We start from the raw sequence: 60,948 nt of genomic DNA on the forward strand, positions 1-60,948 counted from the left end.
TACATATCATATCTTAGTAACAGTAATATGTATCTCAGAAGTGGGCGTTGCCATGGATACACCAACTGTGGTTTTTAATCTTTGGTTTGACACTCTGCTGTCACTGGTCATTTTTTTTCCAGCCGCAAGTAACCAAATTTGGACAGGAGTTCAAATTAAGTGACTCATATGAGCTGACAACTATAGCACACAGCTAGCTCCCACACGCATCCACACCCATGACATTGTGCACAAGTTCAAGTCTTAATATAAACCAATCACCCACCTATGCAATGTAATACAATCAACTACACGATTCATACGTTTGACTCCTACGAAGCATCTATATTTTTACTGACATGGTCAGAAAGGTGATTAATCTACTTTATACATATCATTGAAGTCAAAGTGGGAGGTGGTGGTGATGTACTGGATTGCATTATATTGTAAGGCGTTCTATTTTCCCCAGTCTATGAATATACCTTAAGGGAGCTATTAGAAACATCTTTCAATAAAATGCACACCAATTCATCACCATCTCCAACTTAAACAAAACCTGTTTAGTAAATATCATTTTTTTATCATTTCAGTATCACTTTCTGACCATGTCAATGACAACTGAAAATGTAAAAGGTAGAATTAATGCCAGAAATGTTGTATTGGGTGCAGCTGTAGTTCAGTCTGTGGGGACTTGTGTTGGGAACCAGAGGGTCACTGGTTTGGGTCTTGGTAAGGACCAAGTATGGAATTAGAATTGGGACTGTTTTGCCCGTCCCTGTTTCTCTGTGTGATTTCATTTTAATTATCCTGCATTTAGTTGAGTGTTTCCTGTTTTATTTTGTAGTTTATATTCCCTGTAGATCATGTTTAGCATTTCTTCCTGTCTCTCTGTGGTTCCCTCCAGTTTTGATTGCCCTGATTGTCTTCACCTGTCTTTAGTCTCACCTGTGTCTGATTACCCATCTGTCTATTTAGTGTCAGTGTTCCTTCCCTTGTTCCCCCTGTTTGTCAGTTCAGGTCTTACTACCTATGTTACTGTGTCATCTGGTTTGCTTCTTGGGGCTGCCTGAGTTTTTTTTAAACTTCTGTTTTTGCCTTTTTTGTTTAAGTAAATGATTTTGGTTATCTGCACTTTGGTCCGCCTCCCTTCTTAAACAGAAGAGTTAAAAGAACATGTATGTAATGGAAAAACACATCTACTCTGAGGACTAGGGGTGGAGAATGAATCCAGTTCACTGCTGGGTGCAGTCATAAATGGGTCTTGGTAAATAAAAGGACAAGAATTCAACAGAACAAGAAATGTACAACAAGCTTAATCCCCTTTTTTCTTTTCTAAAATAAACCAAAATTGTTATAAATGAAAAGTGACAAATAAAACAAACTTGTGATTTATGTCTGAATGTGCTCTGCCATTACCCGCCACATTGTACACCGTAATTTGCATCATTCCTTACAATCTGCTGAACCTTTCCAAACTGTCAAGCAAAATTTCCCAGTCAGAGGTCATTTGTAATAAATAACTCACAAACTCCCATCGGATTCCAGCAGGAGACAAAAAGCTCTTTTCATTGAGAGAAACTAAAGCTTCCCATTTCGAGCCGTCATATCTGTGTGCCCTTTTCTTTCTCCTGTGTGACTGAATCATTATCAGTCCTTTTCCAATCGTATGGTGACATATTCCTCACATGTAACTCCCCCTAAGATACTGCAACACTTACGTTTAGAAACAAAAAGAGCCTCTTTTGTTCTTTTCTGATTTTGCTCGTGGATTGCATCATGATATCTTCAGACTGTGCGGTCATCACGGCACAGCGGAGCTCAGTCACAGACAGAGATTACCTCAGGGCAGGAAGGAAAGGAATGAGTGGAAGGTGGGAGGTGGGAGGCCAAGGAGGGAGGAAGTGGAGGAAGGAAGCTGTTGTAAGCAAACAAGATGCCTCATTTATGCCCAACTTCTGATTTTCCGATTGGTTTTGTGACACAATCGCAGGTGCGAGTTTTAGAAGAGACCAAAAAAAAATCCACATCACAAGGTGGTTTCTGTCTCATCATTCCAGCTTTGGTGTTGCCGTGTGCGGTTATGGAGGGAGGTGTTGATGTGTTGATAAATAAACTGGGTTAGATGTGGTCAAACCTCAAATGAAAAGTGCCAGCGCTGCAACAGACTGTATAGTCTGCCGTCCTACAAAACTGTGCCCAAGAGAAGTGACACTTAAGGTGTTCTACCCTCTAGTTTGTACATGTTAGGAGCTTATTCAAGAGATAACATTGAATCAGATACTAATCTGGATTCCATTATTGGGATTTACATTATTACAGTCATTAAATTAAGATAATTTTGACCTCAAGGGGCGTTTTCACAGGGTCAAAGAATCTATTAAATAAGGAGATAAGGCATTAAATTGCAGGGCTTAAAGCCTTCGGATCATTATATAAAAGTAAAAGGAGATAAGAGAGTTGCTGTGCATAATTTGAGTTTAAGAGTGTGTGTTTTTAAGTGCAAAATGTGTTTAAATGTGTGTTTGGCAGGCCTCCAAAACAAATAGTGCATACAGAATGAAGCCCGGTGAGGCTGGTGCTCACAGTCCTCAGAGGCTAATTAGCTGTTTTAAAAGCTGAACTTCCTCATCAGTTGTGTGTTGGTCTCTCTGTGGTAGAGTTAACACTCATTTAGGATCAAAATTAAAATTAAAATCCGGGGACAACATGTCCTACTAGGTGGAATTACATCTGCATTTTAAAAAAAAAATACAAAAATAAACGTCTGTTGTATTTTAAAAATGAAATTTTCTGTAGCTTTTTCCTTCATCAGAAGTTATTTAATTAAATCCAACAAGTTGTTTTTTTTAGGGTCTGGGACCATGTAGACTTGACCCGACTGTGCACTGTAAACATGCTCCACACAATCTGACTTCCTGCCATCTTTTACTTACAGTGCTTCCTGTGAAATGTTCTGTGCTATCAGGGATTAATGCCGATATGAAATTTTATTTGTTATAGATTCTTCTCTGAATGGGACAATAACTTACTAAATCATTTGATATACTGACTTATATTCATAGACTCTTTAAAACATGGATGTCGTCTCAGTGATGTCACCCAATTATCTCTGAACCTCCCCCCCCTTGAGTTAATTTTACATTACAATGGTAAATATCTAAATACACAACTTCTTAAAGGCACAGTATGTCTGCAAGGGGGCTCTAAATCAATACAATAACAAAAGATGACATTGAGGCTTGCGAGGAATCATGGGAGTTCTCTCCGCCAAGACGACCGGGTGAAACCGACCTGAGGAAGAGAATATGTTTACCGACGATGTATCCAAGTATAATTTGCATGACGTTTTTTATCACGGCAGCACATACAGCGAACAGTACGTCAGCTTTCATGAGCAGCTCCCGCTTCCTTATGTGGCTGTCTTTGACGTAACATTCAGTGTTTCCATGGCAACGAGAAACATGTCGTGTCAGTCATGGCGGCCCCCACGTCGTGGTTTTGATATCTGCTGGTAATATTTGAGGTAATGTAAGAACGCAACAAAGAAATATATACAACATGGTTTTTACTTAATTGAGATATTGTAATGTCAATATTCTTATAAAATTCTACATATTATAATATGTTAATATGTTTCTTACTTTATTAACAATTCATAATTAATAACCTTGTTCAAAATAGAAAACAAAACCTTCACACATCCATTTTACAAGACAGGAGAGCAATGTGTCCAACAAAAACTTTAAGGCCTACAAATAAAAAGACCTACAAGGTCGACATGAAGTCCTTTTGGAGCCAACAGCCGAGTTTGAATGACCATGATAAACTTCTCAAACAGCCTGAGGCGTACTGGATTCACACCCTGCATGTGTGTCCATTGTGTGCAGTGTATGGTGGTGACTATTGTATTTTGGACTTACATAACTAAGAATAAACAATAATATCAGTCAGTTTCTCCTGAACTTGAGATTATGAATTGATAAGTTATTTAGAATTGCCTCTCAGGTTCTCAGTAGTTATTTTTTAAATATGTGATTCTCATCCAGGAAACTGATGTTGATTTGTTTGTTAATTGGATGATTCAGAGCTGATGTCATAATGATGATTGGTTGTAATCTTGCAGCCATTTCCTATTAAAGACGTCCTGTCCATTTGAACAAACTGTTCCCCTTATGAAGGTCTAGAAACGAAACGGTGCCAAATGATGTCTGTTTGTAAGTTAGTCAGTGTGCGAGGAGTTTACCTGAGTAATGTTATTTTATTATATTGAAAGATTGATTTGATACGCAGTGATCAATGACATCCAAAAAGACAGATATCATAATGTTATAAAGAATAATAATGTTATAAGTTGATTTTTATACATATTTTGTTATCCTTTCTCCTCCATCCAAGTCTTTGTGACCCCTCTGGTGACCCCTGGTGACCCCAAAAAACAGATAAGAGCTGACAGTCCTCTCTGGGTTTGTCCCTGAAAGGAAAATATCATTGAGCAGAGCAGCTTTTAGAGCGATACAACAACAGGAGTGAAAACTAGTAACCAGAAATCATCACGATTGGACAATAAGGCTGTGTGGGACAGTTTCAGTTGGTGGTTGAACAGATTGCAGGATCTGTGACTAAACCAGTTTACTTTGTGACTAACACAGACAGTACTGATACAGTGGAGTTCAGTCTCTGTGACCTTTAAGGTGTCTCGCTCAGTGCACGCTCGCCCTCGGTTTCATATCTACATCGTCCTCCTTTTTGCGGAAGTTGTGGTATAGAGTGCCTTGCTAAAAGGCCCCCTGACAGTGAATTTATTGAGGGGAGAAGACAGAGTGGAGTCTTTTCTCGGGATTCTTATTTCTCACATCAGTCTTGGATCCACTTCTCTAATCCTCTGGGCATCAAGTCATTCAAGTCATCATTGCACAAATGTAGACCTCGTCAGGTGATTCCTCCTACACTTGTTCCCATATTGATGCTTGTTGTTTCACAGTGTTTGGTCTGCATCAAAGCTTCAATACAGCTTTTTGAATGTGTTTATGCAAATAATGAAGAACTCATTGTTGACCTATTTTGCATCCATATGACCCTTTTCACCATACAGGACTTTTTTTGTTTCTTTCAGCTCACAGACTGTTTACTTTGTCACATGATGAACAGATGGCTCAACATGAGAGTGATATGTTACTAAAACAACAAGAACAGAATATACAGAGCACACTGAAATACAGGAAGTACAGTCGGATAACATGACTTCAAGTCAGATGATGACATCTGAGAATATCATCCCACACATGAGGATGTTTCTCCCGTTTACAGTGCCGCATTGCAACACATAAAACTCATTAATAACAGCTCAAATCTTCTAATAACGCGTCGAGTGAAACAGGAAGTGTGAGTGACAGATACAGAAGTGGGATTATTTCGCGTTTTTGCTCACATTCACCCAAAGCCCTCACAGGAAAGACTGATTTGTCTTTACTGTTAATATTAGACATGAGAGGAAGAAGGAGGCTTAACGTGTCATTGAATTGAACTTGTATTTATTTTGTGTCAAAAAGAAAGAAAAAAATTGGAGGAAGTGATCGTGGAAACAACAGAGAGACGTTGAAAATAAACAACATTTACAAAAAAAATGAAATGGACAAAGCAGCAACACAAAAGTGTGAAGACATACAGACTTATATAATATCACCCCTTCTCCATAAATCATTGATAGTGAATAATACAGTTTTCTTATTGATCTAAGCCTTTTTTAAGATTTGTTTTGGGGCTTTTTATACCTTTATTCAGACATAGGACAGTAGATATAGTCAGAAGCTGGAGAGCGAGAGAGTGAGGAATGACATGAGTGAAAGGAGTCGAAGGTCAGATTCGAACCAGCCTGCTCTCAAGGACTTAAGCCTCTAGGCTACACTCCCATTGATTTAAACCTATACAATAATTAATTTTATTATACTTGATCAGATATGTATTATGACCAAGTATCCATGTCTTACAAAAAATATGAATCAATTAGAAAAGATTCATCTTAATCTAAATATGAATTCCTTACTGATACATTTTTCATTACCAAATTATAATGTATGAACAGTAGGCTACAAATGTATACAAAATAATTGTATAAAGTATATATACTACACCGTATATGATTCTACAAATAATATATATTACCCATAATATATGATCATTCATTATTCTGTTCTTCTTTATACATATTTACAAACAAATTGTTATTTACAGAATCAATATGTTTGAATGTACATTCATTTTAACTTTTATTTAAAAACTTTATTATATATTTTTGGTAAATTATTTAGTTGTATTTTCTCTTGTGTGATTCTGCTGCTTTAACATAATATCTATTTATAAACACAATATATATATATATTTTTTTTTTTTTTAAGTAAAAAGGCCTCTTTCTTTGAATTGTCAAATCTCGATATGTTGAGTATAATGGTTTAAAAACAATTAAATAAAGTCTGACCGTACGTCTTTTCGTCACCGCATGTCACACCTACACATTCACTCACTGATGGCAGAGGCTGCTGTGTAAAGTGACCTTCATAAGTAACTAACCATTCATACGCTGCGGATGAAGCAGCGGGACTTAAGGTTAAGTGTCTTGCCCAAGGACAAACCGGTCATATGGATGCAGGAGCTGGGGATTGAACCCCTGACATTCCGGTTGAGAGACGACTGACTCTACCCATTGAACCACAGCCGCCTCTTAAGTCAAAATGTTATCTCATCCTCTGTCTCTATGTGTTTGAAAAAAAGAACATTTTTATGACTGAGCCAGATTTAAACCTGCAGGCAAACGTAATGGTGCACTAAGAGGCCGGGAGAAATGACAGGACTCACTAACGCTCCTGACAAAACCCCCAAAGGCTGAAGGGAACAAAAGATCAAGTGTTGGAGAGAATGTGTGAGGCTAGTCAGCGGCCTGAGATACCTGTGGAGGTGATGTCATGCTTCCTTAAGTCCTGATAAGTGACCCACATGCGCACAGGTAGAGTGGATGCTGATAAGGTGGAGGATTAGTGTTTGTCTCACACAAAAAGAATGTATGCCGCGTCACATCAAGTCCACTCAATCCTATTGATAAAGTGTGAGTTAAAAGCAGGTTAATCCCTTCTTGACTAATTTATCCAAACAGTTATATATATATAGATATCATCTCTCTGCGCGTGTGTTGCATCTGAAAATGTGTTAATGTGTGTTTCTGTGCTTCATGACATAACTATATGAAAGGCAAAGACAATTAGGAAAATGTCTCAACAATTCTTTGAGCCTTTATTCTACCAGGAACATATTCTCACACTTTCACCAAATACAGAGCGAGTTCGGGGAATGATATACATGATGAGTCATTCAGCTCGAAGGCTACAGCCGCTGACAGTTTCAGTAATCAGATAAGAACATAAACAAAAAATTCACTTATGTATTTCAAACATCTTTTAACTTACTTTCTTGGATCCTAGAAAATGAATCTTTACTCTGGAGATCATCTGACTTTTCTTGTAACTCTATGATGAGTTGTGTCTTATAGTTTAAGCCATGTTTGACTGGATTGCAAGTCATTATGTTGATGATATTAATGTTTACCTCAGGGTGAATTGTAATGGTGATCTCTTAACCTGTCTGGGGTCAAAATTTAAATATTGCCAAAAGTTTAATTTACGACCAAACAACAAAACAATATTCTCTTTTGCCTGTCTTTTCTAGTAAAAGCACACATGAAGAGTTTTAACCTACAGCTATGAAAAACTTTGCTTAATGCCTCTGTGAGCTAAAAAAAAAAAAAAAAAAAGAATTGTAAAACCTGCAGCAACAACATCAATATTGTTTATATTGAAATTTGTATCACTATAGAAAACTGCTGGGTAAGAGAAAGTTAGTTACAGCACACTGCCGAAAGAGTCTTTGTTGGGATTTTCCACAGTGAGTGATGTCTGACTGTTCAAAGACAGCAGGATGAGATTTGTCATCAGAAAACAGTATTTAAACATGTACAGGACAAAACCAGCAGAGATTGTGTGTACTGCTATGCCCCCAAAATAGATGCAAACCTAAAGTTATTTTTTAGAAAATGCTAGCATGCTGATGCTAAAGGGAGGCCTTGATACACAGCTAGATTAGATTAGTTTTTCAAATCTGATCCTGAAGGAAAACTGTCTGCACTGTCATTTGCAAGTCAAGACAACACTAACCTAATAAACCTCTCATAACGCTGTTATGTCCTACCACTGACTTCCAGGTACACAGGAAACTGACAGTTGTTTTCCGTGCACTGCTTACCATTTGATCAGCAACAGAGAGAAGAATGGAGACATACAATTTGCAGACATCCAGCAACATTTAAAGGCAAAACAACATATTTGATCACCCATTAGCCAAAACAGCTAACGTTAGCATCCAACCGCTTCCTAGATATTCATCCGATCTGATACAGGTATGTTGTTCTATAACTTTATTATCAAGACATGCCTTCTGTATCCTATTGTGTAACACTGTCTTGCTTATATTCAGGTTATTGCTGTGGTGAAATTGATGCTGTGGCATTTCTACAGCCTCAGTATTGTTTAGTTGAAGTAGAGCAACCCAACCTGTCAAGTTACCTAAGTTCATGTTTTGCTTTTCTCCATTTATTTTAGTATTATTGTAATTTCCTGTTTTGAGACCCATGTCTCTGTCTTTCAGATCCTGCTCCTCCTGTTTTCCCGCCTCATGCCGCCGTGCCCTGATTGTGCACACCTGTGTCTCTTCATGGCCTGATTGTCTGTGTATATAATCTGTGTTTCCTTCATCATGTTGCCAGCTCTTAGTGTATTGTTTTGTGTCGCCCTTTTTCTTCTAGTGATCCTTCTAGTGTTTTTTTTGCCTCTGCCTGCCTTCTCGTTTTTGCCCATTGAGGATTTGTTTTCTCCGCCGATAATTTCCCTACTAACCTTTGACCTGCTTATTAAACTCTGCTTTTACTGAACTCTGCCTGGTGTGAGTCTGCATTTTGGGGGCCTATTTCTATCTCGTTCTGTTAGCTAAAGTCAGACACAGACAATATTATGATAATTTTACTGTCCATATTCACTCAAGATGGGTTTTAGATTATCGCATTAGCACTCCTTTATTAAAGGAGCCAACAGGAGAAGGTGTTTGTTTGGGCTCCGTGTACAGTGTGCCTGTGGTTGTGTTGGTGGCTGTATGACTGATATTGCACCAAATTTGTGGTTTCCTGTTTTGCACCTGCTGCTCCTGCTTGCATAACTTCTCATCAATCATACAGAGGTAAATACTTTCTGTTTTTACAGTGTTAGCCTCCAGCGAGGTCAGGAACAACAGGTTTTGTGCTCGTGGGACTCTCCCAAGGTTTCTCAGCCATCTGTGGAACGTCTTTGTTGTTTGTGATACTCTTTCTTTATATGATAAATTACAGACGATTAGAGCGTCATTAGGCTGTGTAATGTGAAAGTGACATTGGGAAACAGATTCTACACTCAGTCGGAGTCTTTTTTTAGACTCCAATTTAGAGAAAGTTGGCACCACCTTGTGGTCAGCTGGCAAGACAAGTTTATTTATAAAGCAACAAGGAGCAATTCAAAGTAACTTTACAGAGTTCAAAATAAAACATTGATACATTGAAGTAAGAGCATGAAAAGAAACATTAAATCAGGCAAAAATAAAACCTTAGAATGCAAAAAATATTAAAACATTGGCTCAAAATACAGGTTGGCAACAAATAATGGAAGTAAAAAAGTCAAGAAATGGGCTCTTTGGTATTTAGATGATACACTCTTTATCCCATTTGGATTCCATTAAAGGAACGCAAAGCAATATAATATTGATTTTATAAATTACACATGAATGCAACACTTATATTAAATACTTAAATATATTCTGGCACTGAAAACCCCCTTGAAAACGGTACGATTCATCTCGCGGGGCTATCCATCACTACATTTATTAGAGTTTTAGAGAGTTATATTAAACAAAGCACCAAATGGTACACATGATTTCTGACACAGAAGTATGGATGGTAGGGACTTATAAGTACGGAAGCCCTTAGTGGACATGCATCCATATATTTTATTAGCACTGTAGTCAAGGCAACCGAGACCAAGAAATCGACCAGAGGGCTCCGAGACTGAGACAAAAAATAGACATTTAGGGATCAAGATCGAGTCAAGCCCAAGACCAAGACAAAGGCAGGGCAAGACCGAGACAAGACAAAGACCATAAATATCACCGATGAATATCACCGGCGATGAAAATCTAATTATGAATCAATGTAAGTTAATTGTTCTTTTAGAAAGGGAGGATTTCCTTCGAATAAAAGTAATGATATGGAAAAATGGCCTTTCAGTGGTGGTCTTGATTTCGAATCTGGAGTCTGCCCAGTCTGAGACTGAGACAAGACAGAGACAAAATGCTTTTGATTCCGAGACGAGACAGAAACCTTCAAATAATGGTCTCAAGACCAATACCGATTTTGAGTTCTACAACTCTAAATTTTTTTTCCTCTATCTTCCCAAAATAAGTATTTTCCAAATGCTTTCTCAAGATCTCAACTTACTTGTCTTGTAATCTCGGGATAATGAAGCTGGTGTTCCCTGTATGATGAATGAATCAACCTCATTATCTTGAAATAAACTGTTTTCTGGTGATAAAGGAAAGTTAAGCAAATTTCCCTTTGGAACTCTTTAGATATGAAATAAAATAAAAGTACTGATGCATGTCCCTTTATGGCTTCCGTACATAAGGGAAGTATATGTTTGTACAGGTCAATGAGATCCAAACTTTTAAACCTTTGTTGAAAGATCTCTTTCAGGAAGATACCTTCCTCTCCCGGCCTGATGGAGCCCTGAATATTTTAGTGTTCCATATCGGCCTGAAGGATGATTAAAAAGCTTTACACCTGTGACAACTAAGATTGAATCATCATCTCATATCACAGAGTCATTGAGAATTTGAGTTGAATCCAGTAAAACATATTGGTGGAATAATGATGTACCAAATGAGTCTCTCCTATACGACCTCACACTCTGAATATCTGCATTGCTAGTGCAGCTGATAAGCCCCCCAGAAAGTGCTGTCTGTCAGAAAGTCATCTGTGATATCTAAACTGATGCTGTCCCCCTTTGTGAGACTGACGATCTTCCCCACCCACACTGAGCCCTCTGTCGTGTTCCGAAACGTCCCCTCCACCAGTATCTTCTTGCTTATATAGGAAGAGGCGTTTCTTTTCAGGATCACAGTTTTGGTTAGACTTGTCTTGGGGTGCCTGCTGAAGGTGACCTGGGCGTAGAGGAAGTACAGGCTGGTTTGTGAGCAGTGGATGGAGTTTTCACGGAGCTCGAGGGAGCAGGACTCACAGCTGTGTTCGGCCTGCCAGGATCCACCATCTGGAGTTGTGGGAGAATCGGAAAACATGTCTTTAGTAGCTCAGAAAACATTTTGAGTTTTGGGCTCTGGCATTAAAAACCTCGTTTGATCAAATTCTAAAATCCACCAACTCCCTTTGAAGCTTTCACTTTCTTTTTGATCCCAAGTCGAATAAGACAGCACTTAAATAAAGTTGATCTTACAATTAATGGCTAATTTCCTTCCATTTGTCAGACAAAGCCTGCCCTGCCAAACGTATGATGTCTGAGCCGTGGGCTGTAATTATACCTTTAGTCTGTGCAGCCCACATTACAGCTCTGCTCGGGTTTGTTGAGGTTTTAGGAACCCACTTCACAGAGGAAAGAGGCAGTGTGGTGGGAGGAACACAATGCCTGAGGCTGGAAACATGACAGTACTTCACAGTGTGTCTCTCACAATCAGTTGAGACCGACTGTGTGAACAGGAAGACGATTTGTACGTTAATGTAGTAGATGTTTATCAGTTAGATGTGATAGCTGCAGGAGACTTGCATAATCATAGACCATGTACTTAACTGTTTGTTTTTTTCTAAATAAACAATGATGAACTAACCACTTGAAATTAAGAAGACAACAATACACAACTGGTTTAATAATGGCAGAATATTTTTGGTGCTTGACCCTATAGTAAACAGACCACATGGGTTTTAATAAAATCATGATGAAGTGAAGACCCAAAAAGACAAAATGCAAACGTGCATCCAATAGTTGTAGTTATTTTGCTACCATTAACCCTGCACCTTCTTCCCCCCTGTGTTCATCTTCTTCTCTTAAAGACTTCCCACGTTTCTTAGAAAAAAACTTTCAAGCGTGTCTTAACTTGTTGCAGCCAGCATCTGTAGGCGTCAAAGGGTAGCATTGTCTGTCCATTACAAGCATAATTACAGCACGAGACATAAGTTAAAAGTTTGAGTTTAGCCTTGTATTTAAATCAGCTCTAGCATTGGTCAGTGGAGATATCTTTTGGCTAGAAAGTGACATCTCTGTATCCCTTATGATGTCAATTTTTTTCAATGTGACACTTTAAAGTGAAGGTACAATGACAGCTCCAAATAGAGGTTCTTTGAAATGTCAGGCACTGGCAGCTGAACCTGACATGGACAGCTGAAAAATGTTTCTGCTGTCACTGAAAATATCTCTGGACTTTTTCTGCTTTGAAATGTTTTTATAGAAGTTACAGAAAAACTGAGAATTGCAAAATGGAGAACCGAGAATTAGTGGTTGTACTCAATACCACACCAATCGACTGAGTGCTCTGAGACCAAGACAAGACCAAGACAATTGGGAATTGAGACTAAGTCAAGACCAAGAACAAGGCAGGGCGAGACCGAGACAAGACCAAGACCATAAATATCAATGAGAAATCATCATCTTGTGTGCAGGAGGGCCTGTGACTCCTCCAGATCATAACACAGGGAAGGTCGTGGCTGTTATTCGTTGCTTAAGAAAGGGGTGTTTCCCTTTTAATCACAGTGATGATGTGGAAAAATTGTAAATCAGCGGTGGTCTTGATCTGTCTTGATTTAAAATCCGGAGTCTGCCCAGCCTGAGACCGAGACAAGAGCGAGTAAAGATGTTCTCGATTCTGAGACAAGACCGAGACCTTCATAAAGTGGACTTGAGACCGATCTCAAGTAGCTTACAACAACACTACCTGGGATCCAAACAAGCAGCAAGCACCACCAAAGCTTCAATTATTTGACCCTCTAGATTTAACCCCAAGTTCATAAAAACACAATGAGCAGTAAAGACTGCAGACGCATGCTTGTATGTGACCACAAAAATGTGAATACTTTCACAACCATCAAAGCACATACAGTTTCCTTGTAAAAATAAGCAATGAGAGAGTGTACTCACATTTGATTAACTGGATGTATGAGTGAGAACATCCTGAAAAAAAAGTAGGTTTTCCTATTAGTATCTTTCACTTTCTTGTCATACCTTTGAAAAAAAAAGATTTTGAAACAGTTTTTTGAGGTTAGGAGTCAAGACTTTGAAATTTGATTTGTTTCAATGTACCTGTTGGTGTGACATATTCTGACTTCTGAGAAGAAACCCCGCCCTGTAAAAGAAAGGAAACGCCATCATTCTTGCGATAATCATCATCATCATAATAATCATCAACCTTTTCCTTGTCACTAAAAAGCCACAGAAAAATATTAGACCTGTTGACAACTGTTATAGTTACCATTATCAACTAATTGTTTGCTGTCCCTGCTATGAATACCCATACTTTCACCTTTAGGACACTGTAGCCATACATCTGTATTATCTGTGGTTGTTGTTGTTGCTCTGTTTATTTGTATCTTCTCATCTCTTTTTATTCTGCATCTCCCTCTATCCCATTAAGCCCAACACAGTCCCAACAGATGGCTGGTCTGGTCCTTCTCAAGGTCTCTGCCCTTAATGAGTTTCCTTTAGTGCTATGCTCATGGTGGATTAATGTTGTGTATTGTGTCTGTTATAATTTCACAGAGTAGTCTAGATGTTCTTTTTTGACAAGTGTCTTGAGATAACATTTGTTTTGAGATGCAGTACAAATAAATATGTATTGATTGTTTGCGATAACATTGTGTCAGTGGTCATTTAAAAAAATGTGTCCCTTTCCAAGAAAAATGACACAGATGTGTTTTACTGGAAAATTAAATTTTTAAAGATAACTTGGAGGGTTTTGGGAGGCAGAAGAATTGTTTTAACTAGTATGGAATGTGCTTTTCTAAAAAAAAGTCTGGAAAATAACATAAATGATAAAGGTTGAGTCTTGGGTCAGGTTTCAAATAGGGAACTATGAAAGGTACAGGACTGAACTGTATTTAAATCATGTAACAGGATCTGTGGATGCAGGGCAATAAAAAAATAATACCATCGATCCAAAGACTCAGAATCTGATGGGCCTCTTTCCTCTTTATTTTGTATAATTAGGGTGGGGGAGTTATTCAGTGGAAGTTGAATAATTTCCATGTTTTTCTACATTTCTTTTTTTTTTCTACATTTCTACATAACACTGGCACCTGCATCTGATATTAGACCACAATTGAAAGTGGCAAAAATGAAACAGAAAGAACTGAAATGATCAAATTCTGTGTGGTTTTTGCTGGGGGAAAAAAAGCAGATCTGAGTCATGTTTTTGCTAAAAAAAATCTGGTAAAGGCCACTCTAGCCTTCAGGATAAACTCAATGTACCCTTGTAGCTCTGATCCTGTCAGTCAGGACGTTGCCGCCATCTAGAGGCATCTAAAGGACATCTCACATGTACTGACCTCAGCTGATTTTGGTTTGACTGAAGTGAAGAGGGCAGCCATGACCACCATGGCCACAGTCAGGAGTCCACACCACACCTGCAGCAGCAGGTACTTATGAGAGGACCTGGACTGAGCCTCCATTCTGCTAAACACACACATTACACCAGTTTAGTTTGATTTTTTTTTAAATGACATACATAAACAAACATACATTCAATTCATACTTCGAAGAAAAAGAAAACGAGAGTGCACCAGAAAACTTGTGTTGCTCTTCCATAATGAAATCCAGATTTGCTGTTTTGCACACATGGCATTATGGCTAAAGACTATCAGCTCCTACCATGCTGCTGCCTCTCTGGGATTTTACCTCAGTGGGAGTTTTTTTTTTCTTGGGTCTTGCAGATAAGACCTGCATCTCAGTGTTTGGTTTGTGGTTGGATTGTTTACTTGTTAAGACAAAGAGTGAAACTTAAAAGTGTTTGTTAACACACCACAGAGTCTGGTCAGTGTGTCAGTTGGTTTTCAATCAAATGCCAAACCTTTAAACTTAAAGGGTCACTATAGTCTGCAGGTGGTTTCCAGCGACATACATACATACATTCCAGTGTATGTGATGTATGAGAGGCAGCAGCAGTGACAAGATGAGTCACAGGCTAATCCCATACAGTTTGATGTAAACTTGCAGAGATGATAAATGACTAAATTAGCAACAAAAACCTGACCACTACTGCATGTCTGTAGTAGAAAAAAGAAATTAAATACATTTTGAATGTGTACGGCAGCATTGTTCATGTGCTTTCAGGAATCACAAAGTAGCATATCTTAAGCTGCATTTCTTGTTCCATAAAAAGTTAGGACTGTTAGGTTGGTTACTCAAAATACAAAATATAAATGATCCAAAATGATGTCAAACAATATGCCTACGTGTTTTATTTAAAGTCTGAGGACTATGATGAAGACATGGAGAGAATTAAAGGCTCAAAGATTTTCCTTTTTGAGATCGTCATTTGTTTTGTCAAATCCAAGAAAAATCAATCCCTGAATTGTGCAAAACCACAAAATGATAGCATGTTATTTTCTGATCTCATCCTCTAACAGGTGTCTTGTCCTGTCCATTTTCCCCGCTGTATAGAGGTTTCTATACCTTTTCTCTGAGATCTTAAGCTGCTTCCTCCAGAGCTGACTCTGGGAGAGATGCAAAACAATTCAAATGTACCTGTACTGTGCTGTACCTGTGCAAATGGCAATAAACATCTAATCTAATCTAATCTTGATTCAATTATTTTTTTTTTAAGTCAGCTATTCTCAGAGATATTTCAGGAATGCAAATCACTATTCTGACACTATTCTTAGAGAGGAACTAAATTCACTCATTGAATCTGGACTCACCTCGCAGGTGTTGCACTCTCAGTGTCCAAATTCATCTGCTGCTTCTCTGTCAAAGACATGTCAGGTTCACAGGGTTTTCCCTCTGACATGGGGCTTGTAGTTTAGATGAGATGGAGTTTTTTTTCCCCCCTCTGTAGAGAGAGCTGTGGTTCGACAGAGAGGAGGAAGGAGGCCGTCTGTGGTGTAGGTGGCTCCACACACGGATGGTAGAGTGTATAGCCTGGGGGTGAAACTGAAAAGGGCTTCAAAAGAAGTGATGTGAAACCTTTATTAGATGAATGAAACCAAAATGCCGTTTCAGACTCTTATGACAAACAAAGTCCTGCCCTATTTTCCACCCAAGTGAGAGCAAGACTAAAATATTAATGTACACACTGTTAGGAGGTTTTGAATAAGGTCTTAATAAGTGTTGCATTTCAGGGACAAACCACTTTGTGTTGGTGCAGCCCCTCACTGACAGCTCAGAGTTTGTGGTGCTTGGTTTGTGATTTCCCACAGCTGTAGGTTGAATTCAACACCCAACAAACATGACAGGGACTTTTTTCTTCATATCATATACTCAATCTGAGTTTTATCTCTGATGAAAATTCATTGCCCCTCATTCAGCCTCCTCCTTGTGTTTCCTGAAATAAATCTGAAGTCATTGTTTGGATCTGTTTCTCTCTGAGTCAAAACGTTCATATGAAAGGTAAAATAAGATGAATAAGTGAAAAGGAAACCTTTAAGATTCTTTAAAACACATCATTAAATGTCAAAAAGATGCACATATATAAATGCACTGCTCACTGCAATACAGTTTTAAAGGGTGTTACACAAATATAGTTGTTTAAAGCAGTCGTGAAACCAAGATTTTACACTTTGATATGATGCTAGTGAAAGAACAGTTACCACGGCAACAAAAATAGAACTCCAATGCATCCAATACTGGGTAATTTCTTGTTTTTATCAATGACAAAATACATAAAAACTCCTACACACTGTCAAAATTGTGCAAAAACCTACCAATGTTTTGGGGACAACAAGGCTTCATCAATTGTAAAAATGAATTCCAAACAGAATATAAAGTTTCATCACTCTGGGTTTCATCTCAGGTGTATTTTACTAAATGAGTGTTTAATTCCGGCTGTAAATCTGCCTTGGAAAGTATTTTAAAGAAAGACAGATGTTCATACTCAGACTTTATGCCGTGACTAAGAGGAACTTCATCTTTATTTAAAATCACATGATGGTTTTTACAGTTTCCATATGGGAGAGCCAGTGTATACACACACAGTATCCATAGAACCACTTCTACAGTAAATCCACTCTGATTCACAATATTCAGTAGTAAGCTGCAATTTTTATTTCCCTAGGATGGTAAAGGGACTATGTATTTGTCTCATCATGTTGTCTGTTTGACAGTTAAACTAATAAAACCTGCTCTTCTTTTGTGGTTTATGTTCATTTCATAACAATCCCTACCCCCTTCAGTCAAGCAGCGGAAGTGAAGTGTTTACGTTTAAATGCAAAAGGCCCTTTTTTTAAGTGGATTAAATACTCAAGAGTAGTCTTATATTTTCACTGTTTAGATCAGAGACCGATTATCCTCTGCTGGGCCGGCCCCTTAAAAAGCGAGGAACCAGGCACCACTAAACCACTGGGGAGAACCATTACAGAGTGATCCAAATGTTCAGGTTTTTACAGCATAACATGGACTTGAACTGTGTAACACATTATCTGCCAGTCTGGGTCTGGGAGGCAGACACCCTCCCTACTGTTATAACTTTCCTTTATGAGCTTACATTTGACTCCTCTCTCTCCCACTCCCTCTCTCTCTGTATGCATTCATATCATATTACTGAATGTTGATGTGGACCTAAGAGCTGCTCTACTCAGCTGCTATAATTAAAATCCTCCCCATTTAGTTGTCATAATACTGTAGTTGTATCATAGTAGGTAATGTTAATAACCTATGAGGATTAATCAGCCTAGTGACTTTGTTGTTATTGTAAACATCACACGTACATTTTTATTATAAGTGGCATTGTAGCCACACACCTTGTTTCTTTATTTTTGTTGTTATTGTTGTTACTCTGTTCGTTGCTATCCTTCTCTTTCTTTCTTTCTTTCTTTCTGAGCTGAGCCTGACAGACAGACACAGTTATGAGAGAAGGCTGTTCAAAATGAGTCTGGTTCTTGTCTACATTTCTGCCCATGAAAGGCAGTATTTCCCTCTCTACTGTTACTTTTCCAAATGTTGAATGCTGACGAAGGCCTTGTGCTGATACGCGTCCGTTGTTGATCTTCACGCTGCTGCTCTACCCAGATAAAACACACTTTTGAAGGACATTTAGTTTGCTGACTGTTCTGTTTTTCTTTCGTCTTGTTGCAGTCGTGCACTTTGAAAATTGTATTACGGTTGAGTGTGGTTCTTTTTTTTGCAGTTTTGCACTTTTCTAAATGTTGTGCTCATGGTGGTTTATGTTGGGCGTCTTGAAATGATACACAGAGTACAGTCTAGACCTGCTGTTTTTGTAAAGTGTCTTGAGATAACATTTGTTATGAATTGGCGCTTAACAAAAAAAGATTGATTGATTGTTATTGATCAATAATGCCATAATAATGCCATGGAAAAAGCATTTTGAAGGAAATGTTATGTTCACCAGATGTTATATAACATTTAGGAGAAAGTGTTTTTGACTATGGACTCTCTGGTAAAGCACATAAATACTGTTACTGATTTCAGCTAGTTTCGCATTTTGTTTCGGCGCTCACTCTTGGTTATGATCAGGGAAAAATTGTGGTCTAGTTTACTACTGCAAAAAAAAGTTTGTGGTTGTTCGAGACTAAAAAATGTATGAACATTAAACCGAAAGCATGAACCTTTCCTAACCGCAACCAGAAATTTTACACAAGTTATTGTTTTAATTATCAACACAAAGAAGATTGAACAATTGCAAACCTATCCTTGCAAATGCATCAAGTAACCCTGACATGTAGCTCCCCAGCTTTTATATTTTACTTTTACTTTGACAGTGGAAAGACTTTATCGCTGACATGTTGTTAGAGTGAACATGTTTTGAGGATAAGTCAAAATAAAGGAATGAGGAGTTTAAAAACAGTAGTGAAAGTTAAGGTTTAGTTTTTAAAGGATGCAGAGTGAGTCAGAGAATGGGAGGCAGCACATTTCTATTTCACCTTTCTGTTTCGAGTTTCATGCTCCATGGGACATCCCCAAGCAACCAGTCAATGTTCTCCTGGATTTTTAAATGTCACTTACTTTCTCTGGCCTTATTTCTGCCGAGCACCCCAACACAGGCACAGACAAACACACACACCCACACACACAGGCTCGCCTACACGTGAAACATTACAGCCAGGTAGCTAAATGTGGGTTTTTTAGGTGCTGTCCCCATTCAAAACAAATTAGATCAAACAGTAGTGTATTTGTTTCCTGTGTATTTTACCTGAAATAGTCAATGATATTTGTGTATTTCCCTCTCATTACTTATTCCGTGATAGAGGTCAAACTAAGCTGTCATTTGAGATTTGACACAACAAGAACTCTAAAGGTCATTGTGGCCTAAAAGAGAAACCTTTTAAACTTATTTTGAGTTTTAGTTCTCCAGTCAAAGTTCAACTCTGCCCAGTATGTTACTGTGTCCAAAAGCACTGTTATAGAGCTGGTGAGGGATCTGGTTTCATAAAATCAGAAAAGGTTTTCCGATACTGGACTTCATTGCGGTTTAAAAGTTTTGGCAACTTAAAAAAACAAAAACTGTAGTTTCCTTATTTATTGTTGATGAAACACGCAGCATGTACCAAGTTTTATATGCGTCCCTTCAATCGGTTTCTTTATAAATAGAAACCAAAATAGATACTAAGCAGACTATATTAGATTAGAAATTCATTTGTTGGGTATTTCTCTTTCAGCTCACTTTATTTGTAAAGAAAGGCACAATATTAAACATGATAGTGAGCATTTGATGTGTTATACCAGATTTAGCTTGAAGCATATCCTTAAAGACAGACGATGTTAAAGCAGCACTGTTTCTAAATGATCTATAGACCACCACTCTGAACAATCTCTGTCACTTTTGAGTCAACTTATATGGACCGATATGATTCATCTGCATTTGGCCTGTCCAGGTAATAAGTCCTGCCCTTTAAAATATAAGATGTGAGTGGAGCCTGCAGCAGAGGCGAAAGTCAGCAAAAGACTGACAGCAAGAGTAAGAAGTCGAGCAGCAACCTGGAAATGCAAATACATGCAGTTCCATGAGTGTCCACTTGAGGCTAGCTGTAAAAGCCCCTGTAGTCACATACACGCCAATTCAAAAATGTCCATTTTGACATGAGAATAAAACATGTTTGCAGACCTGTATAAAAATGTTTGGTCTGAACAACTCATGTCTTTCTATGGCACACTCTGTACAGGGGGCGTGTTTTGGGTGAACTTTTTATACCTCATTAAATTTGATTTCATGAAGGGAACGAGTTACGCAAAGTTACAGTGGCAAGGGAACATACATTTGATATTTTAGCTAACATTTACCTATAGGCAGAATGTGTGACATTTTACACATAAATACAGCATAAATCAAGTATATCCTGTTAATATCTCTCTGAGTCACGAGTACATCGTGTTTACATGGACGGGGCGGCCTTGTGTATAAAGCTGTTTTAGTCGAGGACTAGAGAAAAGAAGAACATACTCACTGTTTATTTGGATGTCACATAAGTGTCTTTAAATCATAGGTCATTCTGTGTCAATTTATGTTCAATATGATGCTACAAGCTAACCAAAGTGTGCTAACATTAGCCTGCTAACACAACAATGCAGGACACAGGCCATTGCAACTCCAGCAAAAAACTATTTTGTCTGCTGCTTGCACTTCATGGTGCTTAATTATGGTGCTTTCTAATTGATAACGGTCAAGCGGTCGTCAAACAGTAGTTTGTTTTGGTTTCATGCTGGTGCTCAAGGGCGACATCTACTGGATCAAAAAATCGCACATTCTTCCTTTAATAAATATTATGGGCATGGGCAAAGTATTTTACTCTGATGTTTTGAGTACATTTTGCAGACACTACTTGTGTCCTTACTATACTATATTTACTTTGTCATATTAGAACAACTTCTGTTTCCCTACTTCTGCACTTTTAGTCAATCTCACAAAACTATGTGTGTTACTAAGTGACTCTGCTTTGTTTACTAAATACACAATTTAAAGATAGTTTTAAAGTGTGGTGTCACCGTTCCAGTGACCTACTCAGCACTGACGACACAAAGAGAACAATTATTTCACAATTATAATCATTGGCTTTGGTTGGACCTGAAGTGAAGGTGCAGAACAAGGAAGGTGTATATTGATGTGGATAATTTGTTGCCATGAAAACAACAACATAAACACAAACATATTGTTGCTACCTTTGTTCTCATTGTATTTATCTTGGGTAAACAGTTGTGACTTGACTTGTAAACAAAAATATTTAGACTTCCTTTGTCATCTATACATTTTCCAGGGAATCTAACCCTATTACTTTTCATTTGTCCTCCCGGTTTCAGGGTGTTTGGTTATTTTACCTCTTACAATTTATGATCTGGTTTAATTAAAATAACTAAAAACCACTCAAAACTCCTGCTGCCTTCATTCAAGTTCTCTAAACAGGTATTTCTGTTCGCTGACATCGTGGGAATTCCCCATGTTATTGAGGTTGTGGCTGGATCCTCCCCTTCAGGCGTGTGATTGTTTTCTTCTACCAAGGCTATTGCACCTCTGGTTATTTGGAAACAAGTTTGGACAAGAGTGATACAGATCAGTGGTGATCAGCAGGCAATTAAAACAACCTCTCACACAACAAATAGCTATTTTCAGAATGTTGTGTGTTGTTTTCAAGGATGTTAGGAACTTCTCCACCCATAGAGGGAAAAAAAAATCCTGAGGGAAACACCAGAATGCTGGTATGAGTGCTTCATTTGTTTTATTACACACAAGAAAAACATTATTAATCTTCTAATCATGCAGAAAGTCCATTATTCAGCACAATTCCTGTAAGATAGCACCAAGACCTTGTTATTTAAACAAACAATAACAGACTGAGTCAATATAGCCTGATAAAATATTTACAGTATATGTCAATGGGTGTTAGATTTAATATTTTGACTTACCAGTGGAAATTTAAGTGCAAGACTCTAAGGAGATAGAATTGTTTGGTTAAAAAAATGAAAAAGGCCTTCTTTAAAATAAAAAGCTACAAATAATAATGATGTTGCTAATAAACCTTTCTGTTGAGGTCGCTGGACACTTTTCACCATATTCTGACAAGCTGCGTTTTGCAGAAATGTCTTCACCACTTCAGAGTTGACATATCTCTGGCGAGCTAAAGTGAATGCAACCAACAAAAATATAAATTTCATGTGTAGAAATACACAGTTTCTATATATTCTTCAACATTGATATTACGTTGAGTGTGTGTTTAAATCATTGTTATTGATTAAAAAACACAAACTCTCCTTCATATCTGTGATAATCTAAATTCTTTATAACCGAATGAAACAAAACTCTGAAAATAACTGATTAGGCTAAAAAAACCAAGGCTCAGTAATAGTTAAGTGAATTTGTTAAGTATAACTCAGTCAGCTATGTACACCTGAGTATTTTTTCTGTGTAAACAGCATATGATTGTCTCAGAGAGAGACACAGTCTCATTGCAGAAGCGCTAAGGCTATATCAGTGTAAGCTAGCTTGCAAGAAAACTACAATTCTAGCCTTGTTAGCAAAATCTAGCTAACTGATATTTACATAGCTCTGGTCTGTTTTAAAGAGAAATTCTAGTTCAATGAACCATCCTCTCAGTTATTCACTTCATTGACTAAACAAAGAAGTAGCTAAACTGCTTAACTGCTAATGCTAAAGTTAGCTAACTGAGCAGAGCTAGTCCTAACTGCCACCTTTAGAGTCAAACGATGTGTGCTTCAAAACAATTGAAAGTTGTCAATTGGAGATTCATTCATGTCATAGTCAGTAAACTTTTAATGAACGAGGGTATAGACACACCGGTACATGAAAACTAAACAAATCATTTCGAAAAGAAAGCTTGGCTATATAGCTCACTGACTGTGTTTCTAGAAATGCTTAGCGCCATATCTGCATTATTTGAGATATGTTTATGTTCTACGGAAGTTATGAAAGTTTTTTGTAAATCTAAAAATCTTTTTTTGAAACTCAATTTATCAGCCATCATGCAATATTTAAATCATGTTCACAGTTTATTACTTTCTGCATATAAAGCAGGTCAAGCTGTTTTTGGTTGTAGCCGTAGGCCTATACATGATAAATGTGGTGAGAACTTTTTAACCTTACAATAGAGCATGTGTCTACCGAGGGAGTCCTCCGAGTCCGTCTCGTGTAGAGGGGGCTCTATTTCCTGGACAATGATACACTCGGGGCAGTTAGCCCATTTTCCAGTCCACAGCAGGTTCCTCCGCTCCTTCTTTCCTGAATCACAACACCAGATATCAGTAAGGAAGCAAGAGAGCCACTATAGCCTACTGCAGTTTACTCCTAAAAAGACTACATGGAGTTATGAACAGAGGTTGCTTTGTTTAAAGAGGATCTTAGAAAATTCCAGAAAATTAGGAATCTGAAGCCCCAAACACACTTGCACTGCACTGCTAAAAAAAATGAATTTGTAAGGAGTCGCTTGTGAAACACAAATTTCCGAATCCATTGACCAGAACATGAAATGAACTTTAACCTGCCAGCCTCTATAGAATCAAGGGAGCCCACTTGTGATTGCAGCAGGTTTGGAGCGCCTCAGTTTGTTTCAGCTCTTGCGTTTGTATAATGTTGTCAATGTAACCTCTGGACCTGTATGTTAAAAGATAATCCTGAGTTGATATGTAAAAACATCTTGATGGTCTTGGCCAAGGCTGGATGTTTACTGAATTCTAACTGGTTTCTTGCAGTTTATTGAAATATAACAAAAGCAGAAATAAGTAACTCTGGCATCTTTCATCATATTTAGATCTTACTTGAAGGAATACTGAAAACATGAGTTTTTGAATGAAGACTCGTACTTTCTTGTTCTACATGAGACAATGTAAGTGGAGAAGAACTGGACTCGGCATGCTTTACAATGTGTTTGTGTTAATTTATTCAGGGGACGACATTTTTTAAGCTAACAACACACATTAAAGTAATATTAGCAGTTGGCTATAGAGTCAGGGCCTATGTTTGAATAGAGACACATCTGGGTTTTCCCATCCATCCTACCATCCATTATCTATACTGCTTTCTCTGTTCGGGGTTGTGGAGCCAATCCCAACTGACATACAAAGACAGACAACCAGCCACACTCACATTTACACCTATGGGCAATTAAAAGTCACCAAGTGACCTAACAAGCATCTGTTTGGACTGTGGGAGGAAGCCGGACTACCCGTAGCAACCCACAAATGTACAGGAAGAACATTCAAGCAGCACTCAGACAGGCCCTGTCAGACAAGGATTCAAACAAGGAACCTCCTTGCCACAAGACACAAACGCTAACCACTGCACCACCGTGCAGCCCATCTGGGTTTTCCAACCCTGCTAAATATAGAATCCTAAGTAGCTGAATCTCTGTTAAAGATAATGCAACAAACTTTCCATTTGCAAATCTATAAATGAAATGTCCTCTGGCCTTCAAAAACACATGACTGTTCATCTTAACTGTATATGTGTGTGTGTGTGTGTGTGTGTGTGTGTGTGTGTGTGTGTGTCTCTTCCCTTATTCTGGTGTATATTTCTGAAGTTTTTTTTTGTTGTTGTTGAGCTAGTCCTAACTGCCACATTAAGAGTCAAATGATGTGGGCTTCAAAACCATTGAAAAGTTGTCAATTGGAGATTCATTTAATTCATAAAGAGGGTAGCCTAATTGTAATAGGCCTCACCAAGTTAGTCTCTAGCTTACTCTTATGATGTGCACTACAGGAGTAATGTAGTACATTTTGCTTACTGCATTGGCTGTTCATTTTTCTTACTACAAGCAATCCAGGCCTTATAAGATATTCATCATACTTGTCAGGTAAATGTGGCTTAATAAGAATAATGACATCATTTGGATTTGGATTTTAAAATAGACAAATACTTTGGCAAAAGATTTTGGTTTTTGCAGTGTAGACTTCTCAGTGTTTATATCATCTTTTAATCTTTATTGTCTTTGTCCCTTTTTTTCTTGTAATGTTATTTCACACAAAATAAGAGTTGTAGTTATTGGGCTTTATTTCCTGGTGAGTTTGTATATTCTTGAGTGTATTTTGCTGCCTCACATGTGCATGTGTCCGGTCAGCAGCAGAGTGTCTTCAGCCGTCTGCTCCATGTTGTACCAAACATTGTCCAGCTCTCTGAATATCTGGATGTCGGCCTCTCTGTAACTCACTGCTGCTTTAAAGTACCATTTCCCCAGGTACTAAAACAGACGGCGAAAAAGAGAGATAGAATATAACAGTGTGGTGTCACCAACGGCAAAAGAATGGAACTTATTTTTAGATAAACCCACAACATGCTGCAGAGACCACTGATGGAAAGTGCAGAGGGAGTGGAATGTATATCTGTTCAATTTATCTCAACCAACCCCCGCAGCCAGACCGGTGCATGACTTAAACTAACACACAACACACTTAACCAGAGGATATATATCAAGATGTACATAAAATTAGCTACAATGCGAGTATCATAAATCATTAAATTTGTCAGAAAATATCAATTCACAAAGAAATTCATCCAAAACAACGTGACAACAAAACCAAAATAACAGTAAAATACTCATAATTATTTCCATAAAATGCTTTGGAAATGTGGGAGGGCTAAAAGCTCAGGAAAAGAGCAGGGAACAATGGCTTGATGCAGAAAATTATAGAAAGAACATAAAAAGGCTAACGCTTTGTTCCACATATCTGCACCTCAAGAGCTTCAGCTTGAAGACAACCTGAAAACACTCTGAATAAGGGTACAGTTCCAACATGTCGGTTTTAAAGAGAGTGGGGGTGGGTGAATTATTAACATGGTTTGCTGCAACACCCCTGATATGGAAGAGGTCATAAATGGTTGAAATATGGGGAGGCTTTGTTTTAGATGAAAAAACTAAGCTGGGATAAACACATTTACAATAAAATGACTCATCCTTTCACACACCAAGCCTTACTCAGTCATGTTGAAAAAAGGAGAAACTCACCAAAAGCCCTCTCTATGAGGCTTACTGAGTCATCATCATGTAGGAGGTAGCAGTTTCTTTTAAACCACTTCAACCAAGCAGAAGTTAATTATGGAAAGTGTTTTCAGTATTTGCATGTCAACCAACAAGCTGCAACCCCCCACTGCACATGTTAAAGTTCAGTTAGTCCCGAATGAAGAAGTCCGACTCACTCTCTGTAAACACACATTGAATCATTAACTTGGAGTTGACTGGATTTCTTTTTATTAAAGGTTCTATATGTAACTTTTTACATGTATATATTGGTTTTTTTCGCCCATTAATAAGCGAACGGTTAACTGATGTGAAAAAGTAGATGTTCACTGTCTATCGTTTGTAGGATGGAGAATGAATCTAATATGGAATCTGTTAGTACAAATAAATGACCGGTGTTGTGAATTTTTCTGTTGGTGATAAAAGATCTCAAGTCAAAGTCATTTGTCTTTTTGTATTTTGTTGCATATAGTAAGAGTTCTTTTGCAAAAGGGGTAATCAGCTACAAAAGTAACATCAGTCACAAGTGCATCAAAGATTCCTGGAGCAGTCCCGGTTGCAGAGCATATTTCAATCATAGCACAATGTCATAAAAACACTAACATCGGATGGAATAACAGAAACTGTATTACTTTACATGTGCGAGGTCTGTCTGGCACATGTAATCATAGATTGTGTTTAGCACTGCACTTTCTTTTAAAGCCTCTCTAGATTTCTGTTTTGTTGGGTTTAGTAAATGCATGTATTTTGTTTCTTTTGCTGCAGGAATTCAAAACAAAAAAGGACTGACCCATATCAGAGTAGCTTTATAGAAGGTACGGTTTATGGAAAAAAAGAAGACAGAGACAGAATTGCTGCAGTAAAGGTTTTATTTCATTGTCATGTTGATAATGTTATATATTATTCATTTACAGTAGGTGCTTTCCTCTGCCTCCTGAGGGAGGTAGATGTTGAATCCTTAGAGAGGCAAAATACAGTTACACATTAGAAACCGGAGGCTTACAGTAACTGTAATACAAGGTAAAAATGATTTACACTTTGCAGTAGGATAAGCCATTAAACAATATCCTACCTGTTGGTTTCTTGAAAAATCCGGACAATGGATGCCACTGTGTCCCGTCTATGATTTGGCTGTACTTGTTCACCAACCATCCTGTATCATAACCCGTGGTTTATGACATGGTCTATGATAGTAGCTCTTATTTCATCAGTTACCCTAGCTCTTGCCCTTCTTTGAGCACCACCACGCATTCTAACTCCTCTCCCTATACCTTATCCTCATCCACTCCTCTCCCATGTCCTGGTGCTTGTCTGCACTTTGACACCCTGGACACTTTGACACTTTACTCATTACACTGTTTACATTTTCTACATTTTGAATATTTATACTTTTCATTTTTTTATCTTATCTTACAGTATATTTCTACATTTACTCTATGTGTATTACTGTAGTAAGTTTTGAATGTTTACTGTATTGTATGGCCTTGCGTAACAGTCTTTACATTTCACTGCACATCTGTTGAGCATGTGAAAGATCTTGAATCTTCCTCTCCCTTGTCCTGGTATTCGTCTTCCTCTCCTTCGTGCAGGCATTGTATCTACTTTCTTTGTGTTGCTCTATATTGTTGTATGCTATCTGTTCTGACATACCGTGTGAAATCATTGGTAAATTTGGCTGTAAAAATCAATTGTTTTGGTCTTGGTTGAGCTTGTGTGTAAAACACATTTAAATTTGTGTTAAATGTATGCATTTTGTGTCTAAGCAACAAAGAAATGTGTTAATTGCATAGCCTACACAGGCGGATGTTGTGCTAACTGTGTTAAGAGTTTAGGAACATTGTTAAAAGTATTGAAAAAAGTGTCATAGCAATCATAAAAAAAACTGTAACTGGTGTCTTATCTCATATTTGTCATGGCCCTTGAGGCAGGTTATGACAGTTTTAGTTTTGTGGACCCCTCCCTCTCCAACCGTTAGCCTTGGTGGAAGAGGAAAGGCCCCACCCACTTAGGGAAACTGTGTCTAGAGGCTTTATGACGTTGTGTCATCACACACTACAACTAAACGAACTTTCCAAACTGAAGAAAAGGCTATTGTTGGCCTGAAAAGACAAACATAGAACTACTGAATCAACTCTGAGATGCATATCTTCAAACTGATTGCAGAATCTTGTGTTTGGATATTTATGAGCAGTTGTCTACTGTAAACCGGTGCGGGGTGAGGGGGAGCTGAGGGATGGAGGAGGCGTGTCTCAAGAGAGCGTTTGTTTTAAAAATCTGCTCTGAAAGTTGCATAGCAAGTCTTTAAAAAGAAGATTATTGATAGAATATGTTGTTGAGGCTAAAAGATTTAAACGTCTTGCATGTGTTGCTGCTGCTGTTTTGACTTTTGACAGATTTTTGAGGAAATCATGACAGTTTAGAAAAGCTTAATTTTATTCTGTTAAAAATGCTTCTCTTTGAAATGCTTGCTTTTCAACACAATGTTGTGTTTTCAGCCTTTAAATGACTTCTGTAAAATACAATTCTTCAAGTATTTCAAATGAAACCATATCAATGAATTTGTCTGCCTCCGGCTCATTAACACTTTACTCACAGTGTGGGTATTTAAATCAAAGGGTCGGGTTGATCCAGTCTGTTTATTTGGATCTGATGATAAAGGCTCAGTGTAGACAAATAAAAGCTTTAAAATAGGCTACCCTAGTTCAAAATTGTGTGTACTATCATCTATGAAGAGGATAATATTTTTGAATTGTGTTACCCTGAGAACTTGAATGGAACCATTTTGAGTTTTTTTTTCCTTTTTCTTATGCGGAGGTAGACTCAGGTATCAGCCATCAAAAGAAGGGAAGTTTTTGTTTTCGATTTAGTTATCTTTTTGGTTTGACCATGTGAGGGGAACCTAGAGGATAAGATCAGGCTATACATGTACTGTACACATACTTCCACAAGGTGGTGTCCAACAACAAGCTTCTTAGCTTTCTGTAAACAAGAAATCAAATATCTGGCAGTTATTGGCTCTCTAAACAAAACCCACTGAGACACATATGTCCAGGTGACATCATCCCAATGAGTAGTTCATTCAGATGTTTTGATTGCTTTCTTCAGGAACTGGTTAGTTAAAATGATATGTTTTCCTCCTGCAGTGCACATCATAAGAATGCGCTGTGTAGAGACTGACTAACTCGGTGAGTGAGGCCTATATTTAATGATCTTTTTCAATAGGAGAGCTGGTTAGACTTTCTGATGAATTATTGGGGCTGTGTTGTGTAATATTATTGCAATAGAAAGTTAAACATTGGTTTGTGTGCTATGGAATACTGACAAGGAATTGTGAATGTTCTGTATCCATGGTTACAGAGAGCACATATAAGCCAATTTAAAGTATTTCCCCAAACGATCTCCTTTACATATTAGGTCAAACATCCCTGTTATTGAATGTGACTTTTTTTATGCATTTAATTTCTCAACGTGTTATTTCCTCACACATCAGTTGAATAACGGACATCAGGGCCAGAAACAACACTGACTCTTGAGCTTTTCTTCATTGTTTAATCATGTTAATGATGAACAAAGTATCAATAAGTGCAACATAGAATCTGTTCTAAGTATGCAAACTAGAGTGACTCTGGATTTAGCTAAATACTGTTTCTCTGACTATAAAGGGAGGTAAGCATGGACAGGAGCCGGACACGACTGCATGAATGACAGAGGCTATTCCAGTCCAGATATAAACTGTTTACTTAATATAAAGCAGGAAAAAGTGAGTACTGAAAGGACAGATGTAACCCGTATTAGACAATAGAGCTTGCTGTTTTTAAAATTTATGGTCCAAGTCAGACAGGGACTCATTAATGGATGTCTGCCACATAGATTGCTCTTTCATTTTTTTTAAATCTACACTGCTCCTGTTTCAGAGTGCAAACCAAAAAGACAGCTGTCGTTGTTAAAATCATTAACAGTGTTGACTTTAAAGAACCTAGTCAAGTGCTACAGCAGTGAGTCATAGAGTGACTTAGTTGATTGTTAAATGTAACCTCTTATTTTAACTTTTTCTTTCACATCCCGCCCCTGGTGCAGTGTTACAGCAGTGGCTGGGGATCGATCTGGGCATGTGCAGTAGACACCTGGTGACCCCCCCCCACTCCCACCTCTTCTCTGATGGCAGTGCAAAAACCCACCTACGACTCCCCCTTCAGGACTGACACCAGGTCTCCACTCTCCTTCAGCTCCTTAAGTATGTCCAGACCTCCGATCAGCTCTCCTTTCACATAAAGCTGGGGGTAGGTTGGCCAGTTAGAGTATGTCTTGAGCCCCTGACGCACCTCTTCGTCCTGCAGGATATCAAAGGTGTCATAATCCACCCCGGTGTCGTTCAAAAGCTCCAGAGTCTGCCTGCTGAAGCCACATCTCGCACCTTCCTTGTTGCCCTTCATGAACAGCATGACCGAGCTCTTGTTGATGACGGTCTTCAGGCGGTGCTCCAGGGTGACAGCCTTCGGGCAGGTGTTCTCCAGCTCTCCAGACTCGGCCAGCTCCTTCACGATGTCGAGACCTCCCACCAGCTCTCCATTGGCGTACAGCTGAGGGTAAGTGGGCCAGTTGGAGTAAGCCTTCAGCCCCTGTCGGACCTCTTCATCGGACAAAATGTCAAAGCTGCTGAACTGGATGCCGTGCGTCTTGAGCAGGGCCACTATCTGTCTGCTGAAGCCGCAGCGGGGGTCCTGCGCGGAGCCCTTCATGAACAGCATGCACGGGGCCGCGTTGATGAGCTTCTTCAGCCGCTGGTTCGAATCCGCGGGGCTCTCTTCACCCGGGCTGCCCGCGACCGCCAAGCGGGTCACCTTCTTGGTCAGCTCCGGCGCGTTTGCCCCGTCCAGGCGGTCCACTTTCTCCCCGGCTTTGAAGAAAAGGAAAGTGGGCACGGAGGCGATCTCGTACCTCTCCGACACCTCGGGCACCGCTTCCGCCTCCAGCTTCACGAACGTGGTGTGCGCCTGCGCCTTCGCCAGCTCCGCCATAACCACGTTCATCTGCTCGCACTGCGGAGCCCACGCCGCCTGGAAATGCACCACAGTCAGGCATTTTCCAGCTCGGGCCAAGAAATCTTCAAACTGCTGTTGGGTTGTTGCCTCCACGAGATTCGCCATTTTTTTTTTCCTGTACGTTTGTGCCGCACTTCCGGTTTCCTCCCTGGCGTCACATCCGGTGCAACCCGCCTGGTAGCAGCAGCAGCAGAGCCTCTTCTGGGAAGTCATTTTTCATGCTCTGTGATGATAAGAAACAGCTGCATACTCTTGATAAATTGAAAGGATAAACCGCGACATTTCAGGTAAACCACTCAACATCACACCTCACTGTTTACGACACGGCCGGTCTATTGTAGCGATTTGTTTATTTAGCATTTCGCTTAGCCTCCCTGCTTGTTAGGCGGTGAAAGTTAGCTTCCGTTGCAGAGCCGTCCGGTTAAGCTAAATCCTGTTAGCAACCCACTGCTAACTAAGCTTAGCTGAGTTCACGTCTTCCGTTTAAACACTCGAGTTTCGCGTTAATGTCACATTTGGTTAACTCGTGTGAAAACTAAAACTCCTCTTTTTGTATTTCTCTAACTAAACTTTAGCTAACGTTAACCTACTAAGCTGTGTTTCTATGGTAACGTCAGCTACGGCAATTATTATGTTGAAAATCAATTTAAAAGGTGAATATAACTCTGCTGCTCTCTGTTGACTTTACACAGGCCTGTTTCCAGTTCTGTAGTTGTGTTTGTTGTTATTATTATCAGTGACATCTCGTTGTTTTGCCCTCACGTTTCCTGTTGACATCCACTGATCTCTTACGTATTCAGTGTTGTTCACTGTCTGTGTTGCTTTTTGTTGTCTGAGTCCATGTGCCTGTGTTTCCAAATGTGTCTTGTTTTGTTTTTGTTTGTTTTGTTTTTTTGGGGGGGGGGCTGAAGGGACAATAAAGTAGATGTGTGATTGAATGTGTAGGTTATAATACGCAATTATTGATCAACAGATGGAAAGATCTGTTCGTGACATTTTTTTTTTAATGTAAAACCTGATTAAATCTGGTTACTTGTCAGTTTTCTTAGAGCCAGAAACTTTTATGTTCTGCACAAATAATGAAGAATGCTTTTTTTTTTTTCATTACGTTCACCAGCTGAGTGGGCCCTGACCCTCTTCTTCTTAACAAAACTGTAAGTAAGTACATTTATTTTATATAGCACTTTTCACAGACAAAGGTCACAAAGTGCTTTACAGCAACAAAAAACAACATAGGTTTAATAAAACAGGAACAAATGAGTACTTCATGGACCCGACATCATTAAATCCTGCTATAACCTGGAGCTATAATTGGCACAGTAAAACATAGATCAGTAGGTAGACTGGGTGAACCTGATTACCCATAGGCCCGTCTTAACACCTGTCTAAACAGCTGCTTTTTAAAAGACTCTACAGAGTCAGAAAGACGTAAACCAGATGGGCAGCACATGTAACATGTGAGGGGCACAGCTAAGCAGGCAAAGGTCCAGACTAGAATTACAGAATATTGTTAATATTTTTCTTTGATCAGAGATTATCAGTCTTAAAAATCACAACTACGTTGTCTCCATTATTAGTGATCGTCATTGTAGGATTTGAATGTTCAGTTATATTCATTAGCCATTGATCTGTAACTTATTGTATTTACTAAAAGGGGATTATAATATTTTAGAAACATAAACAGGGCAGAACATGTTTTACTTTAAAAGCACATTGAGTGCTTTTTATACGTTTTCACAGAGTAAGCGATGCTTATCAAAAAGGATGGTTTGAAGAACTGATTATCAATTAGTATAATGTTGTTTAAATGTTTAAACTCTGTAATATTGATAATGTCTTTAGGAGACCAGTGCATGTTGGACTTTGTTTACTAGGGCTGGGAATCTTTGGGTGTCACACGATTCGGTTTCGCTTCTTGGGGTCGCAAGTCGATTGAGAATCTATTTTCTGGATTCATGATTCTCAGTCTATTTTTGAATTAGTACATACTTCATAATCTACTCCAGTCATCTGTGAGACTGGCTGAATTTCTTGTAATTTTCTTGTGTCCGTTTGGCTTTAAGAGCAAGCCTTAGCAGGGAGGGACTGATAGCCAAAAAAAAAAAACGATGTTGGAAGTTATGAATCTATTTAAAATCTTAAAAGATAAGAATTTCAATTGATATCGATCGATTTTCTTCCCCCAGCGCTAATATTTACTGAAATGCTTTCTTTTATGAAACAGAAAAAAAACATGGAGGAACAAACTGCAGACATAGAGGTGACAGTCAAAACACTAGACTCCCAAAGCAGAACCTACACTGTTGGTGCTCAGGTAAATTCCTCACTTTAATCTACAGACTCTGGTTTGAGTTGTCATTTTGAGTCAGCCTTTGTAGTCGCCTCCCTCATGTCTGTTCTACCTTTTTTTTCTTTTTGTAGTTGACAGTGAAAGAGTTTAAAGAACACATTGCCCCTTCAGTGGGGATTCCTGTGGACAAACAGAGGCTGATCTACCAGGGCAGGGTCTTACAGGATGAAAGGACTCTGACAGACTACAGTAAGTATTTAAAGGGTTAAGTAAAGTGATGCAGAACTTAAAATAAACTTGTTTTAAGGGATCTGCGTTTTCTTCTTGCCTTCATCATCAGGTGGTCATTGATTCTTATAATTTGTATTTTACATGTTTACTTTGTAATCAGAGATATACATTAAGGGTTGTAGGTAATTTGGTCTTTGACTTGTTCCTGTAGTTATAGGTATTGACAACAGAAGTAATTGGACATCATTTTAAGTCTTACAGCAATGTATAACAAAACTAGTAAAATAAAAGTGTGAAGTCAAAACATTGTCTAATGTTTACTGTTACAACCCTAATTCTTCGTTTTTTTCCCCAGATGTAGGTGGCAAAGTGATACACCTTGTGGAGCGGGCGCCACCGCCGCCGTCCCAGCCTGGCTCCGGGTCAGGAGGATCTTCAGCAGAAAGTGGGCCGTCGTCTTCCTCCCAGGGAACATCACAAGTGCCTCCACATGATCGCAATGCTAACAGCTATGTGATGCTTGGCACCTTTAACCTCCCCGTCAACATCATGGACCCCCAGCAGATACAGGTAGGGCCGCGTAATGACGCCTTAAGACCGAAGTGTCACTAACTGAATTGCATTGTGGGTAATCTCTATTTACATATTCTATATAGGTTTATACTATCTCTGTTTTCTATTGCATTATATTCAATATGCAGTATGTTGCCTAGCCCCAAACAGCTTGGTATTTATGACTGCTGAATGTTTGACTCGCATTTGCACGTTTGGGCTCATTAGTTCTGTACTTTGTTTTTTCCCTTCAGATGTCAGTTCAGCAGATGGTGTCTGGCATGGGAGAGAATGCCAGGAATGCCAGAGTCACAACCAGCACTGGAGTAAGATGCTTGCTGATAGTGTTCAATGCTACATAATGCTACCCTGTCTTTTTTTTCCAATCTTCACTGTTTATTTTTCAGAGCAATGGGTCCGTGAATGTGCACATCGATATGGACCAACCCGTGCAGAGCGAGCCGAGGCTGAGGCTGGTGCTGGCTGAGAACCTGCTGAGGGACATCAATGAGGTCGTCCACAGGATGGAGGTAAGAGCAGACCTGTTCAAATCACCATCATCAGAAGTCACCAGCCTTAAAAATAACATATTCATCTGCTTTATTTCGCTTGTTAGGGTCGAGGGCCGAGTGAAGCTTCCTCCTCCCAAACAGACACAGCCTCTGCTGCGTCTGCTCCCCCTCCGCCCTCCTCCTCATCAACCAGCTCCACTCCTTCTCCCTCTGCCCAGCCCATGGACACCTCCCCACCTCCAACAACTCCCCCACCTCCACCCACCTCTTCAGCACAATCTGAGGGACCAACACCCCAACCTGGACCCAAGTGAGACACATGCAATCTCATCGCTGTGGCTTAATCTGTCACTTATAAACATATTCAAGTGGGGGTGGAATGAAATAATGTATCATAGATTCAATGAAAACATGGAGCTAATTATGGGGGCCATTGCAGGATTATTTCCATTGATATTAGAATTTTAAGCATTTTCATTATGTTCCCGACATTATATGGTGAACAGTTGTTGCGTTTGATGGCTACAAGTTTTGCTCTCATTTCTGCCTTTAGTCATCCAAGCCCGGCTGATTTGGCAGAGATGTTATCCGAGCTGCGCAGGGTGGAGGAGAGACTGCAGCCCTTCATTCAGAGAGCTCACACCATCCTGGAGACAGCCACCACCGCAGAATACAACAATAACACAGTAGGGTTCAAACAACCAAATGAGTTAACTGATCGTGTGTGTGTGTGTGTGTGTGTGTGTGTGTGTGTGTGTGTGTGTGTGTGTGTGTGTGTGTGTGTGTGTGTGTGTGTGTGTGTGTGTGTGTGTGTGTGTGTGTGTGTGTGTGTGTGTGTGTGTGTGTGTGTGTGTGTGTGTGTGTGTGTGTGTGTGTGTGTGTGTGTGTGTGTGTGTGTGTGTGTGTGTGTGTGTGTGTGTGTGTGTGTGTGTGTGTGTGTGTGTGTGTGTGTGTGTGTGTGTGTGTGTGTGTGTGTGTGTGTGTGTGTGTGTGTGTAAGCCTTTCTTATTAGGATGCCAGGACATCGATGTGTTTTATAACAAAAAGGGTGGAGGGTCACTTCTTCAGCTGTTGATGTCATATGGTTCCTATAGCAACACTAGAAATGTCAATGATGTTCCCCCTCTCACCTGATTTATTTGACATAATGCTTCTGCTATAGCTATGAATGGTATCAGTCTTAAAATCTAACTGTAGACAAATAGATGTTCGATGTTCAAAATCTCAGGAATCCAACATAGACCATATAATTGATATTGAGAAAGTTGCCCATGCTTTTTTTTTTTTTACTTTCTGTCACAGGAGAGAGAGGATGACCAGCGCAACCTTGTCATGACATGGGAGTGTCTCCGTCTCCTTGGCAACGCCCTTGTGGCCCTCAGTGACCTGCGACTGAACCTCATGAGCCCAGTGCCCCGCCACCTACACGTGGTGCGGCCATTTTCCCACTATGCCACCCCAGTGACTATGCCTGGAGCTGTGCACCACCACATCCCTGTGCAAGTAAGTGAATAAAAGCACATTTAATGTATTCATGTGACCATTTGATGTGATCACACTGACTGTGTGTGCATCTTCACTTACAGATGAACTTGGGTGCCACAGTGACAGTTGGGCCTAACGGCGCGGAGGGACAAGCCCCGCCCACCCATTCAGCCAACCAGGCTGAGCAGGCAGGTCAGGGACAGACCACCCCCTCACAGACCTCCCCTTCCAATCAACAGGCTGGACAGGGACAGGCTGGCCCCCGGGTCATCAGAATCAGCCACCAGGCAGTCCCGGTGGTCATGATGCAGATGAACACGGATGGTGTGTTGTCCCCTACCCGCCGCTGATTGAATGCTCAGCCACATCACGGCTGATTGTGTATCATATTAATGTGCAGCAGTGCTTTGCAGTTAAAGTTCCCCATGTTAAAATAACTGCATCCTTTATGCACTGCTGCCAAAAACATTTGCTGAATGTTCTCTAATCCCCCACTGTTTGCGGAAAGATATCTGTTATTGCAAGTGTACTTCTCTGGACGGTTTTATACAGGTAATAACTTGTTTGACAGTATTGTACAAGGGAGTTCATCTGTTTGTGTGTTTGTTTGTATTTAGGTTCAGGTCCAGGAGCAAATCCTGCTGCAGCTGGACAGCAAATACCTGGACAACCAGGTAAAGACTAGTTAATAAAATACTTAACATACAACACATCCTACTCACATCAAACGTCTTCTGCTGTAGTTTATAAAGTTTTTTTTAGAAAGTCAACAGATAGATCAAATTAACAAAGAAGCCCATCAGTCTCTGTGCAGCTAAGAGGGTTTACCATTCAGCTGCTTCTCCTTTACCTGAAATCTGCTCTATATTTGTTGATATACAATCCAATCCTTCCGGTTCCAACATGTATCAACTTTGTCATTCTTTTGATTCTTTCTTTCTTATTTATTTGTATACTTATATCCCCCTTATATAATCTACAATGGGAAATTACAACTTTCCACTCACACAGACAGAACTGAAACACACACACAACCACAGACAGAACCTGTCCAAATCTCATACTTGGTCCGTACTGCGACTTCAACTGGTTGCAAACCTCCAGTTTGCAACTCATTCCCAATTTTGTTTGTCTTTCACGATATATTTGTTTAAACAAGAGAAAAGAATGCAATTGTATTTGTTATTTTTTTTGTTTCCTCCCTCAGGTGCCCTCCCTCCAGACTTCATGCGGAACCTCATGCAACAGATCAGCCAGTATGCTGCCGCCGTAGCAACTAGCGCTGCCACCGCTGGCCACCCAGTCCCACCGCAGCCCACCCCACCTGGCTACAGCTCCACAGCAAACTCCTCCACTACCACCACAGGTCCCAACACACCCACCACCACCCCTACTGCTCCCCCACCTCCTCCTCATACAGGCCCCCAGCCTCAAGCCAGAGTTGTGTTCACCCGACCCCCGTTCGCACCGAACATGGCCCCTCCAGCCTTCGGTCCCCGGGGCACCACCATCAATGTGAGGGCTGCCATGCCGGGACAGCAGCCGGGACAGGTGGGAATAACGTTTTTCTAATTATTCTTCTGTTTTTGAAGCTGACTGTTGGCACAATATTTAATAATTGCAAAATCTTGCTCCGCAGGCTTTCAACCCCGCTGCTCTTAACCAGATGATTAGTGGACTGGTTGGACAGCTGTTACTGCCAGGACAAATGCGTACGTTTTTATAATAATATTCATAATTAAAAACTGGACATAGATTTGCATTTTTTAAGCAGCTTTCTTCTCTGTCATTTTGAGAGCAAAACGTTTATATAAATTGATCAAGGATTACTGTCAATACATGACGCTTTGTTTTCTTTTTTTTTCAGCTGGTCAGACCGTCACATCCTCCTCATCCACGTCCACCTCCTCCTCTTCCTCCTTCTCCACCTCCTCTCAGAACTCCTCATCCTCTTCCTCCTTTTCTTTCTCCGCCTCAGGTCCAACCCCTCCACCCACCGCAAACGCTACTGGTCAGCCTGACGCCAACCCCGGTGAGCAGCAGCCCCATGAGATGCCCCCAGACCTGAGCCAGCTCCTGGGTTCTCTCCTGGGTGTAGCCGGTGGGGCCGGTGCAGGACCTGGAGGAGCCCCTTCCATTACTGTGACCACATCAGGGGTCCCAGCCTTCATCCAGGGAGTGAGTGAGTTCATGCAGGTCAGTGCTTTGCTGTTTGACTTGAATGCACACACTACATTTGTTGTCAACAAGTAAAAAAAAAAAATGTAAAGATCTCGTCTATTCTGCTTACTCACAACTCTATGATGCATGTGTTGTCCCCATTCTGAATTATGCTGCTTGGATATGGGGATTTAAAGCGTGCAATTTATCAGATGCTTTACAAAACAGATTGAAAAGGTTCCGATCTCCTTCTTTCCTTATATTTAATAAGGAAGTGTCTCCTTTAAATAAAAGCTTGCTAGTTTGACAGTGTATTCTATGTTGTTCTTATTAAACCTCTTCTGCTTAGATGACATTAACAACTTTAAAAAGTTGTATTTTTTTATGTAGTGCGTATTATAAAACATATGGTATTGACACCGGTATTACAGCAAGTGAGATACCTGTTTTATCGGTTTGGTTATTTTCCATTTAAATTAAAGAAAATTTATGCCAACAAATCCTCACTCATCTGTTTTATTCCTAGGCCTCCCAGCCCATCTTCGCTCCACCTGCACCTCCCTCTGGTACCACTCCTGCTCCTGGTGCAGGGCCAAACCCCCATCCCAACCCCCCCGGGGCAGCTGAAGCCCTCAACCCGGAGCTGTTCACGGGCATCGTCCGTGGCGTCCTGGGCACCATGATGGGCTCCCTGGGTCAGGCCCAGAACGACACAGAGAGCATCGCACAGTTCATGCAGAGGCTCTCCCAGGCGACCAACATCTTCATCAGCCCAGAGGATCCCACAGGTACATTAAAAAGATAGAAATACAGAAAACATCCGAACTGATCATTTCAGAAAATTGTTTATCTTTATTTAACCCTCATGTTTGTGTCATTTCTTTTTTATCCCAGGGTTTTTTGGAGAGCTGCTGATGCTGGTGTGCCAGACGTTCACCATGTCTGACCTGGTGATGCTGCTTCATGGTCAGCACCAGCCCCTCGGACGCATCCAGCCCCAGCTGTCCCAGTTCTTCACGCAGAACTACCTCAACGGCAGAGAGCCCACTGATGAGAACATTGTTGTAAGAACCACTCCCCAGCTGGAGAAGATGAATATTCCTTTAAAATGTCTCTGTTTTATTTAGATGGAGTATTCAACTTTAAAGTTGGAGTTAGTAGAAATGTTTGTTGCAGCTTTTAAACACAACATTCAAACTGGGCCCCTCCTCCTAGGCTCATTGCCTCCAAAGGCGCACACTCACTGTGTGCTAGTCACCTGCCTGTCTAACAGAAAGGAGGCCAACTCTGCATCCAAGGGTAAAGACCAACACAACACCCTCGTTTTAGAATGAGCTTTGTCCGCTTGACGTTTGGCCTCATTATGATTATATTTTCTCTTCTTTGGCCCTATGACTGCGTCCTTCATAACCGTCGGTTAGATAAACGTCCAATCACTGAATTGTATCCACTCTCAAACTCACCTGCGCACTGTCATTGACTGGGGCAAATAAAGCAGCTCCCCGTCCAGAAAGGTCCCGACTCAACCAAAACATAAAAAGATCCAGTCAGAGGACTCAGTGTCCACCATAAGTGATGATTGAGCAGCATTACTTTTTTATAGGTCAATCTTTTATTTTTAGCTAAAAACTGCTGACTCTATCTTTAAGGACAAAGTTAAAGTACATTTTATTTAAATTGTTGGTGCCTGGTGTCTTTGACCAGTAGTTGATGATCTTCATCTTTTTCTACCTGTGTGCTGTCATATTTTTATTTATTTCCTCGTGTGTTTTCTTTCCCTCCTGCAGGCTGCTGCTGACAGTCTTGTCAATGAACTGGAGGAGTACATCACTGAGAGCTTTGTAAGTTCCTCATTTAAAAACTCCTCCAACGTGACTTGCATCTCGGAGACTCTGAATCAGGCACACACTATAATTATATGTCACAGATATATATATATATATATATATATATATATATTATACACTACTTATTGCACAATATTTATGAGATATTATTGTTATTATTAATGGACCAATGATGACAATGTATAGGCCTGTGATTATGCAAAATGAGGTTTACAGTATCTACTTTTAGTCCTTCACAAGGACTAAAGTTGATAGAATTTGTTGCTTAGACGACCTTATAGAGATCACTTGTTAATGTTTCTGTTTGCATTGTAGACTTTTTTTTATTAGTTTATTTAACAGGGAGAGATACAGTGAACATTGCTTCATATATTAAATACAAACTAAGATGCCATGCACACGAGTTTCTAGCAGCTAATTTGCAACCCCAGTCCCTGGCTCAATTCACTGTTGAAATACGTTGTGTAGTTTTTGAATGTATCGACAGCCCCTGTTTTCTCCAAATCCCACAGAGAGAGTCTTCAGTCACAGTGTTGGAGGGCATTGATGCCACTCAGACCAACATGTCCTTCTTCAGAACGCAGCTGACACACATTGCCACACATATCCTGCGATGCCATGGTAAAGAACAAATCATACTTTAACATAAATTAGTAGTTTTGATGATTGGGTTTATGATGTAAATGTATCAGGACCTTCTGCTGGGAGGTGATGTTGTAAACCAAAGCATGAGTTTCTTGTGTGTCTGCAGGACTTTAGGGTCATATTTATTTTGTGTTAATCATGCATAAGAATATGTTTCTCTCCCAGATGACTCATTTGGGCCGCAGCTGCTGCAGATGTGTAACCAGGCACTGTTTGAATGTCTGGCCCTCAACCTGTACTGCTTGAGAGGAGACCAGAGAGCTCTCACTGCTGTCATCAACCACAGAATAGTCAGTATACAATATCTGTCATTCACACACTGTGTTGTATCTTTCCCTTTGTTCAGGAGGCAGTAAAGGAAATAATTAAACTGAATTGTGCAGGTTAGAAAGAGAGTGTCAGGTTCATAGCTTTGTGCAAATGCAAGGAGGAGTGTGTGGAAAGAAATGCAAAAAAGAAGAAAAAAACATCCAAAGGCATCTAGCAGATAATTTAACCTGACAAGCTTCCAAATAAACTACTCGATTTTTCCCCACATACGATATTGTAACTGTCATGGATATTAAAACTGTATTTTCAGAAGAAATATAATTTGATAGATTTTTTTAACAGATACTGTGTGATGATATCCGCAGTGACTTTAAATAAAGAAACCTTTTTGTCACAGAATAACAACAACAAGATGTCAGATGTTACTGAATCTGCCTATGAAATATTTTTGTTCACATTTCAGATCAGAAGAAAAAAAACATTAACTTTTTAACAATCCGATTGGAGAGGAAATTATCAAAAACAAAAAAGGGGAAACAGCTGTTGTTCCTTTTAACAGTTTGACTTTTATTTTCTGCTGTTCCAGCGGAGGATGTCGAGCGACATCAGCCCCAGCCTGGTTAACTGGATGACCAGCATGATGACGATGAGGCTGCAGGTCATTCTGGAGCACATCCCTGTCACTCAGGAGCAGATCCAGAACTACATCAGGTTCAGATCTACAGATCAGGTAACAGACTGGGTGTATTTTTTATTTTATTTTACTTTAATCAAGTGTTTAGTTGGAGGAAAGAACACTTGCAATCCTCAATAAGCTGATGTGGGCGCTCAGGCTTGAAGCTTTAGACACTTTGATTCTGTCTTTCCTTCAAGTTTTGTTTCTGTATCTGCAGATATCTATTCTGTGTTTTATTGTTTTATATTTGAAGACATTGTAGTGATTCTGCAGAACAGGGTGCATTTGTTAACCTGTTGTCTGATGGCTGACACATATCTTGTTACTCTGGACAGCACGCCTGAATTGGCTAATAAATATTAAATGACATTCTTTCAGAGAGATCAGTCTTCTGCCGCTGGCACACAAGAGCCCGAACGAGCACAAAGTGCAACGGTAAGCACTGAGGTGACTTTCAGGTCTTTTTCTTGATGAACTCAGTCTGACATTTTCAGTACTGTTTAGCCATTTTTTGTTCCCACATTTTCACTGTTCTCCTCTTCCAAAGATTGGGGACACCCTCTCACCGGCTGCAGCCACCACAGCAGAGGAGGCCATGTCGGTATCACACGACACGAGGGCGTCGTCACGGGAAACAAGAGTGTTGCCAGGGGACCTGGGCGCCTTAGGAGGAGCCGCGCCGTTAGGTGGCGACATGGCAGCAGCGGGAGCCGAGGGAGGAAGTGAGGAATCTCCCCGAGAGTCTGAGGCCTGGGCTGCTGCTGTTCCACCTGTAAGAGCCGACAGTTTCATTACTGTTTTCTTTGTTGCAGTGCAGACCTGGTTCATATTTACTGTGACCTCAGTACTCAAGATGGTTAAAACAAACAAACAAACAAACAAACAGAAAAGAGGTGTTTCATCTTTAGAAGTAGTTCCATTAACAACATATAATCCTTCAGTCTGGATTATCTAGAGCATGTCAGACATTGTTTCTGGAAAGACTAGACTTAATAAGACTATGAAGGAATTATTTTTATGTTTAAAGTCTATATTAAATCATTGCTTGCCTTTCCATGATTGCATTGAAGCATGTTTTGTTGCTGCTGTAGTGTTCATACATCAGGCTTCCCCTCCCTTCTGTCTTTACAACATCCCAGAGTTAATGGGGAACTAGTTCTTTGATCGTAACACAAAAATACAAAAACCTAATGAGAGACTTGTAAAGTCATTTATGTGCCACAATTTTTTGTACAGTTAGTTAACTCTGATAACTCATACTCCTCATAAATCCTATCTCTGCTGTGTTTTTTTTACTGTGTTGTAGGAGTGGGTGCCCATCATCAGGTGTGACATGATGACCCAGAGGAAGATGAAGGCTCAGCCTCCGCTATCTGACGCCTATCTGCACGGCATGCCGGCTAAACGCAGGAAGGTAATCAGATCAGTAGTGACTACACTTTTAATGTAGTGAATGTTTCCTCTCCACAACGTTCTTCAGAGTGTGTGTGTGTGTGTGTGTGTTTTCAGACAGGACTGGGCGGTGGAAGCCTCCTCTCCCTCTCTGACGCAGTGAGTCAAGCAGCCAGGACAGCGGGAGTGAAGCCCATCACTTCTGCAGAGGAGTTACAAGATGATCTGGAGACCCAGGATATGAAGGAAGCCTACGCAGAGCAGGTAGCTAAACCTTTTAATGAGTATTTGCTGCTCACCATTTTAAGCTACTGGTGACAACAGTGTGATCCTTTAGTTTTGATACTTTGTGTGATGATATGTATCTTTGCTTGGCTTTTACAAAGTTGAAAAGTGTGAATACTGATGACTCTGTTTCCCCCACAATGCATCTTTACAAACTTTCTTCTTCAGGGATTTTTCATGATTTAAGGATAAAGTTAAACAATCAGATAAATAACCAACCATTCAAGAATAAACACAGAGAAGTTCAATAAGTGTATGTGTACATGTCATACATGTGCTAATTAACACATAATAAAAGAAAAGCACGACATTGTCATAACATAAAAGGGATGCAAAAAGTTACAAAGACAGATTATTGTTTTCTTGCATATTGTTTTTAATCTAAATAACTCTTATTTATGATTTTTTATCTTTAGAACTTTAATGTTAAAACTGTAGGATTATGGTACTTTTTCTGCTTTTAGTTTTCAGACATTTCAATGCTTTTAGATTATTTTCAATACCACATGTATAAAACATTACAGTCTCTGTTATTTTAATAACTGATTATATCGATAAGCACTGAAGCTTTGAGGGGGAGGGCAGTGGCAGCCCCTTTCGATTTCACAGGTTGGTAAATACTGAGGTTTCTGAAATCCGAAATAGAGAGCAGAGGAGGTTTCTGTCTAAATTGCACAAATCACTTTTGAAAGTGAAACTTTTTGAAAGTTTTCAATGTTTTGGTTATTAAAAACAAGGGCTGACCCTTTGTTGTGGGCCTAGGACTTCTATTGTTGTTGCTGTGGTATCAAAACATGTTTTTGGTGTTGTTATTTTTTTTAAAGGTTCATTTTTTGGCTTTTTAATCCTTTATTTAGAGATAGGACAGAGTCAGAAATCAGAGAGAGAGTGTGGGGAATGACATGCAGGAAAGGGACAACAGGTGGGATTTGAACCCGTACATGGGGCGTGCACACTAATCACTCGACTTCTGGAGCCTCATACTGTTTGATTTTTACTGGTATCATATTAAAGTTTAAAAATCTGGTAGTGCACAATAGTTGCTTAAAGTATGCACACTTCGCTCTCCTCTTTGTCCTGACTATCCTGTGATGTTTAACCTGCCAAGAGAAAGGGCTTGTGGGATATGGTGTTCAATTTAGATCAGCTAAAACAAAATAAACATCACACAGCAGACTGTCTCTTTTCCTTTCCTGATTTTGAGTCAGTACTGTAATCACAGATATAAAGGGGATTTCTCTATAACAGGGAATCAGTCTCTTGCTTGTGGACACATGGCTGCCTCCACTCAGTCCTTGTCACCATGGTAATGATCATTTTCCTTTGCCTCTCAGGTTAAATCAGACATCAAGAAGCGAGTGAGGGAGGACCCAGATTTCAACTCCCAGAAGTTCCCCAACTCACACAGAGCTTTCTCATCAGACTCATAATCATGTACAACCCTCATCATTCACTTCTTCATCTTTATTTTTTTTATTTCTTTGATCATAATTCGACCACCACTTAAAGCAGCCCCCCCCCCCCCCAACTCTCTGTTTGCCTTTTTAATAGCGCTCTTGACTTAACTTCTCCTGCTAATGTGACTACCCCCGTGCCTATTTATTTTTCTGTTTATATCTGTCCGACCTTCGCTGAGACAATTTGTTGCTAAAGGTTTTCACACCAGAATAACTAGTCTGACTTTACTTCTCTTTGGATACATGTTTGTATTTTCCTTTTTGCCCTCTTATCCTCGTGTTAATATGGAGCCTGAATCGTCAATATTTAGTGGACTTCTGCCTTCCTCTATACTCTCAAACGCAAGAGTATACTTTCATGCGATGAACATGCTGTTTGGTACATGAATGTACAGTAAGCTTAATAAAAATCTTGATACAATATACATAGTGTTCTATTCCTGAGTTGTATGTTTGTGCATGCATGTATTTCAGCCTGTGTGTGTGTGTAGCATGTTTCAACACCTGCGTGAAAAATTCAGAATTCCCCTCTTAATGAAAAAAAAGCCAGTGTTTTTTCACATTTTTTCTATCAGGGGGCACTGAATGAGTTTTCAACAAAGACTGTAGATATTAGTGGATGAAGCCTTAGTGACTACATCCGTCTGTTACAGCGGGGGGCGTTTGCGTCTCATCGGTGGTGGTCCCCATGCTGTAAATCCTGTGTCAACCTGACAACAGGCTGGAGCTGAGGCGGGTTTTAAGCCTTAACTAAATTAACCACATATCAAAAGAACCCAACAACATGAGTTGATACCATGAGGACCAAAGACATAAATGAGAAAATATGTGCAGTGTCTGATTAAGTTTATGTGATGTGACACCCTGCTAATGCATGCAGCTACAGCATGATGTATTTAAAAAGAAACAGCTAATTGTAGAGTGCAGTTAATCATCCAGCACAGTGTGCAAACAATAACTCTGCAAGTGAGCAGTGACGTGGCAGAGCAGTTTAAGGACACAGTGACCTTGGTGAACAGGTCGGACCGCCTGACGTAGTCGTAGAGCCACTCAGAGGAATTTAAACAGCCAGTGCAGTTCCTGGTTGGCATCCTGTTCAGGGTGAGGAATGTGAGCGAGTCATGTGGCACCAAATTACCCGCAGGCCTCTGTTATCAGCTCTGGATGTGACCGGCAGAGCGTAATACAACATTTTCCATACATGTTCTGCATCTCTGTTTATTTTGGACAATGGAAAAAAAAAAGAGGCTACGAAAGTGAAACGATTTAACAGATGTTGAACAAGATTTTCACTACATTTATAATATTTTAAACAGGAAACAAAGACATAAATACGTATAAAGCCATTTGGCTTGGAACTCAAATACTTTTCCATTAATTTCATCTTAATCGTCTCCTGCTGTTAAGACATCCAACACCCAAATGTATTATCTGTTAAACACTACTGTGTGTGTGGTCAGACATGAATAGTAAGTCTGGGAGTGGTGAGCACTGTCACCCAGCCGGTGCTAACCTGCACCATATTTGCATAGGGTGTGTGTATGGTGTGCATACAAAGCTGAGTGATGTCTATCAATGAGACACACTAGAGTTAAAGAGCCAACATTTGCTCTCCTGCTGAGAGTTTGAAGAAAGGATTGATGGCCCCTGGGTGTCCGTATACTTAAATATGCTACAGCAAGCAAAACGTTAGCTTGTTGTAGCATCCTGATCTAAAACAGCTGGCCTAGTTCAACCTCACATTTGCATAATCTACCGATCAGAAACTCTTAACGTTCACTAATCAACACTGTATATCTTGGTAGGTTGTGCTTTGGTGTCCTTTCCTCTCCAGGAAGTCACTACACCTGGCAAAGAAAGAGTCATGCACTTAATGCACATAAAGCCATTTTTAGTTATTTTATGGCCAATTTTAAACTTACTGTAATGATTAAACAAGAAATAACTAAACAATAAATAACTAAGCTTTAGTAGTGCTGAAAGATGGATTTTTTTACTTCACACGGGATTAAGCTAGCTGTTTCCCTTTATTTCCAGTCTTTATTCTAAACTAAGCTAAGCTAAATTAAGATAGGCAACTGCCTGCTCCTCCTTCAAACTTACAGTAGGCATAGCCGACATGTGCAAGTGGTATCTACCTTCTCGTCGAAGTAGAAATGTGAATAAGCTAAGCAGCTAGCGCACATTAAAGCAAGACTTTAGATTTAAAGATGAAACTAATTGTAATTGTTGGCGACAAAAGGTTTCCTTAACAAGAAAAACACTTCTTTGCTTTTATATGATTTGTAGCTACAACAAAACCAGACCTGGTATAACCCGTTGTTTGTGTTAGCTAATGTTAGCTGTGAGCAAACTTAAGACTGTGCTGTGTATCTGCCATTGCTTCCTCTGTTTGCTAACTTTAAGACTTTGTATGACGACTTTGAAACACAACGTTTTACAATCTTTACAATACCACAGGCATGGTTACATTGTGGCAACAGTGGTGATAATTCAGCTTGAGTTACATCTGGCTTTAAATCTTTGAAAAAAAAAAAAATGTCCAGAGAAGTTTAGAGGGAAAAAAAATACTCAGCAGTGCATATTTAGTTTTTTTTTTACGGTGAGTGGTTAGGCCTATAGGAAGGCCCCCGGATTTGATCGAGGATCTTTGATATTTCTGTATTTGTGGGCAAGCCAAACACCAACAATCTGAAAGGAAAAGTAAAGAGTCAGCTTTTCTGAATTTCACACCAATTTTCGCATTTTAAATCACATCACCATGACTTTTTTACTGACCTCGGTAAAACTGAAGAACAGTCCGATACCTCCCACAAACCGCAGCACCTCTCCTGCGTACTGCTGGATGATGCTTGCGCACGTTTTACAAGTCACCGGAGGGTTGTTGTTAAAGCATCGCTAGAGAAAGGGGACGTTGAGAGAAAATTCAGAGGCAGAAAATACAAAACGCAATTGAGGAAATAATATCCCAAATTATTAACTTACAGCTGCACATGTGCCATTGGGGTCGAAAGAAGAGTAACCACAGCAGTCGAGGGTTTTCTCGACGTCCATTTGTGTGGATTCAGATTTGTTCCATCCAACCTCCAGGAGATTGTTCTGCAAATGATAACTTGTTTATTTTAAATATTGCAAAGATGGGCAGCAGACTGATGTGGCAATGAAGAACAATCACAATATTCTTAAATATAAAGTTGTGTACATTCAACACTGTTAGAATCAGAAGGCAGACTTGAGAGCATGAGCATTTACCCGAGGTAAACTATAAATTGTAAACTACTGTTTTGGTCCAAATAGAAGACAACCCTAGTTCCAAGAAGACCCCGACTTTTTAAGACTAACTTTTGGAAAAACACTTTGAGAGGACCAAATCTGTTTTTAACAACAAATTTAGTTTTCAATATCTTTAGATTGAACCGTTACATTTTTATTTTTCAATCATTTCCAGTAGGGGCAGCAGTAGCAGTGTGTAGGGACCTGGGTTGGGAAATGAAGGGTTGCCAGTTCAATTCCCAATGCGGACCATAATATGGAAGTTGGTCTGGTAGCTGGAGAGGTGCCAGGCCACCTCCAGAGTACTGCTGAGGTGCCCTTGAGCAATGCCCCGAACCCCAAACCGCTCTAATGCGCTCCCTGTGTAGCAGCCCCACTCCGACATCTCTCCACTAATGCATGTCCACAGGTCCTGTTTGTTCATGTGTGTATTTCTGACCTGTGTGTGTGAGAAGCATGTCTGAATAACAGAGTGTAAAACAGCGTTTCCTTCAGGGATTAATAAAGTATATAACATTCAAATTCAAATAGACTTTACCGTCACTGATTTTTCCCGTCTGTCTTGTATACAGTGACATATGTTGGCATATTAAAAAATACAGCTGTTTGGTCAGGATTTCTCATCTGATCCAGGTGTGCTTTTTCTTTAAGTTAATCACAAAGCGCTGAAAGGACAGGGGCTTCTCTGAAGCCTGAGCGCAGGTGCTGTGTACCCTCGTTCTGTGTTTTAATAACATACTCACACACTCCTGTCAATCTCCTGGAGACGTTTGAACACCATGGTAGGATTTCTTCTGACTGTTAGCGTTACTGAGACGGCTTTTTTGGGCAAACAGTTTTCGGACATTACACTCAGTAACATTATATGTCATTATATTAATGCTTCATTAATAACCATAATCTGAAAATTGGCATTATAACTCCACATCAGTTGTTGGTTGACTTGACCTGCTTTCGAGTCACTTTGTTCTGGCCAATCGCGGTGTCTCTCTCTGGACGAAACTAAGACAATCTCACTTTTTGAAGGAAAAAAAAAAACCCTGTCTTATATTTGGACCAATACGACCTTGCGATGCATAATCCAGCAAAGACAAAACAAACATACCTGTTGGTCTTTATTCAGGGACAGGCATGCGCAGGACACAGAAAACTGCACGACGAACACTGTGAACAGGATTATCATGTACTGGACAGAGTTAAGGAAGTTTAAGTTTGATTTAAAAAATCATGAAAACTTTCTGAAATCTCTCAGTGTTGCTGCCACATGAGAGCGTCAAACATTGGAATACAGAGGACTAAAATCCTCCAGGAGCTTTTTGATATTTACTTTTCATTTTGTTTTAGCACACAGCAGCTGTCAGACAGTCTTAGGTTCCTGCAAACAAACCTGGACGAAAAACCAAAGGATACAAAGAAGAGCAGGACCTGGTGGTGCTTCAGGGCGCCGCACAGACCCACAAAGGCGACCATGAAGAGGAAGATGCCCACGCAGATGACCCCCGCCACCACCCTGATGCTGGAGACCAGGCCGAACCATTTCCCCCAGGCTGCCACTCCGACAAGCAGCAGACTCACCATCTGAGGAGGAAGATGAAAAAAAATGTTGGCATTAGAGGAGGAAGTGCAATCAGTGTTATCTGTTTAAGGAAGTGTGCACGTCCCATGGAGGTCCAAACTTTGTACCAGCCGGAAGATAAAGTGGTTTATTGTTCTAGTTGTACCTACATGATGTGTAATAACTACCCTTCTTCAAGTTTAAGACAAAAAAGCAGCTCTGTTTTTAACTCAACTCTGCAAGCTTGCTGATCACTGATACTCTGAGATATTAAACCATGATCGTGTGACACAATTAGGCAGGTTAAAATTCGAAATGCATATTTTTTTGTCCAACTTGCAGCCAGCCATCAAACTAAAATGACATTTGTCTGCCACCAAAAGTGTCCCCCAGAGTTTATTAATCTTTAAATGTCTGAATCTGGCTCTCAACATTTACAGAGAGCAGAGAAACATCACTCTCAGGTTCAATGAGGGCTCCCTAACCTTAATGTCAGAGGCTTTTTGGGCCTTATGAAGTTATAGAGAAGACTGCAGGCTTAACTCCGGGGCTGAAAAAGGAACCATGCCTGAGTCCAAAATGTTGCACTCATTTAACTACTCAATTCTTACCACTAACAGATTCATATGCAAAAAGCTCAAAATAGAAAAATGAAGAAAATTGGACACTACTTTTGGACATTTCTCTGCACCCTCAATCACATTGCTATTGTTCATGATGTATGGGTAAGACATCTTCAGTTTTACACTACTTTTCATAATGCACTGCGGAAACTTTGAGACCCTTATATATGGTTTATATTAGCGCTCTGTAAACATTCAAAAACGACAACAGGGGCCGCTGGTGGCGCAGTGGTTAGAGCGCACGCCCCATGTATGGAGGCTGTAATCCTCCAAGTGGGCAGCCTAGGTTTGAATCTGACCTGTGGCTCCTTTCCCGCACGTCATTCCCGACTCTCTTTCTCCCTGATTTCCGACTCTATTCACTGTCCTATCTCTCCAATAAAAGGCACAAAATGCCCAAAAATAAATCTTTTAAAAAAAAAGAACACAACAAATGATCGAATCCACTAAAAGAGTATTAGGAAGTGGAAGTTTTGAAAACAGAGCTTTTGACTTTTATGCATGCAGTTTGGGAAATTAAAATAATAAATCTTGATGTTACTGTTAATTCATACTAAAAGTACTTGTATTGCAAAGAGGTAAATAATACAATGTGGAGTATAATTCACAGTAACATAATGTTATTTTGTAAAAAAATAGATTTAAATCACTGTTATATTTCTAACCATACTACCTCTAGGATGATCACAGTATCAATCTTCATCTCTTTATTTGCAAGATAATCATATAGGCCTATGTTCACTTGTTTTTGCTCAACGTGTTTAAATGTTGTATTTAATTGTTGTATTTAATTGTTTCCTTTAAGTGACACCTTTTGACATATTGGACTTAAATAGGGAGCTATTTACTTCTCTTAGAGATGCCTTTCAATGAAGGGCTGCACCCAACAATTATTTAATTATCCACGGATTTAGGGCAAGAAGTTACACAGCCCGATCAAATTATTTTTTCTGTTCAATTATCTGTCTACAAGAACCTTCACCCTTAAGATAATAATCATGTACGACACATTAAAGTGTCAACATATGAGAAGATTATACCATCATGTTTTCCTACCTTTCATTAGATCAGTGGTTCTTAGCTGGTCTAGCCTTATATTAAGACCCACCACCAACTCTTCTTATATTTTTCAACCAATCAGATTTAATTATTACAAAATTGAGCAGTTTGGACAGATGAAAAAAAAACAAAAAAAAAACACAATGTTGCTTTAAAAAAAACCTCGAGAACAAGCACCGCGACCCAATTTTGGGTCCCGACCCACCAGTTGGGAACCACTGCTTTAGGCTACCTGACTTGCTACAGGGGTTTATGCAAATGTATGATTTTCTAATGAGTCACTTTTTGCAGACAGCAACAAACGGTTTCAGCCACTCAGCTCGTTACGTTTTGTTTCTATGTGAGATGACGTCACTTTAGCGAGTCGTGACCAAAGTTTTCACTAAGACTAAAAAGATCTTGCACGTTCCCCACACGGCAACTCATTTTTCCGATTTTTTTTTTCTGATGCCCCTTGAAAGCAGGTTAAAATCATCACCTGCCACCTTCACACGCGCGTGACATTTCCTCGTCAAGAAAGCGGACAAAACCCATTTCCACCCTCTCCTCCTGCTCAGCTTAATGCTCGACATTTATAAATGACAGTGTTCACAGTCAGAGAAACGTTTCCATCTCTATAAAAGCAGTAAATTCATACTTACAACGTAAAGTATATTCAGAGCGCAGAGTCCGTTCTTGGTGCAAACGAATCCGCCGCAAACCATCGTTGCTCTCTAGAAAAAGTCCTTCAAACAGAACGATTTTGACTTCTCCAGCTGTTTCACTGAGACTGCGTTAGTGTGTCAGGCTCTCTAGGCTCCGTGTGGCTTCTTGTCTGCAGGTGGAAAACACCAGAGAGAGCCGTTTCCTGAACACATCCTGCTCGCTGATTGGTCAGTTGTCTCAGCTAAACACAGAGAGCTTCTGTTCTCAGTGCAAAAATAATTGCTTCTCTATTGTGAGGATCACATTAGATAAGATCATTGTGTCACCACAAGCTGAAGGTTAATACAGTTTACTTCTTCATTGTGGCACATTTATTTTGAGTAACTAGGACTGCTTGCTTGGTTGTGAAAGTAGAAGAAGAGAGGAAACTACCAAGGTTGTAAGAGCTTGTAAGGATTTTTCACAAGTTACATTTTACGTTTCGATTTCATGTTTTTGTTTCGTTTTAATTGTGGTTTGCTTGTTAAGTGTCGTTTTTATTTTGTAAATTCTTGCTGTTATTTAAGGTCAGTTTTAGTTTTCCATCCGTGTAGGCTATTGCAAATGGTTCACAGAAACATATCAAGCAACTTCTATGAAAGAAATTATCCTTTTAAGATATTTTAAGAAGTAAGGGGAAAAAAAAGTTTTAACTCCTGCAGTCAACAAGCTCATCCCAAATTGAAAGTGATGTGTCTGAGACAAGTAGACAAACTTTATGTCACTCAGTATGCCTGTGTCAAAGACGGGATAAGGACACTTTCTTTATCTTTTTTTTAAATTTTTAAATTTAGTTTGTTTTGTAAACACAAAGACAGTTTCAGTTAGTTTAATATTTTTTTGTAAAAAATGTTTTTTACATTTTAGTCTCCGTTAACAATAATAACCTTGGGCTGTATCGATGTAGGAGCCATATCGTGTATTTTGCTCCTTACAAAGGTTTCATATCAGGCGTGAGTTTACTTTATTTTAACATCTGCATGTGTGTGGCGGGAGGCTATAGACAAAGTGGGTGAGTGGGTTTGAATATTTTCTGTTGAACGTCATCGTAAGCCTTATCGTCATCATCATAATGATCACCATCTTTTGGACTTTTTGTTTTGAATTGTGTTTCACTCTTTTGTTTAATAACTCAACAAACAAACAGAAAGGATAGTTGAACGAAGAACTAACTAAAACCAGACAGAACAAATCAATTCAGGGAGAAATGAAGGTGTCACCCCTCAGTGGTCAAACTGCCTCCATACGGTCTGGTAGTTGACCACTCTGGGAAAAGACACTGGTCTTGTCAGGGCCGGCACTCTCCTCTGGGTCTGGGTGTGGCTCTATAGACAATAGATCTCTGCGTGAATCCCAAAAATAAACAAATAAGAAATGACCAGTGTGGGCGCTCCTTGCCATGCCTGCTCTGCCTATGGTTGTGCTGCTGGGGGGGCGGCTTGGTGGGGGGCCTAGTTGCGTGCCTCTCTGATGGCCTTCTCTGACCCCGCACTTCATTGGCTGTGAAGGCTCGTGGTGGATGGTGTGGCACTGTAACATTTTGGTTGCAGTTGATTATTATAGCACATTTGTCGTATGATCGCTGTGCAGTGTGGGATAAGAGTTGGGGGAAAAAATAATAATATTGTTTTCTTCACTGGTTGCATTCTGTGGCCTAAGTTGTGGGTGGCAACTGCCTTATAATGGTGTGTACAGTATGTCCGAATGGACTGGTGATTACTGCATCTGTGTCTCATTATCTTTTAGAATGGGCCCTGGGGTATGATCCCTGTGCATTGAGAGTGTGTGTGTGTGTGGGTGTGTGTTTGTGGGTGTATGGATGGGTGGGTACGTTTGTGTGTGGGGAGCTGGACTGTTTAACCTGTTATGTGTCATTAGGCTATGTATTCGTGTGTTTACTTGGGTTTACTATGTTACTCTTCTTTTGCTTTCATTCTGAGTCTTCTCAAGACAGATCTCTCAAGTTCTTGGGTTTGTCCATTGCCCTGGCAATTGACTCTCTATATGCCTGTAAAATTGTCCTCCCCGTTTTGTCCTTTGTGTCACTGTTTCACTTGTTTTGTTATTTCATGAATAAAAGGAAAATAAATAAATAAAAAATAAGTAAATCAACAAACTTATCTGGACTTTTTATTTTATTTTGATATGAACGAGTCACAGTTACAGGCCCTCGTACTCTCCCTGTGGCGTTCTTCAGTCTCAGCCTCGACCATAACCGTGTCACATAACAGTAAGGCACTCAGCCCGACCGATTAATCCGCCAGCCAACAATATGGGCGAATATTAACATATCAAGTGACTGTCAGTAATGGCTAATTATATAGCAGATATTACTAGATTTATTCACCAGTCAAATTACAGTATTACACTAGCAGTTCTCTTTCTGGCTGTCACCAGCAGAGGGCGCTGTACAGATTACAACAAGCATTATCACTCTCCAGAGTGTCAACGATGAGGCACATACATGCGCAGTCACTTTCCAGTTGAGTGTTTTGTCTTCATTATATATTTGAGGGATCAACTTAATGAATGTGTCTATCGTTATCTCTCTCTCTCTCTCTAAACAGATCAAACACAGATATTAGAAAGACATCGGACAATATATTGGTCTCTAGTTTTTTTTTTCTCAAAGCGATATTGGCCCCAACAATTTTGTAGCGATCAGGACCTATCACTCACATAAAACAAACAACTGAGAACACACAGATGTAATCCTGCAGACAAATCATTACAGAAACATGAAATTAACCCAACACATTTAAAGCTCCAGCATGTTGATGAGAAGATGTAGAAAAAAACTACAAACTTTTTCTACCAATTACCTTCCAACAATTTCATTATTCTTTATTTTTATGAACGCTTGAAAGAACACCCGCTCTTTGCTCAGTGCATGATGACACTTCTTCCTGCGCACCATGACCAGGTCCAAACAATGAAACTTCAAAAAGTATTTTCAGCCTTACGAAACTCTTCCAGAAAGAAGAACTGCAGCTGATGTTATCTTCCTGTCTGTAAAACCCAACCGCACACACTGTGACCACGATTCTCCTCCTGCCTGTCACTTAAGGTGTGCATTAAAGAAAATCTGAAACCTGGTCAAATAATGGAGGAACAGCTGACATACACGACGGTGACTTTCAAGGCTAGAAATGAGGTTTCTACACTTGGTGAGTCATGTTTGTTTGTGATTTATAGAGCACAGCCTGCACTATGATAACTTAAATGTGCTAATAGGTGACGTGAGAACAGTCTGTTCAATGAACCCAGAGCTGTATGCAGTATAAGTATATTTACTTATGTATTTCATGATTGATTTGAGGTAGTTCTGTTGTGCTTAAGTGTTTCTGTTTCTGCTGATTTACAACATTTTGAGCAGAAAAAAATGATGTTGTAATCCACTTTACTTTTTGTTGTTGCTGGTTATCATTTACAAACTTTTTTCAGCTGTTTTCACAGTAGTTGCATCAACATTAATGATCATCTGATTTTAAATAATCTAAACTTAGAGTGTTTTTGTTCCGCTCCAAATGATTAACATTTAGACTTGATTTATGATGCACCTTTATACACTCCTGCAGCCAACAATACATCACCTATAGCAACACAGAGACAGACAATAAGCATAAATGACAACAGAAGATAACAGAGATGCTGCAGAATATATGTATACTTGTGTTTTTGATTCCTTGGCTTGAATACATTTAATTTTAAATACTTAAAGAAACTCTTATGTGAAAGCAGGACTTGAGAAGGTGTATTTCCTCCCCTAAGAATCTGAACACTTCTTCTTTTATTACTGTGATCTGAGGTTGATACTCGACATGTACCTGCAGACATATCTTGCAGTCTGTCTTGAATTTAACCCTTTAAGATTTGTTGAAATACAATAGCTTTTGTTATTTTTACACTCTAATCTGATATATTATATTTAAATGACATAAATATTTAAATCCTTTATTTTACCCTGACAGGATGAATAGATGAAATTGTCTCTTTATATGTTTGCGGGTTTAAAAAATAAGAAGAAAGTTTAGCACTGACATATTTCTGTATCTTTAGTATTTTTTTTGTAAATGTCAGGTTTTGCAGTAGTCAGGGGCGGAGCCAGGGGTGGACAGGGCCACCCTGGAAATCTGATTGGCCACCCAAATAATCCTGAACAATGATGGATTTGCCTTATGTTTAAATCAACCTTTTGGGCTGTGTAACAACAGGCTGCTTGTAGCTTCCTTTTCATTCCAATATAGCACCTTTTTATTCTATCACTTTAAATTGTGACTTTGGGGGTGCTGATGGTGCAGCAGTTTCCTACTCCTCACTGTCTGATCAAATAAAGTCAAAAGCACAAAAATAAATCTTTAAAAAATGTTTTTGACTTTGGACATAAATCTTTTTGAGTACTTAAAGAATGAAGATTTAAATATTAGCCTACAACTACTCTTTTTAATGTTTAAAAAAAAAGTATACACAGGTATATTACATCTATTAGATACTGTAATCTAAGTAGATATGATGTGGTGGAGAAAGAAACTAGAAAAAAATGCTATTTAATGCAGTTCGACCACACAAGGTGACATACATCTGGCCCCACCACTTGCAGTATATAGTTCATTATGGCTCTGAACGTGTTCTCTCTCAGTAATTCCTGTAGTAAACCAGGAAGCAATTTATGAAAGTGGCAAAATTATTAATTTCCCTTTTTTTTTCTTTTTTTTTTGCAGAGAAACCAAATGAGCTGGAAATAATCTATGATGAAATCAAAGTTAAGGAGCAGACAGGTCCTTCCATTCTAGCTCATTAGTTTTCATCATTACACTTTTATTTTAAAGATGTGTTAATAATTTGCATAAATTACATTTATTGAAAACAAAAATGTTCCTTCTCCTTCTTGTTAGGAAGAAGGAAAGCTTGGCTGTGTCCTCCGTCTCATCTCGTGGCTGCAGCTTTGGGGATCATTTGTGTCGTCTTGGCATCATACATCATCATCCTCAAAATCCAATGTATGTTATATCTATCTGTTTTCAACGACTGTGAAGGCTGAGCGACAGTAAAAGATGAATGTAGCAGTAACAATCTCATCCCTTATTTCAGTCTACGCGATCATGTCGGATCAGCTCAGAGAAAAAAACAACCTAACAGCTCGGAATCAGCAGCTGTGGTCCGAGAAGGACGACCTACAGAGAAAAACACAAGAGCTGACCAGAGAGAGAGACGGACTCAACTGGACCCTAGGAGTCATCATGGAGTACGAGACGTTTCCAGTGAATGCCTTCTGCCTACGGAATGGTAAAAACATAGGACATATGGTCATAGAGAGCTTCTGTTGTGAATTTCACTAAAAGCAACAGATCCTTCAGCAGGAAATATCTGCATTATTATTATATTTTCTACAGCAAAGAGTCCCAAGGAGAGATACATTTCACTTTTCAGAAAACATTTTCTAAACATGAACAAGATAGACAAAGAGGTACTACTTACGGCTTTGTCGGGGGGGGCGCTGAACAGCTTGTTCTGCAAATTACGCGCTAGTTCCCCGATATAAAACTTCAAGCTTCGAGCCTCTATAAGCCGTTGACAAGCTTACACAAACTCTTTTCCCCCCCAGCTCTGGAGAGCATCCCACCCCTCTTCCTCCAGAAGGCTTCCAGAGAGCGGGCCAATCAGAAGAGAGTGGGCATGTGGGAAGGGGGGCCTTAAAGAGACAGCAGCCGAAATTAACCGTTTCAGGCAGGGTCTGCAACAAGGGTTTTCCTGACGCCAGTATCAGATAAATAAGGAGTTTTTGCAAATCATGCAAAACTGACTGACAAGATGAAAGGTGAAAATGAGGATAATATGATAAATTTAAGTGCATCTATCTATTCCATCTAAATAAACCTGGACTTTAAAATTCCTGAAGCTTCTTAAAAGGTTTCTCCAGATCCACCTGTTGCAGTGTTGTTGTACTCAAAATCATTCTTGGTCTTATGACCGGTCTCGCAGTCACTTTTTGAAGGTCTCAGTCTTGTCTTGGAATCGAAAGCATTTTTACTCACTCTTGTCTCGGACTGGGCAGACTCCGGATTTTAAATCATGACCACCAATGTGATTCGAGGAAAAGCTGCTTTCTATAACAACAAATAACATTAATAATAACTTCAATTCATTGGTCATTTGATTTTTATCCCCTGGTTACGGCCGCAACCTTCCTAATGTAACTGTACAAGTGAGTGACACACTCCCTGCACACAAGATGTTAATTCTTCAGTGATATTTATGTTCTTGGTCTTGACTTGGTCTCGCTCAACCCCTAGATGTCTTGTCTCAGTCTCAGAGCCCTCTGGTCTTGGTTATGTCTTTTTCTGGGTTACTGTGGTCTTGACTACCACACTAAACTGTTCTTTCTATTCTAAGCACTTTTGTTGGACCTAGGGGATTCCAAGAAGCATTTTTTTGTAAATATTTATACTAGTTAATTTTGTTATATGTATGATACCATGGTAATGATTGTGTTGTCTTGCTCTTTTTTACAGTGTGTGAACCTTGTCTGGACAACTGGGTGCTGTTTCAGTCAAACTGTTATCTGTTTAGGAATTCTGAAAGTTCCTGGAAATGGAATACCTGGATTAAGAGTCAAGAAGAATGCCAAAAATGGATTGCAGATCTGGTGGTGATAGAAAGCCAGGAAGAACAGGCAAGACTGACTCAGTTTGACTTAATCAGTGACTAAACAAGATTTTTGTGTTTCTTATCCTTTCTGCTGATTTTCATTTATGTTTCCTTCATCTGTAACTTTCATTCAAACATTTATTTGAAAGAAGAGACACTGAACAAATGTTGTTCCATTCAGGAATTCATCAATAACCACACAGAGGTGTATAATGATGACAACCACGGCTACTGGATTGGCTTGAGAAAAGAGGATTGGACGGAGTCCTGGATGTGGTTAGATGGAAGCAACCTTACTGCGGTGTAAGTTCAAGCGCTTAAAGCTCAGTGAATCATGAAGTAAATAACCTGACACATTATAAACCATCCAAATGTGATGCATTTTTCAATCACCATGTTGTAGACCAGTGGTTCCCCAACTTCTTCCGACGAGCCCCCCTTTCGTAGATGAAAATATATTCAACCCCCACCACCCCTCACCATGCACATCAACACATAAACATATAGATATAGACTAAACACACTGTCAATCAGGCCCATATATTAGAAATGATCTCAGACGTCTGTATTAAGTACAGAATATCAACTTCAGTGTGACAAGAAACTGAAAAAAACTAACAAGCGCCTTTTAAAGAGGAAGATGACAAGTGATGCTGTAACTTGTAACTTGCTTAATCGAAATTGGATTCTGTAAAAAAAATCCACCTCAGAACGTCTTCCAGAGGATGAAAGCCTTGTTATTTTTCATCAGGTATTGGAGGGAACAACCAGCTAACAACAGACTGAATTGTGCTTTAACCTCGCCGCATGGAGATCCCCTCGCCAAGTGGCGGAAAACAAGCTGTGATATGCGGAACCGCTACATCTGTGAAACCAGAGCCTTGATCAAACAGGACGAAGAAGAAGCAGCGTTCGCTTAGAGATTTCAATTTATAAGAAAGTTTTACAACTTTTTTTTTAACTCAAAGCTAAAAAGCATACTGTTGTAGTCTGTCCGTTCTCCTGTTTTCTTTTTAAATAAAGATGTAAACACATGTTCTATTCTTCTCGTCTTTGTTTTGCTCAGGTGTTCATTCGGCTCTCTGTTTTGGTGTCATAGTTTGTGAAACTGCTCTACATTATACTGACAGGTCTTTGTAATATTATGTTGCACTCATGCATGTCAATAGGAAGGACTAAACAGTTACAAACAACTCTCAGTTTTACTGATGAAAGTCACAAGTAATCAGCGGTGAAGATAGAAATTCACTAAACCCAAAATATACAGAATACACAAATATTTATAAACAATACAGTTAAATAATGCAAAAAAATTAAAAAAATACAATAATAAGCCCCGTTTCCACCAAGCGGCCCGGTTCAGTCCGGTTCGGTACGGTACTCATTTATTGGCGTTTCCATCGTCAAATGTTGGGAATGGTACAAAAAACAAGGGATCTGTACCGTCTTACTTTTTTGGTTCCGTTCTTCTTCTTCGTTGAACTTAATTAATAGCGGGCTGGACTGTGTTGGGCTGCTATAATGTCACACAAAAAACAGCTGACGCGGCTATGTCCATCTGGTTGACACGGCGGTTTGGCTGTGGAAACGCAAGCAAGACCAGGGTTTACCGTATCAAACTGTACCAAACTGTACTGAACCAAACCGGACTGTTTGGTGGAAACGGGGCTTAAGGGTAAAAGGTTCTGAGCTTATACTGATGGATGATGCAGTTAGTGTTGTTTTTTTAAATTGAGATCACTGTTAGTTTTTTCCATAGCAGCAGCTATTCTTCAGGCATCTTGAGAGTCAGTGCAACAAGCTGCTGCTGTTGAGATCAAGTCATTGTCTATGACTTTGTTCATGCAGAAGACTCAAAAAAGACAAAGCGGGGGAAAAGTGGGACTGACTACCCAGAGCCCCAATAAAGGAAGAGAAGGGTAGGGGCCGTTATTGGGCCTGAAATGAATCATTTTAGTTCTGATACTCAGCTCTTTCTTAAATCAGAAATTTAAATGGTGAAAACCTTCGAGATGCTTTAAAGCAATCATTG

The 60,948-nt window shown here is 39.6% G+C and overlaps 6 protein-coding genes across 8 annotated transcripts; 2 read left to right on the forward strand and 4 right to left on the reverse strand.

Annotated features, from left to right (window-relative positions):
• Positions 1-9,520: 9,520 nt before the first annotated feature.
• Positions 9,521-16,164, reverse strand: lta (lymphotoxin alpha (TNF superfamily, member 1)). The gene is made up of 5 exons (XM_020644473.3): positions 16,019-16,164; positions 14,648-14,774; positions 13,407-13,449; positions 13,245-13,277; positions 9,521-11,369 (listed from the first exon to the last, which is right to left on the reverse strand). Exons 1-5 carry the CDS (start codon positions 16,105-16,107, stop codon positions 11,026-11,028), a joined length of 636 nt encoding a protein of 211 aa, XP_020500129.3. The 5' UTR covers positions 16,108-16,164; the 3' UTR covers positions 9,521-11,025.
• A 5,805-nt stretch (positions 16,165-21,969) lies between these two features.
• On the reverse strand, positions 21,970-26,008 carry apom (apolipoprotein M). Its single transcript, XM_065957894.1, has 5 exons — positions 25,973-26,008; positions 25,314-25,453; positions 24,036-24,046; positions 23,365-23,499; positions 21,970-22,381 (listed from the first exon to the last, which is right to left on the reverse strand). The coding sequence occupies exons 1-5, from the start codon at positions 26,006-26,008 to the stop codon at positions 22,194-22,196; spliced, it is 510 nt and encodes a 169-aa protein (XP_065813966.1). The 3' UTR covers positions 21,970-22,193.
• Positions 26,009-29,759: 3,751 nt separating this feature from the next.
• On the reverse strand, positions 29,760-31,409 carry glrx3 (glutaredoxin 3). The gene has a single exon (XM_020644508.3). It carries the CDS (start codon positions 31,375-31,377, stop codon positions 30,409-30,411), a length of 969 nt encoding a protein of 322 aa, XP_020500164.2. The 5' UTR covers positions 31,378-31,409; the 3' UTR covers positions 29,760-30,408.
• On the forward strand, positions 31,406-45,499 carry bag6 (BCL2 associated athanogene 6). 3 transcript variants are annotated; one of them, XM_065958375.1, is made up of 26 exons: positions 31,406-31,559; positions 32,390-32,430; positions 33,497-33,586; positions 33,694-33,811; positions 34,149-34,363; positions 34,600-34,671; positions 34,753-34,875; positions 34,962-35,167; positions 35,411-35,543; positions 36,160-36,360; positions 36,444-36,666; positions 36,960-37,016; positions 37,550-37,893; positions 37,982-38,054; positions 38,210-38,538; positions 39,029-39,290; positions 39,397-39,566; positions 40,290-40,343; positions 40,862-40,970; positions 41,160-41,284; positions 41,851-41,994; positions 42,319-42,375; positions 42,488-42,712; positions 43,247-43,354; positions 43,450-43,596; positions 44,952-45,499. In XM_065958375.1, exons 3-26 carry the CDS (start codon positions 33,506-33,508, stop codon positions 45,045-45,047), a joined length of 3,672 nt encoding a protein of 1,223 aa, XP_065814447.1. In that variant the 5' UTR covers positions 31,406-31,559; positions 32,390-32,430; positions 33,497-33,505; the 3' UTR covers positions 45,048-45,499. The 3 variants fall into 3 exon arrangements, with proteins under 3 accessions (XP_065814447.1, XP_029135287.2, XP_065814448.1); XM_029279454.2 differs by having other exon boundaries at positions 32,390-32,426; XM_065958376.1 differs by lacking the exon at positions 32,390-32,430.
• Positions 45,500-46,276: 777 nt separating this feature from the next.
• Positions 46,277-52,448, reverse strand: LOC109992033 (tetraspanin-13). Its single transcript, XM_020644510.3, has 6 exons — positions 52,226-52,448; positions 49,758-49,925; positions 49,453-49,533; positions 48,060-48,173; positions 47,853-47,972; positions 46,277-47,765 (listed from the first exon to the last, which is right to left on the reverse strand). The coding sequence occupies exons 1-6, from the start codon at positions 52,286-52,288 to the stop codon at positions 47,691-47,693; spliced, it is 621 nt and encodes a 206-aa protein (XP_020500166.1). The 5' UTR covers positions 52,289-52,448; the 3' UTR covers positions 46,277-47,690.
• A 1,992-nt stretch (positions 52,449-54,440) lies between these two features.
• LOC109992032 (natural killer cells antigen CD94) lies at positions 54,441-59,950 on the forward strand. The gene is made up of 7 exons (XM_020644509.3): positions 54,441-55,435; positions 56,990-57,046; positions 57,164-57,268; positions 57,360-57,554; positions 58,781-58,941; positions 59,098-59,219; positions 59,668-59,950. Exons 1-7 carry the CDS (start codon positions 55,372-55,374, stop codon positions 59,834-59,836), a joined length of 873 nt encoding a protein of 290 aa, XP_020500165.2. The 5' UTR covers positions 54,441-55,371; the 3' UTR covers positions 59,837-59,950.
• Positions 59,951-60,948: the final 998 nt, after the last annotated feature.

The sequence above is a fragment of the Labrus bergylta genome, chromosome 8 (genome assembly GCF_963930695.1).
Source record: "Labrus bergylta chromosome 8, fLabBer1.1, whole genome shotgun sequence".
Classification (NCBI taxonomy): Eukaryota; Metazoa; Chordata; class Actinopteri; order Labriformes; family Labridae; genus Labrus; species Labrus bergylta.

Coding starts and splice junctions, on each gene's coding strand:
- lta (XM_020644473.3), bottom strand. CDS start 16,107: ATGTCAGAGGGAAAACCCTGTGAACCTGACATGTCTTTGACAGAGAAG. Junction 14,775..16,018: donor GAGAGTGCAACACCTGCGAG/GTGAGTCCAGAT, acceptor GTGTGTGTTTAG/CAGAATGGAGGCTCAGTCCA. Junction 13,450..14,647: donor TCAAACCAAAATCAGCTGAG/GTCAGTACATGT, acceptor TTTCTTTTACAG/GGCGGGGTTTCTTCTCAGAA.
- apom (XM_065957894.1), bottom strand. CDS start 26,008: ATGTTGGAACTGTACCCTTATTCAGAGTGTTTTCAG. Junction 25,454..25,972: donor CTTATTCAGAGTGTTTTCAG/GTTGTCTTCAAG, acceptor CGTCTGTTTTAG/TACCTGGGGAAATGGTACTT. Junction 22,382..23,364: donor CGGTAGACACATGCTCTATT/GTAAGGTTAAAA, acceptor CATTCACTTTAG/CTCGCCAGAGATATGTCAAC.
- glrx3 (XM_020644508.3), bottom strand. CDS start 31,377: ATGGCGAATCTCGTGGAGGCAACAACCCAACAGCAGTTTGAAGATTTC.
- bag6 (XM_065958375.1), top strand. CDS start 33,506: ATGGAGGAACAAACTGCAGACATAGAGGTGACAGTCAAAACACTAGAC. Junction 35,544..36,159: donor CAGAATACAACAATAACACA/GTAGGGTTCAAA, acceptor TTTCTGTCACAG/GAGAGAGAGGATGACCAGCG. Junction 37,894..37,981: donor CGGGACAGCAGCCGGGACAG/GTGGGAATAACG, acceptor CTTGCTCCGCAG/GCTTTCAACCCCGCTGCTCT.
- LOC109992033 (XM_020644510.3), bottom strand. CDS start 52,288: ATGGTTTGCGGCGGATTCGTTTGCACCAAGAACGGACTCTGCGCTCTG. Junction 47,973..48,059: donor CCAATGGCACATGTGCAGCT/GTAAGTTAATAA, acceptor CCCTTTCTCTAG/CGATGCTTTAACAACAACCC. Junction 47,766..47,852: donor TGTTCTTCAGTTTTACCGAG/GTCAGTAAAAAA, acceptor TTTTCCTTTCAG/ATTGTTGGTGTTTGGCTTGC.
- LOC109992032 (XM_020644509.3), top strand. CDS start 55,372: ATGGAGGAACAGCTGACATACACGACGGTGACTTTCAAGGCTAGAAAT. Junction 57,269..57,359: donor CATCATCCTCAAAATCCAAT/GTATGTTATATC, acceptor CCCTTATTTCAG/TCTACGCGATCATGTCGGAT. Junction 59,220..59,667: donor GGAAGCAACCTTACTGCGGT/GTAAGTTCAAGC, acceptor ATTTTTCATCAG/GTATTGGAGGGAACAACCAG.